This window comes from Thalia democratica, chromosome 4, assembly GCF_965202585.1.
Source record: "Thalia democratica chromosome 4, ktThaDemo2.hap1.1, whole genome shotgun sequence".
Lineage (NCBI taxonomy): Eukaryota > Metazoa > Chordata > Thaliacea > Salpida > Salpidae > Thalia > Thalia democratica.
The window spans coordinates 51,124,217-51,196,305 of record NC_139168.1 but is presented as its reverse complement, the minus strand read 5'-3'; the positions used below and the strand labels follow the sequence as shown (position 1 = coordinate 51,196,305).

Here is a 72,089-nt window from a genome sequence, read left to right as displayed (position 1 = left end):
ATTTTTATAAGATGACTAAGTTAGATTAAGCTTAGTATATGCATAACTTTCTAAGATTGTTGTTTCTACATGTAATTAGTAATTGTGTACAGCTACATTATAAACAATATATAAGAAATAAATTAAAATAATTTTTGTCTGGTGTATATTTTCATTTTACAAACATTTTTTTTTTTTGCAAATTAAGTTATTTTTTATGCGTTGCATACTGATATACACAGTTGCTGTTGTTTGGAAATAGCTATTTAATACAAATTAGATTTGGGTATGATAAATTTATTAAGTTTGCACATTGTTAGTCAAAATAGTTGAAGTTCAAGCAAATAAACAACAAAACATTGCAAAACACTCAGACTATGACAATTTGAAGATTTTAAATCTCAGGCCAATTTGTTAATTTTTTAGTTTTGGATTGAATTGCTTTTTGTATACTAAAAAATCAGGCTAGTTTTGTGTCACTCAAACTGGCTCTTTTGCTTTAAAGAGTAGCAAATTTAACTAATGATGTATGTTTTGTTCGATCTACAGTGTTCGTTTTCATAATAATATATGCTAAATTTTAAATGTTGCAACTGATATAATTTAAAATATTATTATTTAATTAATTGTATACACATAGGCGTGAACAATCAGTGTTGCTAAAAAACTTAAAACCCGGAAAAGCTTTGAATTAGACAATTTATGCTTTAAAAAATCTAGAAAAACCTTGAATTTGAGAATTTTTTGAAAAAATCTTGAGTTTTAAACGTTTTATACATGTAAAGAAGTGAATTTTCGTTTGACACATAAAATCTACATACAAATATTTTTTTATTAAAAAACACATCTAAAGTAGCTTATCAGTATTTTTAAATATTTTTATGTTATTTAATTTAATTTTATACTGATAATAGAAGCAAAAAATTTAACTTTTTAAAACTTTATATTGGTGCATTACACCTTTGCTTTTTAAAATGTCTTTGCCTTTTGTTGTTCTTTCCACTGAACTAAAACTAGAAAATTTTCTAAAATGTCAAAGTTAGTAAAAACACCTCTAGTAGAACGTAGGTATTTGTAGAATCTATAATTAAATGAACAATTTTTGTTGTATCAGTACTCTCATCTTAACAGATTTATTAAAGTCCTAATTTGATTTATGCGGCTTTAAAATCTTATGAAATTTGTAAAACACGACTTCTTGTTGTCATTGAAGAAATAAACAAAAATATTTTGCTACAGCCAACACATGTTTTTTAAAAAAGTTTAAAATTCTAAAGGGTAACTTCTTTTTAGTAGTTAATTTTTCTACTTTATAACTTGCCTTAAAAAATTTTACTTATCAGTCTGTAATTACTGAAAATAATCATGTGCTTCGTTGGAACTGACTTAACCGATTTTTTTTTCTTTGTTTATCCGAAAACTCCTAACTAACGTTTTTTAATTCTTTTAGCTCGTCTTATATTTCACATTTACTCTTTTTAAATGCAATATTTTTATTGCAGGTAAATATTGCTATAATGCTTAATAATTTTTTTCTACTTTATTAATGACTTAATAAAATGTTATATTTTTGTTGAAATATTTAAGTAACTTAATTGTCCATTCAAGCTGACTTATAATTATATTTTTTGCTATTTTTCTAACTACTGTGAATAAACTTTGTTATTTCTTTACTTTCTGAATTTTATTTTAAACAGCGTTGCCAAACACACAGACTAGTTTAAACATTTGAAAAACTAAGACTATTTTAAACCTATTAAAGATATTTTTCTAACAACTCAGTTGTTTGTTAAGCATCTATTTCAAACACTTTAAATAAATCTTCGAAGTCTCAGAATATTTTTATGTCTGTAGTGTAGCTCACTAATTGTTTTAATAACCGACGATTCTACTTTAAATAACTCTGTCTATTTATGTACTAATTTATTTCACAAAACTCACATATACTTGCAAGTTTAATACTTCATGTTTTTAAGCTGTATAAATTATTGAACAATTTGTTAAAATTATTATGACGTAACATTTCTGCACAACTCAATTTAATTTTCATTTTTAAAACTTGCCTATTCTTAGAGCTTTTTGAGGTTAGTGCCTACTTTTATTAAATTTGTTTTTTTTGTAGACAATTTTATAATTTTATGCTTTTATCCCAAACTTTGTTTTTAAACCATAAAGTCCATTTATAGTTACTACCTAGATAAATACTATACATAATTATACATGCTTTTTTCTGCTTTTTTTCTAATGTGTGTTAACATTTTATAGACTCCGTAGATCTGTTCTTAAATTTATTTGAGAGCAGTGAAACGCCGTTAGTTGAAATAAAGTTTTAGCACAAGAACATCTGTGGTAGTTTAGCTTATTAAGTGTTTAAGAAAGTTAGTACTTTATTAAAACTTAAGTATATTAGTCAATGTAATTTTATTCCAATAATTACTTATAGTTTAAATTTAAACTATGTGTAGCTAAAAGTCATTTATAAATAATAAAGTAATTAAAAGTAAAAATTTTCTGTAGAGTGACTAAAACTAAATGATACTCAAATGCCATTAAAACTAAAACTGCGGCCCGCGAAGATTTTGAGAACTTAAATTTTGGCCCGCGAGCACCACTTGCCTGCCGACCCCTGTCTTAGACAAACAAAACTGCTAGATACGTCTTTAAACTTTTATTAATAATATAGACTCGTTGAAAACTGGAGTCTAAAAAAGTATTTACAAAAGTATGCATATGAAAATTTAATCATAGATGTTTTTATCCTCTTAGAAGTTATCGTAGTTTATGACTTTTTTGTTATAGGTAAGTGTTATATCTTTTGTTTGTTGAAAACATGTTTTTCTTAGTTCTTAATAACTTCTAACTTGTTTTATTTTAATAGTTTTACTAAAGTGATAAGTGGCTGTTTATGTAAAATAAGCGCACATTTAAGTATTTAATATAATTTTCTATAATTTCAATAACTAATAATACAAGCAATTGTTATAAAAGTAAAGGCACATGTAGAGAACCTAAAAATATTAAAATTAACATAAAACAAAAGTTTTATAGTTAAACTCAATCTTAATGAACTTTCTAAAACAGATTGTGAGTAAAATAATATAACTGCCAAGGAAAATCTACATTCTTCAGAATACGTGCGTTATTTATTGCCTTGTGAGGTTTCAGACAAATGCTTTAATTATCTTGAAAAAAATATAGATCAAATTTTATATATGAAACTATAAATGAAAAGTAATTTTTTAAAAAGTCGTTATTTAGTTAGACTAAAACTAAGTTAAGAATAATAAAGTTAAAGTGTAAATATATATATATATATATTAAAGGTTTTATAAAAAGTTCTGATCGATAGTGCTCGACAAATTAAGCTGGAGCTAAATATTTATCTAATTATATAAAAACTATAATTTAAACAGCTGTTTCACACATGAAATGTAAAATTTCATGTGATCGTCAGTAAGTTAAAATTTATTATAATAGTGAACAGAAATTTCGATTTTAAGATTTTTATAATAATTGTGACGTAGTAATGGTACAGTTTATTGTACAATTAGCTAAATTTGAAATAATACGCTGTGAATGTTAATTTATGCTTTTTAGGAAAGTTTAAAAAGGTTATTTTAGAAAAATGTTTTAAGCTATTAGAAAAAAAATTTTAGACTGTTGGGAAAAATGTTATAAAATACTCGTGTTTGCTGCTTCGATTTTATTTTGTTTTAATATTTAGCTGGTTTTAATTTTGTTAAAAAAGTATTTTTGATAATGGATGCATATGTTTTGTCTTTCGCTTTTCTTGTTTAGTGTTACGTTCTTATCTGATTTTTCGATTTCAATTTTTTCTAAGTTACAAAGTTTGCAGCCGAATTTAGTATTGAATTTTGATTTTGTCCTGTTTAATATTTCCCATTTAATTTTGTAGTCTGTATTGTTATCTTTTAAGTTCCATATGTAATTCGCTAGTTCTGTTGTGTGTCTTTTGTTAATATTGTTGAATGATGATTTGTGGTTTCTGTATCTTTGTTTAAAGATATTTCCTGTAGATCCTATATACTGCTTTGTTGTTTTATTTGATGTTACTGTTGCTTTATAAATTATTTGACACTAGAAATTCGTTATTTAAAGGGCAAGGTTCTTTACGGCAATTACAAAGTTTATCTTTTATGGTGCTTTTATCGTCTATATTGTTTTTGTTTAATATTTTGTTGTTGTGAGCTATTATTTTGCTTCTGAAATTATTTGTGCAACTGTAAGATATTTTAATTGTGTTTCGGTTGAATATTTTATGGAATGGGTGGTTTTTGTCAAATGATGTAGTAATCAGGTTTAAGAATTGTTTCCCTATTTTGGAACTTATATTTAGACTGAATGGTGGGTTGAAATTTATTATGTCTCTTTTTCTTTGTTTTTTATTTCTTTCTGGTAAAGTGGTCTTATCGTATTTTAAGGTGTTTTTATAGTTGGCCGAATTTAATGCTTTTTGGTATTCATTTTTTACATTGTTGAAGGATTCTTCGTTATTAGATAGTTTTATTAGTCTTCTGTTTATTGTTTCGGGTAGTTGTTTTAGTATTTGTCGGGGGTGGTTGGAGTTGTAGTTTACGTATAAAATTGGTGAGTTTGGTTTGTTGTATGGTTGGTAACTTGAGTTTGATATGTTGAAGGATACATCTAAGAAGTCTGTTTGGAATAATCCGGATTCTATTGTTATTCTAAAGCCATTTTGTTTGAATAATTTAATTAAATATTTAGCAGTGTTTTCAGCTGATCTCGGTTATTTGCTTCTTATTGACCCTAGTCCATCATCTCTATATAATTCGAATTCATTATCTATCTTACTTTTTTTGATTTCATTAAGTAAAAATAACCCTATTAAATCGCATATTTCTGCCCCGTTAAATGATCCCACACTTACATTAAACAATTGGTCTGAATTTGTTTTTTCCCAGGTTTGGTTTTTATGAGTTAAAATTGCTTTACAAGAGTGTATAATTACATTCATTTCTTTGTCTGTTATTGTGTAAAATTTTTCAGCGAATTCTAATGCTTTAATTAAACTTGTAAAATTTGGTGATATCGAATTTTATGAATCTGTAGTTTTTGTTAAATTTAGAATTTTTGAACCAGGTGATCACTTCGTCTGTATTTTTCCATTGGCTTAATCTAGATTGTTTTCGTATTGTAAAATTAATTTTAAGTTTTTTGAGTATTTGGTGAAAGGTAATTTACTTGGGTTTATGACTCTGTATTCAATTTTATTCGGGAAGTTTTTTTGTGGTCTTTGATTGTAAAGAATGCTTGTTTTTCTTCTAGTTTTGGTATCTTGCCTTGTACGTTGTTTATTTTTTTTTTCATTTTTAGCTCATTATAGTATTGATTAAGTTTGGGTATGCAACTCGATGACCGAGAGGTCTTTTTGCTATCCAGGTCATTGAACCAAAACATTTTTGAGCAAAAATTTTTGTTTTTTTTTCGCTTTTTGTTCAATAAACTATTATTATTATTATTATTATTAAATTTGTATTTTTTGTAGACAATTTTATAATTTTATGTTTTTATCCCAAACTTTGTTTTTAAACCATAAAGTTCATTTATAGTTACTACCTACATAAACACTATACATAATTATACATGCTTTTTCTGCTTTTTTTTTCTAATGTGTGTTAATTTTTTATAGACTCCGTAGATCTGTTCTTAAATTTATTTGAGAGCAGTGAAACGCCGTTAGTTGAAATAAAGTTTTAGTACAAAAACATCTGTGATATATATTCCGATAAGCTTAGCTTATCAGGATCTCCAGGATTTAACGCCTTTTAACGTTACATCTTATATATATATATATATATATATAAAGGTTATTTAAAGATGCAAAACTCAAAGGACTCGAGTTTCGTGACTATTCACTCATCAGCTTCAAAACAAGTTTAAAATAAAGCACAAAACAAAATCACTAATGAAAGTTAAGTTTTGAGTTTTGCATCTTTAAATAAACCTTTTTATAATAAAGCCCTCAAGGTGGGCTCAGTGAGAAAAATTTAATTTATTAAGTTAAATAACTTAATTCTATATATATAAAGTACCAATAAAAATAGTTAAAAAATATATAATTTTTTAGTAACTAGTGTTTTCAATATAATTTTTTGTGTTGAGTGACATTTTTAGATGTAGTTGTTCAATAAGATAATCAGAAATTCTATACAAACACTTAAAAGATAAGTATCTTAAGTGGTGATTATAACACGTAAAATTCGTATAAACTTTTTTTTTAAGTAAATTTAACCTGTTGCGTTCTTTATAGGGCAATGAAGATATGTTCAAAGAGATATTTGTGAAAAATGTTTTTATGGCTCAAAGATATCTATGGATTATTAAATTTTATTTGTTGAGATTCGGACCGAAAAAATCCCCTTATATCTTTAATTACCATATAACAAAAACCAAGTCATCCAAAATAGTTTACGGGAGTTGATAGATAACATACGTGGGTAGAACCAAATAATATCTAAAAAACAGGATCAATTAACACCTACAAAAAGTTCTAATTAACAAAATCAGATTGTCTTTCAGTGAAAAAGATGTTGGTATGGTGCAAAAAAAAATTATAGTTCTTCAGCAATTGATCAACATTTAATTAATAGTTCAGAATGCTTTGAAAAACGTTATATGGATAGTTTTAAAATAATATCAAAAGCACGTAATAGTTTTCATTTAAAGAATCTAGAATTTATTTAGTTTTTAAGCCTAGAACTAGAACACTCAAAAAAAAAAAACTTGTTTGTTACACTGTATTGTTTACTTTTTGAATTTGTATTGATAAAGTATATATTATTTTTTAGTTAATTAGTACCGTTTAGTTACATTTAGTTTCACTGATCAGACGTTTGCTTTATTTATTAAATTACTGTATTTGTGTTACATTATATTTGCGTAATTTTTCTTGTAGTTTGTTATAGGTATTAAACTTTCTCAGCTATTACTAGTTAATGTTAAATTAACTTAGTTTATTACAGCAATTATTAACCAAAGGTTAAAAACTGAAGAACGTTGATGATAAGTACTTTTGTTTAATCAAATATGATGATAAAATATTAATTATTTAAAATAAAAATAAAGTGTTCTATTGCTACTAAGTTATGTCACATTTTCAAAAATTTGAAGTAAATAGTTAATACAAGGCATAAAAAATTAAAACTGCTGTTTAATTTAATAATTTTACATACTGAGAAATTTTAAAGAGTTATCTTAAACATTTTAAAGTTGTATAAATCAAACTTTAAGTGATTGTTATAAAAAGCGACAGTTAATGGCGTTTTCAGAAAAAAACGTTACAACAGGTTTATGTATAACATAAAACTTTAGTTATTTTTGAATCATTTCAAATTGATAGCTGATATTTATGTTGAATAACAAAAAGAGCGCTTAAAAAGTTTTGTCTAAGAACCTAGTATAAAACAAATCTTCTGCAGGTCGTTGTTATTTCAAAATAATTGTAATAATCAATATAAAAATATTATTTTAAACCACAATTATCTTAAGATAACCAATAGTAGAGTACTAGTAATGAGCAGTTATTAAATCAAGAGTCTAGTTGTAAGTTTTTTTCCCATAGATATTTCTTACAACTGTCGTTAAAAAACAAGTTTTAAACTGAAAAGTACCTCGGGGGCCGCAGATTTTGCCTCTGAGGGCCGTGTTTTGCTCGCGGACCACAGTTTGCCAACCCATCATTCATTAAACTTTAAAAAGTACAGATAAAATAAATTTAGTAAATGTCATTAGCTCAATTTTTGTAAAAGCTAGAAAGCTAATTCCTTTTTTGCTGCTTTTTACATAAATAACTGCGCTGAAAAAATTTTCAACGCTAAACTCTAAGGTCGGGGCACAAGATGCACCCTATTGTATTAGTATATATGAAAGCATAAACAAATTAGTTCTTTTCAAATACTGGTTTGATACTCTTTGATGCAATAAAAAAACATAGGTAACCGCAAAATAGTGTAAATTGTTATAAAATAGACTTAGTTTACTTATTATTGTGTTCTTATTGATTATTTAGTGCAAACAATTTAAAGCATTGTGCATAGTTGTGTACGTATAGAATAATTTTGTGTGCACAGAAAATGTCCGAGGTAAAAACTTACGTTTAAGTACTTGTTTTTAATTTGTTTTTTTTTTTTAGTTATTAGCAACTTTTTTAATTTCATGAAACTGTTTGAACAACTGTAATTAAAAAAAGTTGTTAATATTTTATGAACAAAGTTTTTAATTTTATAAAAAACCACAGCTTTTACAATGTTGATGTTGCGTTATCGCGTATGTTGTTTTATTATTTAAAAACAATGCAATAAAACTATAATTATTTACGGAGATAAATAATAAAATAGCCAATTTTAGTTAAAACGATTCTAAAAGTGATTTGTCGAGATAAATATACATTTTTAAAGCTCATAAATTGAAATATAGTTTCTTTATATAGTAAACAAGTCTGCACCTAAAAAAAACGTCCTCTAGTGTTTGCATAAGACGGCACTAATTTATTAAGTTGCGTATTTTGATAAAACTGTCGTGGCAAAACTTTAGTATTTATCTATATTTACTCAAAAGAGTTCAGTCAGTATTTCTTTTAAGCGAGTTACGAGGGTTCTTTTCGTACACTAACCATCTCCTTGTTAGCAAGTTACGAGATAAAATATGTTACTAGTCAACTAATCGCTTCTACAGAAACCGATCTATTTCAGTGAAACGTTCGTTAAACAAAACTGTTATTTACAGGTTGTTACATGAAACATAAAACAGTTAGTCTTATTTTTGTATTACAAATAGTTGTTTACTTAGTTGTAGAAGTAACCGAAAGTTAAGCATTTGCACATAGTCTAACGCAGGGTTTCCCAAAGTGGGCGATATCGCCCCCCTGGGGGCGATTTTAGTAAGTCGGGGGGCGATAATTAGTAAGGGGGCGAAAGGGTGGGCGATAACTAGTAAGGGGGCGAAAAGGGGGCGATTTTGAAATTTTGGGCTGTCATAAAATTTTTAATTTTTAAATTGCTATTTTACTAATTTTAGCTTGCCATTAAATATTTGACCCTGAGATAAAATTTAAACCGAAAAACTTTATTTTATTTATGTAAAATATAGAGACAAAAGTCAAGTGCTTATGACTCCTACTTTCAAGTAAACATATTTTCATTCATGTATTTTCTTATTTAGCAATTACATATATCATAGACGATCGGAATCCCTCTCATCATTTTATAACCTGACATATATGTTATTTGGGATCATAAATCGTTCATAAAAATCAATGTTATATATTATTAAGTTTCTAGGTAAATTGGCAACCTTGTATAACTTTATTTCTTATTCTAACTTAGTGACTTTCAAAAAACAATTGGAAATATCATGAGGTGATAGTTATATTACCTCATGATATTTCCAATTGTATTTTGAAAAGTGACTGACCTTGAGCTAAAAGTGAATTTTTCCAAAGAACGAAATAAAAGCTTTTGGACTCAACAAAAACTAAGGCAAAAGTATCCAATCATTTGAGAGGAATATAGATTGTTGTTTATAGTTTTTCCTTCTAGCTTTGTTGTTGAGAAAGCTTTCAGATCAGTTATCAACATCTTGAGCAAGAGATCTAATCTAGATATTTGTAAAGGAGGCTTTTTATTACTGATTAAGAATTAGATAAGAAAAACTTGCAAGCAGTCATGAACCTCATCCTTCACATTATATTAGACTTCAGTAGCAGACATTATTTTATGAATTTTTTTTTGTTTTATTTAGTCTTTCAACATACTTTTTATTTAACCTGGTTTGTATTGTGTTTAAGTAGTCTTTTTATAATAAAATTTTATTAAGTTATTTTTTCTACAACATATTTGCATTATGCCTAATAAATATTAATTACGGTAGACTTCCTCTTGAGTTCGCATTTTTTACCCAAAAAAAAAGTTCAAATTTATATTTTCTAAAATTTAACTTAAATAAAGTCTATTACTAACTAAGTATTAATAAAACAAAAAATACATAACATTTAATATCTTATATAGATCTATTTTTTAATGAATGTTTGTTTTATGTTTTAGTTGATTTTATGTTTATGCATAACGTTATTGCATATAATATATTTTAATTTATCATTTTGTAAAAAAAAAGGTAATAACTTTTGAGTTTGCACATTTTGATTTCGTTCAAAGTGCCAACTCAAGCGGAATTCTTCTGTATTTATTAAATCATTTATGTTTTAAATTTGATATTAGTTTTATTTTGACCTGGTTAATTTTGTAGTTTATATTTGTCGTTTTACATTACATTAAAAGTTTTTATAGCATAGTGATTAAAGTGTTTGTTTGAATTTTTTTGTTATTACTTGTTTAATCTGTATAAATAAATAAATCTTGATGACCATTAAAGTTTTTATTTTAAGTTTTTTTTTTTGGTTTTAAAAGAGTATAGATTTGAGGTCTCTATTTGAAATTACTTCAAATTTTTCATTTAAAAGATTCTTAAACTCAATTTTATTTTCTAACTTGATTTATTATCGTTAAAAAACCAATACATTAAGGAATTTTAAATTATTAATACAAATGTTTTTTGTTTTATCTTAATTTTTAATATATTAGCAATTAGAATGTGTTGTTTATTTTAATAGTTCAACACTAGCTTTTAGTTTTTCACTATTTTCTTCTGGTAAATTATCATAGGCTAATGACTAAAAAAAAAATTAAAACAGTATTAAATAAGCCATTAAAAAGACTGCTGCAGTTACAAAACAAGACTTTAAGCTAATTAAAAGAATTTTTAAATCGATTGCTTTCTGTTCACAGAATTAACTGTAAAACTTTTGATTTTTTTTTTTGAATATATATAAAAAAAAATAAAATGTAAAAATTAAGGTTTAGTTTCCTAAAGGTTATTCCAAGTCAAATACTATTTAATGGTATTCTATTACAAAACATGTAGTTTAAAAAGTTTAAAATTAAGTTTTTTACTTTACAAGTAACTTTCTTATAATATATCTTAGCATTAAAATTAATAACTTTACTTCATTAACTGAAGCTGTTGATGAAACCACTTTTCATGTGAGATAATCAACCAGTCGGTCAAACTTTCTCAAACTAGATCATAAATTATGTTTTATTATTTATTTTATTATGTGTAATATAAATTGTTCATTTTTTATAGTTTCCTAATCTCTGGAATAGTAATTTTAGAATATGCCTATTTATAAAATAATTTTAGTATTTTGTGCGGCTTAAACAAGTTACTTAGTATTAACTTCTAAATGTCCGAAATTCGTTATATGAGAGATTATTATAATGTCAGGTTTAAATTAAGATTTCAGATGGGTAACGTACGGTTAAGATCCAGTCAAATATCGACATGCTAAGTAACTTGGAAACTAATTGTGCAAAAGAATCAAAATTTAGTTTTTTGATACTTAATATTTTGAAATACACTTTCAATTTGGTTTTCAGTTCATAATAGTATTTCCTAGATCAGAATAATACTAAATCATTTTATAAAAAATTTGCTCGAGTTTTTTAATTTTCTTATATGTTATTTTTCAAATTATGCAGCCCGCAATTATATTTTTTAAACGAGTTGAAACTAGAAAAGATTTTTTAGTATATATGAATTGCTGACTACAAAAGTTGTCCACCACTACCCTAAAAGTTTCATTAGTTTCAAAACAGTTCATATCTAAACAAGACTAATTACAGATTACACAAGGCTTTTTAGTAATTAAGTATTTTAATACACTTAACTGGGTTTATAAGAAAACAAATGTAACTTATTTTCTCAAGCCCTGTAAATTACTTTGAACACAACCCAAAAGTGCGTGCATAAGAAGTACCAGACTAAATTACATTTCGAACACAACTTTTTCGGCTCAAAAGTTTCTACTCAAGAGAAAAACTACTTTGTAAAATCGTGGGGGGGCGATTATTTTTCGAATTTCTGAAAAAGGGGCGATTTAGAAAATGAGTTTGGGAAACCCTGGTCTAACGTTTAATGTTCCTATCTATGTAGCATTCTGCTATACGGTAGCAAAACGTGAACATTATCTAGCATGCAGGAAAAGAAAAAAAAAACATTCCATCTACGATGCTTCCGTCGCATCGTTAGAATTGCATGGCAACAGGGGGCGACGCTTGAGGAAGAGTACTGAATAAGTCGCTCCTCCTAAAAAGAGAAAATAAAGAAGCAATACAAAATGTATCAGTTATATCCTTTAAGCTGTAAATTTCCCTGCTAAACTTCTTCCTTTCAATTATGTACATTTTGTATTCAAAAAATTCCAAACTGAGGGATACAGAAAATATTATGTCCCCGTTTCACTGAATTACAACCATTTTTAAATGCATAAATTCCATAAGAATTAAGAACAGAAGGAGCTTAGATAGATTACTGCTCTTCGGTATTAATACTATTATACTTGATTTTTTTACAAGGAAAACCACTAACATTTTGTAAACAAACCATCATATATATTTAGTTTATTGAGCGACAAAAAAAGCGCTAAAAATATTTGATCCTAGGACCTAGTGCACAAAGAACCTTTCGGTTATCGAGTTAAACCTATCATATCAAGTTAAACCTATCATATGAAAATGGCTCAAGAATCAACAAGTTTTCATAAAAAGTAATAAATATAGTACATAGCATACTGTTAGTATAGCGTTGACCTCATTATACTAAAAGACTAAAAAAAATCTTAAATTTTTTTTTTTCTATATGTAATTTTTTATACTTGAAAAGTGAACAAATTTTACCAACCAGTAGAGTTGAAAAAGTCATCAATTTTTAAAGCAAATTAGATAATCATTTTTCTTTTGTTTTTATTAAAAATTTTTCTTTAAGACTCTTATTTTATAACAGTTATATTATTTCTAAATTATGTACTTATACATTAGAAAAAATCTAATAAGCGTTCAAACATGTTACTGGTTGTTAAAAGACCAACATTGTAGACAAGTTTTAACTAAAATCAAAAAAAAAAAAAATTGTAAATAGAAAAATATTTGATTTTAAAAATCCACTGTTACAAAATAAGGTTCTCTGAAGTTAGTTTTAATAAGTATATATTAAAAATGAAAATTTAATTTTGAGTATTTGCTTAACAAATTTATAAATTTTTAAACTCTATTGGCTGCTATAAATACATCAAGTATCAGTTTATAACATTTTTAAAACACTTTGTTTATTTCTTTCTTAATTACATTAACTAATTAAAAAAAAAACTATTCAGAAAAATAGTAATTAAATTTTCCTTTTATTTATAATAGAAATTTTAAGGCCATAAGGGGTCCATGCACTTAACAGCATGGATGGTCTACCAGTGATGGATGAGCTGAACTGCGAACCAACTACTGAAGAACTCAGTGAAGCCACTGGTATGATGGCTCCTTGGAAAGTAGCAGGAAGTGACGTCATACCAGCGGACTTGCTCCGCAACTGTAAGTCATGCTTATTACCTCATCTACATGACATTTTAGTCAAGTGTGAAGGGAAGGTCTGGTACCACAAGATATGCGTGATGCTAAAGTCTTAAGATTAACAAAGGTTTAAGATCGGACTGCAAAAATTAGAGTGGAATTTCTCTTCTTGCGATTGCTGGTAAAGTTTTTGCAAGAGTAATTCTTCCTCGATTCCAGAAGCTGGCTGAAAGAGTATACCCTGAGTCTCAATTTGGGTTTAGGTCTAAACGATCTACCACTGACATGAAATTTTCTGTACGCCAGTTACAAGAGAAATGTAATGAACAAAACATGCCTTTATACATCGCTTTTATTGAACTTACTAAATCCTTTGACTTGGTGAGTAGAGAAGGACTATTCGCTATACTACTGAAGATTGGATGTCCTCTAAATTTATTTAATATTGTTAAGTCTTATCACTCAAACAAAGGGCAACCATTCAATATGATGGTATTGTTTCTGATTAAATTGAAACCAAAAGTTGGGTAAAGGAAGGCTGCGTGCTTGATCCAAATCTGTTTGGAATCTTCTTTTCAATGCTATTAAAGCATGCTTTTGTTTCCTTCACAACTGGTATTAAGCTCCATACAAGAACTGATGGACGACTTTTTAATCTTGCAAGTCTAAGAGCAAAATTAAATCTGAAGATTGTCTTAGTACGTGATCTTCTCTTTGCTGATGATGCTGCACTCGTGGCTCACTCTGCCCAAGACCTGCAGACACTCTGGAGTCAGTTTTCATCGACATGCTCGGATTTTGGCCTTACTATAAGTCTTAAGAAGGCTAAAGTTATAAGTCAAGAAACATATTTTTTGCCATCGATTGGAATCAATGGCAAGGAAATTGAAAATGTAAACAACTTTCTATACCTTGGCTCAAATTTTGCGTCAAACTCATCATTGGACAGAGAAATAAATAGTCGCATTGGTAAGGTCTCAGGCACTTTCGCTCCTGTGACAGCAAGAGTTTGGGATAATCAAAAGTTAAGCATTCGCACAAAGGCTAACGTTTATTGTTCCTGTGTATGCAGTACTTTGCTATACGTTAGTGAAACATGGACGTCGTCTATTGTGTACGAGAAGAAAGTAATACCTTTTACCTACGATGCCTTCGCCGCATGCTTAGAATTGCATGGCAACTAAAGATCACCAACGAGGAAGTGTTCAGATGTATCAGTCTTACCACCATAGTTTACCTTCAGTCATCGCAGGCTTTGCTGGGTCGGTCATATTCTTAGGATAGGTGCTGAGCGAATCCTAAAGTCTCTGTTGTATGGCGAGTTGGTCGTTTGCAAACGCAACCGAAGTCGTCCAAAATTATGTTTTAAGGATCTATGCAAGCGCGACCTAAAAAGCTTCAATATAAAAAATGGTGAGTTAGAGTTGCTTACAAATGACTGCGACAAATAGAGATCTACTGTACACAATAACTGAAAGAAGGGGAAAAGGAGTACTTTAAGAAACCGAAGAAGTTGAAGAAATGAGAAGCAGAATAATTTTATTCATTTATTTTTTATTTACATGTATTTTTATTTATTATCTGTTTGTTTTATTTATTGCATCACTGTGCTTTTAAATTTGTTATTATCATTTGTTTTTATTCTCAATGCACAACTACGCATAGCCAATACCGGCTGATAGCGGGCCTTTTATCATTATTAAGGGGTCATTATATTATTTGTGCCAGAAGAAAAAAAACTCAAGAGTTAAACTTTTGACCTGTTAAGGCCATAAAAGGAGGAAGTGATTCTTTTTTTTTTAGTTTTTCTAATGTTTTTCGTTGAAAACTATGATTTTAATACTAACATAAATACTTTACAGATTAAGATTAAACTACTTGTTGTTTTATACCATTTATTTCAAAATTTATGAATTTAAAAGGCAAAAACAGTGTATTTAAACTAAAACCCTATCTTCTCCTCCAGTTTCTGTTTTATTTTCCGTCTTATCTTTAATAGATTTTAAAATCTTATAGGAAACAGGTTTCTAATTTTTATCTTTGTCTTAAATTAAAAGAAATATTTTCTAATGATCCGAAGTAAATTTCTTTTAAAATGAAAGAAAAGGTAGATTTTTTTGTACATTTTTCGATATTCTCAGAAAACTTACTCCTAAAATTTTATCTTTTATACGTTCGTATCAGAATTTTTTACAAAACTGGCTATACCTTGAAAAAATTGTTTTTTTGTTTTACAAAAAAATTTAGATAAACTATATCTTTATCGTTTTTAATTCTGTCTATTCAAAGCAAAGTCTGACTTAACTTTGCCTTTATATTTGTATATACTTTAATTATTTTTTTTACTAGATAAATGTTACGTGTTTTAAATAAAAATACTAAAAGTTATTGTAGGTTGTTTTACCAATAATATGCTAAATATGAATAAACTTTCCTGTTTACTTTTTTATTTATCTGAAAAAATATTTAGCTGCTTAATATGTAAATACTTTTCGTTATTAAATATATATATCCTGAATCACTTGCACTATTTTTTTTTTTAATGTAAAATTTTTTTTTACCAAGTAGTTGATTATTTATGTTAAGTTAGTATTATTATATCTTTACAACAACAGAAAACTCCAATGAAAATCAATGACCGAAAGGTTCTTTCGTAAAACATGTTACCTAGACTAAACTTTATGAGCGCTTTCCTTTTATCCTTACAATAAACGATATAATTTAATTGAAAAAAAAGCATGGTAATTTTTTTTAAAGAACGATGTTTTGAATTAAACACAACTAACAGTAAGTTGTATAGTAACAATAAAATATATCTACGTGAAGTTGTTACAATAAAACTTTTAATTAGCTTAAGACATAATTAGGGGATTTTTATTTTGAAGTGAATAAATGTAGCGCACTCCCTTTCCAAAATGCCATGCGTCGCCTGTGCATGGCAACAAAAAATCACCAACGAGAAAGCGTTGAGACGACTAGTTTTACTACCACGTACTTTACCCTCAGTCAATGCAAACTCGGTAATATTCTCAGGATGGGTTAAGAGCAAAACCTAGTCTGCTGTATAGCGAGTTGGTCGTTGGCAAACGAAATCGGGTCGTCCAACACTACGTTTTAAAGACGTACGCAAGCAGGACAAAGCTTGAATATATGAACTTATGAATTGGAGTTGCTTGCAAATGACGGCGTCAAATGGCGATATACTGTACATAAAAGACTGAAAGAAAAATAAAACAACACTCTAAGAATAGAAACTAAAGCATTTTGAGAAATAAGAAACAAAATTAATTTTATTTATTAATATTTTTTTATCTATTTATTTAATCATTATGTTTTTAGTTTATTTTGTTCTTCTTAGCACAAGACACATAGCTGATTTCGGTTGATAGCGAGCCTACTAATGTTATTTCCAACTGGAGCTTCTATTAACAATTAGAATGATAGTGTACGCAAAATGTTTACCAGTCGAAAAGTCCGTGAGATGAGCCTATTGACGAAAAAATTAGTTTTTACTGATGATTTGGCTGCAGTCTCGTATTTTTATAAGTCGACTATGAATTTTGTTCAACAAAATTTTTTAGATTATGATTATTTTGAATTTTCATTTCTGTTTTTGAATAGAGGAAAAAACATTTTAAAGATTAACTATTTACCTTCTAACAGAATGAAGCACTATAAAGTAGTAAAACTACCTTTTTTTAGAGTAAAGAAATCAAGCCTCCTGCATTACCTGTTTTAAAACTATCTGAGTATTTATTCTGATCTATGCTAAAAGGAAAGTTTTTTCTGTTATATATCCAAGTGATGATTAAATAACATATTTTCTAAAAGAATAAGCTAAAACAACCAGAAAACGCTGCCATCTTTAATTGATAGTTTCAGAGAAAGAACTATATTCATAATCATCAGGAATAAGCATAACATAGAAATACATAGTTTTAATTCATTCTTAATTTTTTATATTTACTTTTTGTTAATTTTTCATTTATGTTTTGTTTTTTGCTGACAAACCGTTTTTTAAAACGACCAAGAAGCTTGGCACCACCCTGTACACTTTAACTTCATAAATTTGTTATATTAAGAAGAGAACAAATTGTAAATATATAACAACTTAATCTCAATGACATTAATACTATGAACAAAAACACGCTTTTTGTCCACACCAATACTTTTGTTATACTTAGTACAGCTAGACACAAAACAGATATCTAAGCTTTTTTGGAAATCAAGTAAACCATAAATCCTGGGCCAATTATCTATTGTTTCATACAGTTAAACAGTTTTAAATTCAACCAGAAAGGCTATATAGCTCAGAAACAACTGTCAAATGAAATTTAAACCAAACTTTTACTCACATGTATTAAATATTTTGGTTTATATTTAATTTGACAGTTATTTCTGAGCTATAAAACCTTTCTGGTCAGATATTTAAACGTAACAATTGAAATTAACACGGTAAAATTACAATAAAATAACATTTGAAGGTTAGTTAAAATTAAAAATCAACTTAAACCAATACAAAATATAACAAAACGTAACCTGAGATTTTCAAAAAATTCAAACAAGACTGAGTAAGCATGAGTGTGTGGTAACCGTGCAAAAAATAATAATTTCAAAAAAGTAAACACACTGACAGAAATATGCCATTTATGACTTGATCTAATTGTTACCATTATTACTAGGGTGAAAAAAATATTTGTTAACTTCTTAGTTAGTACAATAAAATATATATTTTACTTATTGAAAGTATAAAACTAACGTAAATTTTACAATAAAACAGATAAAATACTTATGAGTACAATATATTTATTGCTTTAAAATTATGAACATATTATTACTATATTGCTGATTTTTCTTTTTGTAAAATTCCTAGCAATTTTCTTTTAATAGGTACTACTTATAATTAATAACAAAAGTTATCTAAATGTATAAGTCAATCTAAGTTAAAAATAGCACAACTTATTAATGTACACACATTTCTATATTTAGTTTTCAAATATTATTATACCTAAGTTAAAACAAGTACACACAATAAATTAATACAAAAAAATTTGCATGCAGAATTATGTGTTAAAAAATCGAAATAGTTTAGTTTTACACGTGTAAACGTTATAAAATATCAATTAAATACATCTTATTAAAGTAATTTTTAAAATATCATAAAAAACCTAAAATACTTTAAATCTGTGTCAAGTTTATAATTTTTTTTTCTTAAACTGTGCAAGAAATAAATTTCGTAGCATCTTATACAAAAAAAACAGAAAACGTTCAAAAACATAATACATAAGCAGGCAGTTGAAAAAAAACTTACACATTGAAAAAAATAAACTATTGTTTTCATTCAAATCAACTTAGTTTCTTTGTTACTTACAATAAACTGCATTATTAAATAATAAAAATATAACTTATTTTCCAAGCATAAAAATAAAAACATATACACATTTAAATTTTCTTTAAGATTGTGACAAGATTTTTTTATTTTTTTTAACTGGTAAAATTCATATTCAATAAGTAACCTCATACAAAATTTAAAAACACAAAAAATATTAAAATCTAAAACGTATGCAGCTTACCAAAAGATCTAATTAATTTAGAAACAGTTTTTTAATATTCTAAAGTGTTCAACGTTGGATTTTTGAATTTTTCAAAAGTGCGATGCATTTATTTCTCCAATTATAGACGAGGCATTTTGAAGTGCCTGTTTTAAAAATTTGAGTTAATTCACGTTACAGTTAAATTCAGTTTTTATAATATATGACAATAAATAAACCTTACTCATTGTTAGTATTTTTTAAAAGGCAAACCTTTGTTTTAATAGCAGTTATGTTAAATTAAGCTATAACACTTTATTTATTTTTTGTTAATATAAAATTTAGAACAAATATAGTTATTAACTTGTTACATTAAACTTATTTTATGACTTGCATGTTTTAAAATTGATATAAAAAACATTCAACTCGAATGCTTAATCAATGAAAATAAAAAATATATACAAAATTCATTACTTGTAACATAAGATTTGCATCTTCACGTTTTTGAGCAACTTGATGAGATTCAGTTAACAAGGTATCAATTTTGTCATTAATGTATAACTGACCCACTAGCTCGCTTTGTAAATGATCTTTTACATGATTTACCATGTTGTACATGACTGCTTTTGGTACACTTCAAATATAATGTTAAGTACATAACTTTTTAATTATAGGCAGATCATAGTCTTTACAACAAATACTTTTTAATTAAACTCTAAATTTTTTACAAATCTTATAAGTTGTTTTTTATACAAAAATTAACTATTTTAAAGTTAAGAAAGAAACATTAAGACATAATAAAAACAGAGACACTCACATAAACTTAAACAACTAACGTAATGAGAAAAATTTTAATAATACTTGGTCGATTATAAATCATATAAAAAAAAACCTTACCTGATAACTTTTTATTTATATAATTAGCAAAAAAATCTATAAATTTAATAAAATTATTTATGTGTTAGTGTTTACATTGATATAGTTTTAAATTATTCATTTTTTTGTTAGCTAAATTTAAAACTATTGCTTCAGCAATTGATTGAAATAGATTAAATTAACTATAGTTTAATGTTGCTAGCTGCTTTTTAACCAATTTTTTAAAACAATATTATAAATTAAGTTTGAAACTCAATATTTCTTATTTTAATTAAAACGACTGAAAATTAACTTACAACGGTCTTATATAACATTATCATATAAATTGATTATTATAACTAAATTTATTTAAGCTTTTCCAAACGTTTTAGCAGAAACACCTGCTAATGGAACTACTATCAACACATTAGGTGATATTTTCACCTTATTAACTAGACTAGGGGTTAGCAACGTGCGGCCCGCAGGTCGGATCCGGCCCCTAGAGTAAAAACGACCGACTTGTCAATGTTTACAAAAAATAAGTTGAGTCTAGCCCTCGAAAGGTAAAAATACGGCCAGTGAGCTTAATTTTGAAACTTACACTATATATTCTGGAATTTGAAACAAAAAAACGAAAAAGGTCTCAGGTACAGTTTACGGAAAACTTGAAACACTTACGCTAGATAACGTAAATAAAAGATTTTAAGAATTAGTATTTCGTTAATATTATTTGCATAATTAAGTAATTTTGTTAAATTTAACAACTTTGGCTAAGCAAGGACAAAACTTTTGCACATCTGGCCCGACAACTAAAAGCGTTGCCAACCCCTAAATTAAACAGTTGACTAAAAGGCATATTTTTTTATTCATAGAAAGTAAGCAAATTTTTATATTATACAACCATTTACTTAGGTTATAGAGCAGAATACTTAAGCTCTCTAAAACATACCTATCTTGTATGTTTTTTCGTACGATCAGGAAATAACTTCTTATCAATCTTCTTATAATATCTACATCTCTTTTTTCTCGAGGTGTCAATTTTCTTTGATGACTTGATACAGATGACATCTGTTTATATATATATATATAATTTATTCAAATGGCGATTTTAAAAATTCTGGAACATATGTTTCACAAAGCTTTAATTTTTCATAAAGCTTTGATCATCAGCCAGTTAAATTCAAAATACAAAGCACTGTACTAAACAAAGATACAAAAGTTATGCAAAAAAACAAAAAACAGTATGACGTAATATTGTACATTACAAATATTCAGTACAAAAATCGATCTACCTTCTAACTAATTAAACAACTAAAATTAACGAAAACAACAGTTAATTGACTATAAAATGCTTCAAAATTTGTTGTGTTTTAAAAGAAGCTTTTTTATATGTCTACAAGACGATATAAATTCGCTTCGCTTATTTAAACAACCTTCCTTTTTTAACGCATACATAACGGCTGTTGATTCTTTTAAGCACAGCCTACAAACAGGGTTGTTACCATCTGCTATTGGCTGTGCTCTTTTTATCACCTCCCAAGTTAATTTAAAATCAATGTTTTTGCGCTTAAGGCCGCAAACATACTTCGAAAGCTCAGTTTCATTTTCGTATACACCACCTTTAAAGGATTTTTTATGGTTGGCATACCGAAATCTGAATTGAGTGGAGCATAGGCCGATGTAGAACTTCTTTTCAAGGTCAGAGTTAACTGTTGCCTTGTAAATAATGTTCTCTGACCGGCAATTGCCCCCCTTCAAATTGTATTTACAGCCAATAGTAGTAGTACAGCCAATACATGTAGTAAACAAGATGTGTATAAGGAAGCATTAATACAGAAGACTCAACACTTAGTAAGACGGATGCGGTGGAAAGCAAAGTTCTTCGAAGAAGAAGATCAAGTGGCTGCAGAAGAACACGAAACATACGGGTTCAAAACAACACGCACACCTAAGCCAATACAACATCTACAGGCATTTGAAGAAGACCTAATAAAAATGGTGCAAGACGTGGAGTTCAGAACAAGTAGAAGCCGTTTCCAAAATGAACTTTCAAAGATTGTGCAGGACATAAGTAAGTGCAAAAATTTGATTGTGCCTTCTGATAAAACTTCTAATTTTTACGAAATTTCAGTAAATGACTATAAAAAATTATTAAAAGACAATATTACTAAAGATTACGAAAAATGTACTGATAAAACTTTAAATGATATTAATGTAGAAGCTAAAAATTTAACTAAAAACTTAAAAATACACGATAGGATTAAAAAATTGCCTTTGAAAAACGCATACATAACGGTCAAAGACCATAAAGATAACTTTTTGACACATCCCAAGTGTAGATTGATTAATACTTCTAAGTCCGATGTAGGTCGTATAGTTAAGGTTAAGATTGACTGTATTAATAAGGCTGTGCGTTTAAAATCTAAACTTATGCAGTGGACTGATACAGACCAAGTCTTAAATTGGTTCACTGGTTTGGAAAAACAAACGTACAGCTTTTTTAAGTTTGATGTAGTCGATTTTTATCCTTCTATCAGCGAAGAATTGGTAACAAAATCACTAAAATTTGCTGGTATTTATACTAGCGTACCTACTGAAGATTTAGGTCTAATAAAAAACGCATGTAAATCAGTACTTTATGAACAAGGAAACCTGTGGCAAAAGAAGAGAGCAAATAACACCAGCTCTCTTTTTGATGTAGCGCAGGGATCGTTCATGGGTGCAGAGTTATGTGAATTAGTAGGTCTTTTTTTGTTAGATGGGTTGAAGAATATCTTTGGTTTAGAAAGAGTTGGGTTGTACAGGGACGATGGTCTAGCTGTACTGCCCAATTCTTCTGGCTTTATAGTTGAAAGGCTAAAAAAACAAACGCACGCCTTCTTCAAGTCTATGGGGTTAAGAGTCACTATTGAATCACCAATGTTGACGACTGACTACCTGGATGTGAAGCTCAACTTGCATGATCTCTCCTATATGCCTTATAAAAAGAAAAACGCAAAAATTATGTATATAAATAAATATTCTAGCCACCCAAAAAATATTATAAACCAAATACCAAAAATAATTAATAAACGTTTAAATAAAAGATCAAGCAACGAAGAAAACTTTTTAAAGACAAAACAAGATTACGAACTAATAATGAAAAAATGCGGTTACAATGATAAACTTAATTTTGAAACAACGGAGCAAAAAAACAAAACGACCAATAAAAGTAAAAGAAAGCGAAATATAATTTGGTATAATCCCCCATTCTGTACTTCAGTTAAAACAAACATCGGCAGAGAATTTATAAACCTAGTAAAAAAACATTTCAACAAAAATAACCCATTATCAAAGATATTTAACAAACATAATATGCGAATCAGTTATTCATGTATGGCGAATTTGGAGAGATTAATCAAGTCACATAATCAAAGGATTTTAAACAAAAGTAATTCAATCAAAAATCAGTGTAATTGCGCCGGTGGCTGTAAATACAATTTGAAGGGGGGCAATTGCCGGTCAGAGAACATTATTTACAAGGCAACAGTTAACTCTGACCTTAAAAAGAAGTTCTACATCGGCCTATGCTCCACTCAATTCAGATTTCGGTATGCCAACCATAAAAAATCCTTTAAAGGTGGTGTATACGAAAATGAAACTGAGCTTTCGAAGTATGTTTGCGGCCTTAAGCGCAAAAACATTGATTTTAAATTAACTTGGGAGGTGATAAAAAGAGCACAGCCAATAGCAGATGGTAACAACCCTGTTTGTAGGCTGTGCTTAAAAGAATCAACAGCCGTTATGTATGCGTTAAAAAAGGAAGGTTGTTTAAATAAGCGAAGCGAATTTATATCGTCTTGTAGACATATAAAAAAGCTTCTTTTAAAACACAACAAATTTTGAAGCATTTTATAGTCAATTAACTGTTGTTTTCGTTAATTTTAGTTGTTTAATTAGTTAGAAGGTAGATCGATTTTTGTACTGAATATTTGTAATGTACAATATTACGTCATACTGTTTTTTGTTTTTTTGCATAACTTTTGTATCTTTGTTTAGTACAGTGCTTTGTATTTTGAATTTAACTGGCTGATAATCAAAGCTTTATGAAAAATTAAAGCTTTGTGAAACATATGTTCCAGAATTTTTAAAATCGCCATTTGAATAAATTATTTAAAAGCCCTTCAAGTGGGCTCAGTTGAAAGTGTTTACGTTTAAACATTAACCTTATTTTATATATATATATATATATATGTACCATATTTGTTTTAGATAAAACCAAAAAAAGAAAACAGAAAATATTTAAATTTACATACAACTGCATATTAATTATTTAGTATATTTATCTTTGAATAATGTTAAAATTAACGTTTTATTTGATTATTCTCATAAATATATTCTTGTTCAAAATTTATAAAAACTATATGTTACTATATAAAACTTCACTTTAAATCTTTGTTTTGAAGAAAATACTTGTTACTAAGTCATGTGTGAATAAAAAAAAAGTTTTTGTGCTCAATACTTTGTTGACATCGTTTAAAATGAATAGCTTTATCTAATTGGTTTTGTTTCTCAAAGTAATCTCATGTGCAGAGCGGCATGCATAATACTTATTCTTTGATTAAGAATATATTTTTTAATAAAACAAATGAAAAATAACACATATAAAAGTATACAACAATACATATAATATAATACATAATAAAAATATTACACAATCATACGATTATACTGTACTATTTTAGTTTATCATTGTATTTTATTCTAAGCCAATAAGTATTAAACTAAATTAGATACTTATAGTAATTTTGGTTTTAATAAATACATACTTACAGGTTACGCTAAAAACTAACAAAAATTGTTAATGCGTAGAATTTTTTTCCTAACTTTAAGTTTTTAATAAAATTATCTTAAAAGGTCATAAATCCTACGGCATAAACTTATAAGTTTTTATCCTATACCAATTTAATATGAAAAGTGTATAGTTTTGCCTAGACAAGACTTTGTCATTAAGAAAAAATTAACTAATTGTACTAAAACTAGGAGTTATTTTTCTGAATGCTTCAATAAAATTTATTTTTTTAATTTTAAGCAAATTATAAATATCCAATACAATACTGTTTTTTGAATTAAACATAAAATATTAATTGAACTTTAAAACATGTTTACCACTTACATAGGAAAGATTATCTGGCAACTTTGCTGAAGTTTTTTTTTTTGGCTTTCCTGGTTAAGTTTTAAAAAAGTGCGTGATTTTAAAATATGTAAAATAAAACTAAAAAATCATAGCAAGCTAGGATTATTTGTAAATTTGGTTTCCATATTCCAGTGGTTCTTTAACCTTTTTAAATTAATGGACAGTAAACTAATGACAAAAAACTGTAATAGACTACTAATCTAGACTACTTTTATACAACTTTTTCCCACTGAAACTATTTTAATTATAGTTCAACTGCTACCGTTTCTAAAAAAAAAAGTAAAATGAGTTAAGGCCATAGGGGGGGGGGGGGGGGGGGGGTTAAACCATGTTTTTTACAAGTTAATCTTATTTTATAGAGTTTTTTCTAAGCTTCAAGATGCTTTTTATCGTTTTAAAAAAATCGAATTACTTTTTGAGATATGACCAGTAAAAGTCGGGCCGCATAATAGGTTACCTATGGGAAGGGAAAACTAAAACAGCGAAAGAATACTATTTTATTCAAAATCAATCTCCTCCTACATTTTTCAAGCAATCTTCTTCAAACTTTTACAGTCTAATCTTTATACAATAAGAAAAAAAAAAGTTACTTTGGACTTGGAATTGGAAAAACTTTTTTTCAATTTTTTACATAATTTTTTTTTCAATTATTAAAATTCATAAGTAACGTTTTTTTCTTTTAGTATAGGCAACATTTCCTGAAATTTGAAGAAGATTGCTTGAAAAATGAAGGAAGAGATAGATTTTTAGTTATTTTTAAAATTTCCGAGAAAATTGACCCTAAAAAATTTGCGGTCCGTACATTTGTATCAGAAACTTTTTACAAAAAATTAAATATCTCAAAAGTTGAATGATATTTTTGAATTCTATAAAAACTGGTTTGTAGTTTGTACTTAAAGCTTTAATATAAAAGCCAAAGTTAATTTTTGTAAAAAAAAGTAAAAAGGGGGTAAAACATTTTTTTTACAAAAATAAGTCTCTGTAAACAAATTAAGCTGAATTACACATTTAGTTATAAATAGTTTTACTACTCATTTAAATTATTGTGGACAGTAAAATAATTTCTATGAAAACAACTGTGCACAGAGGAACTCACTTTGAGAAAAACTGACCTGGATAATAAATATTTCAGTTTGATCATTTATTTTTTTGGTAACTTATTTAAACCGATACTTCAAAGTTTAAGAATTCTTTTAAGGTTATAAAAATTTAAAGATTTAAAACATATAAAGTTTTTATAAACTGTAAGAAAAAAAACTATTATTATTTTTTATAGCTTTACCTAAATTAACTTGTAAAATATACATATGAAATCTATATAACGCATAAAAATAATCAAACTTATGTGTGAAGAGAAGTACTTTAAGACTAAATGAACATATATTACAATTTATTTTGCATTATAAACTTTTTAAACATTCTTTACAATTTTTTTAATAACAAGATTAACATAATAACAGTGTTGAGAGCCATAAAGGTCACTATTTAAGCATTCTGAATAAAGTGTTTTATTATTATTTAAATTCTAGTTTATTATATACTCTGTAAAGCTTAAACTAATTGGTATCTTATAATTAAATTTAAATTAAAAAGCATTAGAGTAAATAAAAATTTTAAGAACAGTCAAAACTTGAGCTGACAAACCTATCAATTAAAGTACATAATCAAATCACCATATTTTCAGAAAAATCAAAAACACTCAGATATTTATTCCCTCAGATAAAATTTCCCTCAGATAGTTATTTTCAAATTTAAAATTTTTTTTTAAAGGCGTTGTTTACTTTTTTTGTTAAGGCTTTAGTTACGGTAAAAGATAAGCAAGATACAAAGCTTTAACTCTATTTCTGCATAGGTCTACAATATTTCTAAAACTTACTTACAATAGTTTTAAACTATTTTTATCAACATTGCTAAAAACTATTTACTAAATAAAACACTAAAAGACTAACTTGCACACCAGTAGTATTATCTAGCAAGTCTAAACCATAGTGATGAGGTGATTTCTGCTGTGATAAAGTAGAAACTCTTCTCGAGGGTTTATCATTAAAGCGAGAAGGAGACGTCGACATTCTGTTCTGAAATTGAGATTTTATAGCTGTAGACAGACTTTGTTGTTGCAAGGTGTGATCCCCAGCATTTAATTCTGAAAAATATAATTACTTTTTTACTTAAAAATAGGATAACACTTATGGAAAATAGTACAAATTTTTTACCTTCAAGTTATTGTATTGTCATAGTAAAAAAATTAAATACTATAAATACTAATAATAACAGGGTTGCCACTCTTTGAGTCAAAAAATCTTCCTTGAATGACCAGAAACTTCCCTGAGTAACCTTAAACTTCCCTAATTTTTCCTGTATTATTTTTTTTTATTCTCAAAGATTTTATTATTTATTAAAATATTATTATCTTAATTCCAAGAATATTAAAGAACTAGCCGCAAGGCTAAAAATTTTCTAAATAAGCTTAAAAATAAATAAAATTAACTATTTTGAACAAAATATTGAAATTGGATTAACTAGATCTCATTCCAGATCTAGAAAAAAATTTCCCTGAGATTTTTAAAAAAATCTTAAAATTTCCCTGAAAATTTTAGAAAAAACCAAAACTGCCCTGAGTTTCCCTAAGTTAAAATAAAAGAATCGAAATTCCCTGAGTTTTCCTGAGATTTTCTATAACATGAAAACTCCCTGAGTTTCCCTGAATTCCCTGAGTTCCATGAGTGTGTGGCAACACTGTAATAAGAAAAAATAACAATCAAAACTTTTTAATATTAAGGCCATATAATATTTTTTTGAATCTTATTTTGTAGAGTTTTAACTAAGCTAAAAGTTATATTTTACATATTTTTAATATTGAAACTAATTTTTAAAATATAGCCGGTTAAAATAGGAGAGTAAAATAGGTTCCTTATGGGAGAAGAAAATTAAAACGGTGAATAAAAAGAATCACTAAAAAATTATCTCCTACGTTTTTTGAGATAAAAACCTTATTTTTTTAAGAAATGTTCCTTGCAATATTTGGAAATATATGTAGCAACAATTTAAAAACATAAAAAAATTAAAATTTTATGACTAAAAAAGCAAGTTATTTTTTTATTCTGAAAAAAAAAACAACTTAATTTTAAACTGAACAATTCTTTACAAGAGATTTTTCTAAATACTAAAGGGAATATTTCGGAAAAAAAGGGGGTTTTTATCTTAAACTACGTACGAGAAGAAAGTTTTTTAATGATTTCTACTAAATCACTATTAGTTTTCTTCTCCAATAAGAAGCTTATTGTACTCTCCAATTTTAAATGGCTATATCTCAAAAAGTAGTAAAAACATTTAAAATCTGTAAAAAGGAACTTGTAGCTTAGATAAAACCCTACAAGATAAAATAAAATTGTTAAAATAGTCATTTACCCCCCCCTCCCCAAAAAAACTTTATCAAAATAATAACTAACAAATAAAAAAAATTAAAGTAACAAAAAAATCCTTACAATTAATATTCCTATTTTAAAATGAAGTTATAGTTCAGTACTAACTGTTTGCTAACATAATAATCTATAATAAGTTTGTTAAACGACCATTATATTTTTTTTATAAATTGGTGCTATTAGGTTAAAGTTTTAAATTTAACAATACTATTATGATACGTTATGTACAATAATATTTCTGATAAAAAAAATATCATACAGAACTCGATAAAAAAAAAACTAGTAATGCTACTTAAGTAAAGTACGATAACAGTTTAAAATTTTTTAACAACTTAAAATTATAAATTAAATATAATTTTATAATTATAATTTAAAATATATTTATTATTTTCCTCAACCTTATGTTTTACAATTAAAAGAAATAATGTATAAGTATTAATCATAGCTAAAAAATTTAAACACACCATTAATTGAGGTTGTTTCGTTATTGTGTAACACGGCGTCTAAAGATGGCTGCACATTTTTAATTGGTTCATTCTGAAAAATAGCAGTGTGTTAAAAAATTTACTTTTAAATTAATTATCTTTAATTTTTATTTATTGTATATTCTTATTATATTTAGATATGAAAATACTCTTTAAATATAGCACCGAGCTACTTAGATAAAACATAAGTAACACATAACTTTAAAATGTGCTTGTTGATAGTGAGCTTTGGTTATAGATTTATCTTTAAAAACTTATTTGAAATCATTAAAAATTATCATCCAACTTAAAGTGACCTAAAGACAAAAATGAAATACTTCATAGGTTTTTATACTAAATGTAAATATTAATTATATTATACTTTTAATGATGAACCATTTTATAAATTTTCGCATAAATTTGTTGATTAGTTAGTTATCTTTTAAAAAAATACTTCTTTTAAAATTATGCAAGTTTATTTTTTTAATACTTTCACAACTAGACTTTTACATTTTTTTTTACTAAAACCAAATAATATTTTACACCATTTATAGAAATATGTTGTATTTAATAACGTAAAATGAGTTTTTAAAATCGATATCTTTATTATAATTAAGGTACATTATTGACTAATTTTGTTACAATAAGTAATTAAGCAAAAATATTTTAATCTATTTATTTTAGATTACTTTAACTTTAACTTAGTAAAAATAATCAAAATTAGTTTAAATGTAACACGAATAAAACTGTCTTCATATTAAAAACTATTAAATAATAAACTAAGAGTTTTAAGTAATCTAGTTTGAAAAATAAAAGTTTAAAATGATCAAGTTTGAAAATATCATGTTTTATTTGAACTAGTTTAAAATGATCAAATTTAATTATAACTAGTTATCAATATTCGAGTTTAAAACTATTAAGTTTGAAATAATCAAATATAAATTCATCAAGTTTGAAATAAACAAACATAAATTCATCAAGTTTGGAATGATCGCTAGTTATAAAACTGTAATAAACCTTCTAAAACATATGTAGCTATCATAGACTACATAAGTTAATAATATCATTTGATCATTTTAATAAACATATAAGTTTCTTAAATACTATTTTACTCATATAGGTAATATGATGGAATAAGTATTAATATAAAACATTAATAAAAACTAAACGTTGTTTCAACATGACAGCAACGTGCAAGCCACGTCACTTTTTTCTAACAACATCATTAAACAAAACACTTTTTCAAACGTTGAGACATGTAGTTAGCCTTAGATAATGATAGTGGTCCTTTTTATACAAATTTTAATACTTATATAACGGCACAAAAATGTAAAATCAAAACCTAGAGCTCTGATGATTTTCTTGCAGTTAGAAGGTCAGGAAAAAGAAACAGTAAAACATAATACATAAAACAGGGTTGCCAAACGTTTTTTGCAAGTTTTCTCCAATTTTTCAAAACTTCCTCCAGGTTTTTAAAAGTACACATTTTTGGGTCTATTTTTAGTTTAAAGTTAAGTTTTAGGTAAGAAACTGTGTTAAATAGTATAAAAATATTGAAGAGATACTCGAAAGCTACTGTAAATATGTTTTTTAATAAAAAAACTTTGATGATGACCAAAAAATTTATCGATATTATAGATTTTTTGAGTCAAATCGAAATTTTACTACTTGAAATGTTAAAATTGATTAAAAATTCCAGGTTTATTTAAAGATTTATGTTCAAAATTCTAGGTTTTTCCAGGTTATTTTTTTTTAATTTCTTAAATTCCAGGTTTTTCCAGGTTTTGTAGCCTAAATTGTCAGATTCGAGGTTTTTTCAGATTTTAAGGTTTTTTGGCAGCCCTGTTAAAATATTGTGCCAAATATATGTCAATATTATGATGTCAGATGAAAGTTGGTGCTAAAATGAATTGTTTAAAACTGATAAATCTAACAATTTTACTCTTTTTACTTGATTTACATACTAACCGACTGATGTACTACTCCATCTCCATCTAAAGTAGGTACTTTTTGATGTTGCTTTTGTTTATGTAATTCCGTCTGACATAATTTTAAAATATTTGAGTTATTTGACAGATTTTAAACGTGAATTACTGGTTATAAAACGATTTTACTAAAACCAGTTATACAGTTATTCTTTAAACTTATGAAGAGTAATAACAGTTTTAGTTATCAATAAAAGATAAAGCTAACAATTTAATATCTACACTTAGTTATAAAAGAAGACTTGAAAGGTTTAAATTTTCTAAAGATTGAGATATCAAATGTGATGTTCCGTACATTTTTATCGTAACTTAACTGTAAAAAAAATTCAATTAACTGTTTTGAAATATGTATGAATAATACATTAATTTAACTAAGTGCATAAAGGGGTCCATCATTATTTTTTTACAAAAAAATAACCTTGGCTCTTGTATGAAAACTTTAGGTATAAACTACAAGCCAGTTTTTATAGAACATAAAAATTTTATTAACTTTTGAGATATCGACGTTTTTGTAAAAAGTTTCCAATACTAACGTATGTAGCGCAATTTTATCATCGTCAATATTGTTTGAAATTTAAAATACCACTAAACATCTATCTTCTCCTTTATTTTTCAAGCAACAGTTTTCTAAAATTTTGGGAAAACATTCCTTTGATAGTTTAAAAGACTTTAAATATGACGATTTTAGTAATATTGAAAATTTTAAATTTTAGATAAAACTAAGAATAAATTAGTTGGTTTTTTCATGTAGAATTTTTATTTTTCAAAGTTAAAAAAATTCCTACATTCTCTCGATTAAAATATTAGTTACGGACTTTCAGTGAAAATTTTTAAAGATTAGTTTAAAAAGGAGAAGATAGATTTTTAGTTGAATAGTCTTTTTTTCGCGTTTTAGGTTTGAGCTTTCTATAAGGACCTATTGAGGTCACCGACTTTGATCGTTTATATCTTAAAAGTTTTAAGCGGCAAAAAGTGTCTGATAGCTCAGTTAAACTTTACAAAATAAGAATATTTTGTAAAAATCAAAGTGGTCCCTTATGCCCTTAAATTAATAATTTTCAACTGAGTCAACTATAAAAACATTTCTATTTGAATAAGATTTATTTAAACACTGACGAGGTCTTTGACCGAAACTTAGTTTGTAAAACAAATTCTTGAAAGAATAAATTCATTATTTCTCCTCTAGTAGTTGTGATCTCTTTATTTGTTTTCTTAAAACCATAACATATAATAAAACTATTTGTTGTGAGTTAAAATTAAATTATAACTAAAAACCAAAAAGAAATTTTACAAATTTAGTTTTACAATAACTAATAAATAAAATTATTCAGTGTTTATGTTTAAAAGTAATTAACTTTTAATGTAAACAATTATAAAGTTTAACTTAATAACTAACTAAATCAATCTGAATAATAAGTCAGGCAACTAAGTTACAGTAAGTACAGCAAATCACAAACTTAACACCACAGGGTTGCCACAAAAAAATTAGTAAATTCAGCCAGATTTTTCAAGATTTTGGCCGTTTTAGCCGGACTTTTACCTTCCTCTTAGATACGGATTTTAAGGACGCACTTTTAGTTAAACAGGCAATCAGAGTACGCATATTTTGACAAGTACGTATTTTGAGTACACATATTTTGACAAGTACGCATTTTAGTACACACTTCTTATTAAATACACATTTTTGAACCAAAATATTTTTTTTATTCAGGTTTCTTTTTTATCTAGACTAGTAATTCTTAGCTACAAACTTTCTATTGAGTAGCTGCTGTGGCACTAGCTATATAGATACAACTAAAATCCGTAGTTTTTTTGATTTTATGAATTACTCAATAATAAAAAAACCTTAATATAAATACAATTAAATAAATTAAAAAGTAGAAACATACAATATGAGAGGCGGCCAACATTTCAGAGACAACAGAAGTATCAGTAAAGTCGGGATGCTTTGTATTAATGTATGCAAGTTCAATTGCTACTAGGTTACGAACCTGAAATTTTATAAAATATATATATCGAATTAAATAAAAAAATTATTTATAAAAAACCAATTTTACTTGAAATCAATCAAGAATTTAAAAACTCTATATAACAGTAGTCAGCAAACTGCAGCCTGTGAACATGTTAATCTGACCTACAATACAAAAAATTTGCAGCATTTCAACTGAAATTTATTTTAAGTGAGGCAACTATCACAAAAACATATTGAGAGTTTAGACCTTAGAGTTTTTAGCTGAAAATTGTTTTTCATATGGCAATTGTCACAAAAACAAATTGTACTGAAATTAAGACGATTTGAAGAAAACATCTCGGAGTCAACTCTTGATTAAAACACATTAAAATATAACAAAAATCATAATAAACTACACAAAATAAATAAATTCCGAAATTTTTTAGAGAATCATTTTAGTTGCATATATGACTAAATTGTTTACAGTAGTGTTTAATAAAAATAATTTTAAATCATCAAAATTTGACCAATACTGTTTTTTGTTTTTACAAATTGTATTTCTTTATCACGTAATTATTTTATTTAGACAGGGTTGTCACTTGTTCTTTCAAAAATTTTTCCAGGTTTTTCAAATTTCTTTTGGTTTTTAAAAGTACACATTTTTGGGTCTATTTTTAGTTTAAAGTTAAATTTAAGGTAAGAAACTGTGTTAAAAAGTATAAAAAGATACTGTAAAAGCTACTTAAAATGTGTTTTTTTAAGTAAAGAAATTTTTGGTGATGACAAATTTTTTTCACTTTATGATAAATTTTTGGAGTCAAACCGAAATTTTATTACTGAACATGTTAAAATTCTTAAATTCCAGGTTTTTTAGGATTCCAGGTAAAGTGACATCCCTGCTTAGAGTATAAAATAGTTTTTTGAAGTTACTAGCATTATTTATGATTGTTTAAAACTGATGACAATTATTAATTTAGAACTAATAAATATAGCAGTACAGTGCTTATTTACTTATCCGTACATGTTGGGCAAAATTTTTCTATAAACATGTCCGGAAAAGCATTTTTCCGGATAAGTCCAAAAACTAATTTTATTCAGAAAATAATATAACTGCTATATATCATTATTTATGCAAAATAAATAATAAAAGCGTTTTGTAAAAGCAAGAGTAATTATAAGTAAAAGAAAATAAAATTATAAATAATAAGAGCTAAATTTTGGTTATTTAATTAAACTATTTTTTTAAAGGTAGAAACAATTCAGACTTAGTAACCCTCTGCAAGTATATACGTTTTTTTAAGGATCAAGCAAGTAAAATTCATTATTTATAATTCCACCTACCATTACTTTTAATAAATAAAGACTGTCTTTTGTCTTAGAGAAAAATAAGATAAAATTATCTATAAAAACATAAACAAATTAAGAAAAATTGTACCGCTTACGCGGTAATTGTCTCTTTTTTTACTTTCTTCTTTTTTCTCAAGCGAGTATAAATTCAACAGTCTCGAGTAATAGTGAGGGCTTTTAGTTTCTACTGCATGGCAGCAGTGTGAAGTAAGTGCAGCTTTTCGCTGCACTAAAGTTTTAATGGTTTCAATCTTGTTGTTGTAATGGTTGATTTCGACTTTAGAACTCTTTTTGAGTTTGGTTTAAACATTTAGTTTTTAGTTTCTTTTATTCGAGTATTGTCGTCTTTTAAAAGAATTGATAATTTGGTTTATTAGTGAAATGTTGTGCAGTTTTTTATCATCTTTTCGTTTCGCAAATTCATTGTAAATATAATCATTATCACAAATTCGAACTCAGTTTAAATTAGTATAAGTAACTGATTTATTAAACATTTAGTAAATAGTAAGTAGTTCATACTAGTTTATTTAAGTCAACTATAATTTAAGCGTTATCTTGGGGACTTCTTTTATACAAGTTAAAGCGCACGTTGCGTTGTAAACCAGGCCAATAATAGTGTATAAGTAGAAACCTTTTGTTGATAGCGACAAAATTAAAAATATATAAACCTATCTATAGTTTTGATTTAAGTTTAAATGTAAGCCTTAGCAGTATTATTACATTATAATAATGAACTAAATTACATAATTTATAAATACACTTAAATCTTTTATAGCATGAAAGCTTAAATACTTGTATCAAACAAAAATGGTGTTTAATATTAAATTTTTTTTGAATTATATGTCGAATGAAACTGTCCGGATAAGTAAAGTCCAGATATGTGAATAAGCACTGTAACAGCCTATAAACTTTACCTTTTATAAGTAATTTAAAAAAAATACTAGCTAAGCTACTTTTACATCTCTTACTTTACATTTAATGTAGATAGTTTAAATAGTTACATAAAATATGAAATTAAAAAAATTATAGAATCGAATTTTCATGTCTTTATATAAAAATGTTTTAAATATCATAAAATAATATTATAATTATAAATAATAAATATTTTAGTTCTGCTTAAAACTTTTCTTAATACAAAAAGAAATGTTTTAATAGTATGTAAATCGTTTAACAACTAAAAATACAAGGACTATTATAAAGTATTCGAAATAATACACAAAAATTTTATTAAGTAGATAAATTATTTCAAAAATTACAAAAGTGACCTATAACTGTTTTTTAAGCTTTACTTCGTTTTTTACAGAACTAAGCGTTAATTAAAAACATTAGACTCTTTAAAAAAATTATATTATTTAGAATTTAGACATACGTATAGTTACCAATGTTAATTTAAATCAAAAACTTGGCGTACACTTATTATAGCTCTCTCAAATTGTAACTAAAACTAAAAAACCCAGGAAGATTTCTAATTATGATATTTGGCCCGCGACTACGAAATGCCTGCCGACCCTATGCTATATATATAATTTGAAAAGTTAAATAAACCTCATTATTAATAAAAAACGTGGTTGTCAATGAAAATTATTAAATTCAGTGAAAAAATTAATATATCACTTGGTTAACTTACTACTCAAATTGAAACAGTTTTAGTAAGAACAAATAAAAAGACTACTTAAATATTAAGTGACACCTAACACCTTTAAAATTTAATATGAATCAAAAGTAAAACTTGACATTAATTATAAACTTTATTAATAAAAATAAGGTTGAAAAAACAGTACTGACCATTTCGTTGGCAATAGGAAGCCGACGCTTTAACAATTGTGTAATCACTTCACAAATTGACTCCCAAAGTCTTGGAAAACGAAGAATATCCTGTCGACAGGTGGAAGACTGTTACAATATCAAAATATTTTTTTAACTTTTGACAATTTAAATTTACACATTAAACAGCAAACTTGTAACCGAATTAAGAAGCCACCTTCATTTTAATTTGATTGTAAGTTTTCCATTGACCATCTAGCAAACAGCTTTTTTGTGTCTTGGCTTAAGACTAGTTAGTATCAACGCGAACACTTATTATTAATATATAACCGAAAACTGTTTTTATTACTACACCAATTCATACAACATGCACTTGCTAATCAAATTAAAAGGTTCAAATATAATTTGAAGAAAGTTATTTAAATAAAAAAGCATGCTTTACATAAAAGTTTGGCCTAACAACAATTTCTTTTTTTTAATTTTCTTTGTTACATTAGATTAGCTTTCTTATAAAAAATATAAAGCATTAGTTTGTTTGAACATTTTAAGTAAGCGCAAAGTAACTAAAATAATAATTACTTTGTTTGTTAACATAAAATGAGATCATGCAACATCACGAAAAAAGTAATGTTTTTAAAGGTTTAGGAGGTCATCATTTTTACAACCTCATCTTATATTGTGGATGTTGGCTCAGTCATACTTTTAATATATTAACTAAAGCAGTAAAAAAATTCTTATAATAAGTACTAAACTTTTAAAAGTTTATCATGTTCCTCAACAATTGTGTGAATTAAAACAGATACTTTGTTTGTGATGCAACTTTCGTTTCAAATTTTAAGCAATGTTTTGTAATTTATACAGTTTTTCTAAATAGTATTTTTTATTCATGTTCAAGTTTTTTGGAAAAGTTTGATTAAGTTTAACATAATTCTAACGCACATTTTTTAATGTCGAAAGAACGTATTCTCTCAGTTAAAGGTCCAAGCTTTAAAAATGTAAGAGGAATTAATTTGTGATTATTTAAATTTTATGAGAAAAATGACAGTTTCGAACTACATTCACAAAGAATATTAAAAATTAAATTTAAAAAAAAATCTTACAATTCAAAAGAATTTAGATGGTATCTACTTACTTGAGCTCCGCAGTGCTGTACGATTCTTTGTAATTCTTCATGCACTAGTGATACACATCTCAGTGATGGTTCCTCCAATCTTTTAATCTGTCTTTTCACTAGTAGCTCAAAAGTAACTTCTGGAACAAACCAAGTAGGTCTAGATCCCTACAAAGTCATTTTTGAAGAACCATAAACAAAAAAAATTATATAGTAAAAAGCTCACAGTTATTTAGGTATTACAAAATAAAACTAAGATCAATAACTTACGAATAATAAAAAATGGGCATTAGTTTTAAAAATTAAATCGAATAAATTATTCTAATTTTACATTAAAAGTTACTTGCTCCGAATAATAACGAAAACTTAAGTTTAAATGTATTATAAACCTTAAGTTACATTCATAACAAATATTATCTAACTTAACAAGTTATAAATATCTAAACAAGTTATAATTATTTAAAACAACTTACATTTGCATTTCGAATTGCAGTAAGTATATCTAAATCAGTAAGACCTCCTAATGGATCAACTGACTCCAAAGTTTTTCCAAATGTTTCATGAAATATATAGCATATACGTGCACCTCCGGATCTTTATATATATATATTGTATTAAGTTAGTTAACAAACAAACTGAATGTAAGTAATATAACAAAAGAGTAATGAGTGAATACTTTTTGTAGTCCGAAGTCCAAATATTATATAATTATTAGCTAAGATAAAAAAAAAAGACTTTAAAATTTTTAAGATAACTAGTAAAGATGCAAGTTTATTAATGCATTTCGCAAATAATACAACAATTAAGGTAACCAATAAGTTTGGTGTGCGACCTTTCACTGCGTTCGACAACTCCGGAGAACTAGGTTTTTAAACTATAATGTAAAAAGTAAGTCTACCAAGTTGAGTGCTCATATAGATGTTTATTATTTAACTAATACAACGGTTACGTTTTGTTCGGCTACTTATTTGTATGCATATTAATTTATTAAAACTTTAAATAAACATTAGAACGCTAATTCTATAAATCTTAACAAAATCTAGCTATTTAAACTATACCTAAACACTAAACGCTTATGTTTATTTATCTATATACTTCTGTTAACAGTTTACAACCAACCCGTTTAAAAATATTATAAATTAAAACTATAATATTATATACCCCTAAGGGTCCCTTTATAATTGTAGTATATGCTTTTATTAATGATTTTATTATTAAACTAGGTGTTCCTTTAAAAAAAGTAAATAAAAATAAAAATATAGTTATTGCTTTTTTACCATCAACAAGCATGAATATTAACAAACAAATCTGCTAAAATAAACAATACATAAGAAGTTTTATTATTAAAACAATGTTAATTTATTAAACAGAGTATCTATTTTTCAAAAAAAAAGTACTGACAAAAAAATTCTAAGTTTATCAAAAATTTATGAACTTTCTATAATTTACTTAAGTAAGTTAAAACCATATTTGCCACTCTTTGAGTCAAAAAAACTATTTTGAGAGACCAAAAAATGTCCTGAATGACTTTAAACTATACTGAGTCACCAAGGGTTTTTCTATATTTTAATTTTTTTTTTTGCTTTTGGCGCAAACTACTTATTCCTTATGCTGATTTTCGTTCAAAATAATTAATAAATTTGCAATACCGGTCGTTAAAATTTTAAATAAATAAGTAGCTATGACTTATAAAAACTTGTTGACTGAAAACAACTACTTTCAAGTTAAAGCAAACATGTTTATCTATGAATTTACAACATTTAAAATAACATAGTTTTACTAAAATTTATTAATAAAAAGTTTATTTAAACTTTATGTTGCATAGTTAAACTTTTATATCTCTAAACTGTTTCTGTTTAACATAAACTCAAATCATGATAAATATTAATTTCAGATTTAAAACAAAAACTACAATGTTATTTCTTATTCAAGAGTAGTGAAGAGCTAGCCACGAGGCTAAAAAAATTAATAAGCCTTTCAAAATCTATAAAAAACTAATTCTTAACTAAGATCGGTTATATAAGAAAAAAATATTGACACTGGATCATTTAAATCTAATTCAAGATTCAGAAAAAAATGTGTCGTAACTTTTTTTTTATCTTAAACTATCATGAGTTAAAAAAAAACTATCTGAGTCAGTCAGAGTTTTAAAAATATATATATAATATTTTTATATTATATATTAATGAGTTATCCTGAGATTTTCAAAAGTTTTAAAAGATCCTGAGTATACTGAGTGTGTGGTAACCCTGTACAACGTTCAAAATAGTATTCTTTATTCTTGATTACATTGGTATAAACATACGTAACACTATTTTGTCTTACTTTTATACTCTTTATATGCTTTACATTTCAAGTTTTATTTCTCTGAATAAATTGACCCTAATTACTTAAAAATATTTACAGAATATACTATATATAACTCTGCAATTATAAAGGGTATTAAATTAAAAAAAAACATTTAATAAATGTTTATTTCAAACTTTAATTTTTTCAAAAAGGTTAATTTTGTACATTGTATACAAAATTGCTGAGTTTAAAACTTATATTTAAAATGTAACTTACAGCTGAGAAGTATCAATGTTTTTAGTTCTTCCCTCAATGGTATTACAATACTCAGTGGCAAATGAAGTGATTATTTGCAACAAGGTAGCATTTTTGTTATCAACAACCTTACCATAAGTGTTCACAATAGCTTGAAACTGAGACTTTAAAACATTTACTCTAGATTTCAAATCAGGTAAACAATCTCTAATGTGGTGCATAAGCAGTCTGTTAAACAAAATTCAACTTGTTCTATAACAATATATTACATCATCGATCTTAAAAATAAAAAACAACATATTGTAAAGTAATAAAAAAGATATATACAACATTATTAAAATAGTAAACTTCAGGTTAAAAATATCACAAACAAACTAGATATTGCAAGCAAACAAAAGGTTCTAACCTATTTAATGTTTTAGCAAGGTATTTAGTACCATTTCTATTTGAGATAGAGGGATATTTCCGTAGTAAAAAATTTACCTCATCTTTTATTGCAAGCTTAATATTTTTCTGCTTATTAATGTCAAGTTGACTTCTATTAATGACTCCTGTAAAGTAAAACAAGTAAAAAAAGTTAAAAAATAATGTATACTTAGGTGTATGTATACCAGTAGGGGTTCCACCTTATTTTTTTTTCAAGTTCATCTTATATTGTGGTTTTTATCTTAGTTGTCAAGTAGTTTTAATTACTTCACAAAACTCAAATTAACTTTTAAAATATTAAGATTTATAAATAGTTCGCAAATCGGTCCAGGACACAAGTCAATTGTTTTTACTAGTGATTTTTTCCCCTGCATCAGTAGATACAAAAAAAAATTAACGATGGTTTAAAAATCTACCAGTTTATTGCAACATTTTGTTCAAATTAATTTCGGACAACCGTCCTTCATCAGTGAACTTTAAAACTAGTAGAAATAAACACATTCATGCAACAACAAAATAAATAAAAGTTGAAAAATATTTTATGACGTAGTAGTTCAAAACTGTGTATAAAACTAAAATTTTAAAAGCTAGACGATTTTTACATTGTAATGATATTTTTGTATATAAAATAAATTAAAATGAAATGCGTATAAAAACAAACACTTTACCATTATAAACTTTAAATTAAAACCTATCTTAGTAAAGAAATGTTTGATGTAAGTTATTGTTAATAAATAATTACTGCTATCGGCGAAATATAAATAAAAAAAAAACTTTTCCCAAACAATACTTAAAGTAATTATAAAAACCTATATTAATAAGAAGCTGTATCTTACAAACTTTTTATCTTAAATAAATAGTTTAATCCCTGAATAAAAATAACTATTTTGAAACAAAATTTAAATCTAAGTAAGATAATAATACAAGAATTATATAAAGAATTAAATTAACTTGTTTCAGCAGCAAATTATTTTTTCTAATATATTGTTTTTTAAGGTAAACATTTTATTAAATAAACAAACGGTTAAAAACTATTGTGAAACAAAAAATATTCCTTGTGAAACTATCCTATTAACACCAATTTTCTAATATTTTCTAATAACTATTTTCACATAGAATAATTTTTGTTTATTGTAGTAAAAACGTTAATTCCTTCTACAAACAATCCAAAGGAATTATAACTGGTGACAACAACTCAGTGTCAATTGCAAATATTGCACTGCACCACGTTATAATGCCTATTGCAACTACAATTAAAACTACAAAACTCTTCAAACGCTACATTGATGATATTGTCTTTTTGTCTGAGACATTAGATGTTACAGATAATGTTAAAAGACAATTGAAATGTGCGTTTGAAGAACACAATCTTAAGCTAGTTTTCAGACAAATATCTACAAAAAATGATGGTGACGAACTTGAGTTTTTGGATGTCAACCACGTCATTGACAAGACAGAAATAAGCGGGTTTTACGTAAAAAACTACATAAAACCAACAGCAAAAAATCGTGTATTTGTAAATGGAAAATCACACCATCCACGCTCCATTTACAAATCAATTGTATTCGGAGAGTCAATACGACTAAAAAGATTGTGCGAACGTGACAATGATAACTTATAAGCAATAAAGTCTTTAAAAGATAAATGTTTAAAATCTTGCTTCTGTAAGGCTTTAGTTGAGGATATGATTAATATCACAGTAGAATGGAAAGATCGGTTTGGACCTCCAATGAAGAAGGCAAGAGAAATTAACGATAATATAAGTGTTTGGACGACAAACTTTCCGAAACTATTAAAACTCACTAAGAAAGAAAGAGAACTAAACCCGAATGTTTTAGTGGCATATAAACGTCCACAAACAATTGCGGCACTATTAACAAACTATAAGATCCAAGCCCATGGAATAGTGTAGCAATTGGTGGATCTCACCCTTGTGGAAAATGCTTATTATGCAACCGAGGGGGAGTAGGCGGAATGGTGAAAAAAACTAACTTAATAAAATCAAAAAGTGGTAAAACAAATGAATTAAAAAAGAATTTGAATTGCAAAAATTTTGGGATTTATGCGGCAAAGTGCAATGTCTGTGGTGAGCACTATGTGGGACAGACAATTACGTCTTTTTCCCAAAGATGGTGCTCTCACAGACATAACTGGAAGAACATGACCACCAGCGAGACAAATGATCGAGCTGCACTCAAACTTCACTACGCCAACAAGCATCCAACATCGAAAAAAACCTTTGAAGAAGCATATTCAATCACTTTTACAGACTCAACAAGCAACCATACGAACTTAGATTATTTAGAGAGTTATAGGTTAATTTATTACAAGCAAGTATATACATAAATAAAACAATACTGCCTTTTTATAGATAATAGCAAACTTATAAAATCAATAATTTTACAGTAATCGGTTTTTAATAGGATAGTTTCACAAAGAATGTTTTTTGTTTCACAATAGTTTTTAACCGTTTGTTTATTTGATAAAATGTTTACCTTAAAAAACAATATATTAAAAAATAATTTGCTTCTGAAACAAGTTAATTTAATTCTTTATATAATTTTGTATTATTATCTTACTTAGATTTAAGTTTTGTTTCAAAATAGTTATTTTTATTCAGGGATTAAACTATTTCTTTAAGATAAAAAGTTTGTAAGATACAGCTTCTTATTAATATAGGTTTTTATAATTACTTTAAGTATTGTTTGGGAAAAGTTTTTTTTTTTATTTATATTTCGCCGATAGCAGTAATTATTTATTAACAATAACTTACATCAAACATTTCTTTACTAAGATAGGTTTTAATTTAAAGTTTATAACGGTAAAGTGTTTGTTTTTATACGCATTTCATTTTAATTTATTTTACATACAAAAATATCATTACAATGTAAAAATCGTCTAGCTTTTAAAATTTTAGTTTTATACACAGTTTTGAACAACTACGTCATAAAATATTTTTTAACTTTTATTTATTTTGTTGTTGCATGAATGTGTTTAGTTCTACTAGTTTTAAAGTTCACTGATGAAGGACGGTTGTCCGAAATTAATTTGAACAAAATGTTGCAATAAACTGGTAGATTTTTAAACCATCGTTAATTTATTTTTGTATTAAAATATTAAGGAAATGAGTCGGTAAACTCAATAGGTCCCTTATGTAAACCGAATCTAAAGAGGAGAAAAAAAACTTCGATAAAAACTTTTCTCCTTCGTTTTTTAAATAAATCTTTGCATAAATCTACACAGCCTAAGCCTGGACTTTCGTATGCCATGAGACAAGCTCGAGTTAACAAAAAATTTGATAACACCACTTCGATCATCAGACCACAAGCTTGCGGTAAACTGAGACTTGAGTTTCGTTCTTATTGAAACATGACAATCAGTCGCAAACCGTTTGTAGATTGAAAACTGCAAGTTTTTTGGTTGCGACTGACTGACAAGTTTCAATAAGAAGGAAACCCAGGTCTCAGTTTACCGAAAGCTTATAGCCTGATGGTTGGAATGGTTTGATCAAACCTTTATCTTAACTTCTTCATTTTTTACCAAAACTCTTACATTTTTTACAGTTAGTCTATTACTAATATAAAAATAACTAGTAAAGATTAATAAATATAAATAATGTTAAAAAATACAAAATAAAAACACAAAAAACCACCATTTACTTTTATATGAACGCTTAAAATATGATTTATAAACAATGCTTAAACACTAATAACAAGACAGCAATTATTTAAATATTAATTAATTTATAAAGTTGAAATTCAGTTAAAGTCAATTAATTTATCTACAGAAATAGAAGAAATAAAGCACAGGTCTATTTTTATTATAAAATTAAGTTTAAGGTAAAAAACTGTCTTAACTGGTGTATAAACATTGAAAAGATATTGTAAAGCTACTTTTAATGTGTTTTAATAAAAAAAGTGTTTGATGATGACAAACATTTTTTTATCTGTTAGACATATTTTTTGTCAATTCAAAATTTTATTACTTTACATGTAAATATTGTTTAAATTCCAGTGTTTCCAATTGATTTGAAGAGAGAAGAATTTGAATTTTGTACAAATTTATGTTTTTTTATTTTAATTTCGCAAATTCCAAGTTGTTCTATGTTTTTTAGCCTAAATTATCAAATTCCAGGTATTTCCAGGATTCCATATTTTTTGGCAACCCTTTTTTTTTTTTTTTTTTAAATTATTGAAATACCTTAATTTTTTTACTGTTTTAAATTTAGCCATATATTTATTTTTATTTCGATGTATAAATTTCGGGTTCAAAATTTTAAAAAAATCTTTTTTATGAAACAAATTAAATCTAAATATACCGTAGAAATTACATAGAGATTGGTTTATAATTGTATAAAAAGATATATTTTAATCATACAGTCTTTTTTCACTTTATTAGTTTGCACATTATACACAGAACCTACTGAATTCATAAACTTTATCCCTTGTATTTCAAAAGTAACTTTGAATTTTTTTAGCACTAAAAAGTATTTGGAAATGAGGTAAAAGTATACAAAATGAGACTTGCCTGTAAAAAAAGACCCCTAAAGTTATGACTTTTTTTCTGTTTAATGAAATTTTTAGTTTAAGCAAAAAGTTTATTAAGTTTATTACAGTAAGGAAATCGATAAGGTAAGCACCATGAGCTTGACAAGAGTGCATACCAAAAAAAATCAAGTCAAATTTTCTCCTTTTTATACCAAATAAAAGATCATTCTCCTTATATTCAAGTTGAGAGCTTTGATTGTCATCTTTAAAGTAAAAAGTACACAAAATAAAAGTTAACATTTACCTATTTCTAATAAAAATTAAAATTTCTAATAAACTATTTATTAAACTGTTTTGTTTTAAGTGCATTATTCATATTTTGATCAAATTTCGTTCTTTTAATTTTATTTGTTTAATAAAATATTATTTGTTTTTATTCAAACATTTTTTTAATCCATTAATTTTTGAAACTTAAGGCGTACCTTATCAATATACTTATTGTATTTCAAAAAACTGTTTTTTAAGGCCATAGGGGGGGTAAACCATGTTTTTTACAAGTTGATCTTATTTTAAAAAGTTTTTTCAAAGCTTGAAGATGCTTTTTATCGTTTTAAAATATTCAAATTATTTTTTGAGATATGACTAGTCAAAGTTGGGCCGCATAATAGGTTCCCTATGGAAAGGGAAAACTAAAACAGCGAAAAAAGACTATTTTATTTAAAATCTATCTCCTCCTACATTTTTCAAGCATTCTTCAAACTTTCACAGTCTAATCTTTATACAATAACAAAAAAAAGTTACTTTGGAATTTAAAAAAAAAATTGTAAAAATATCGTTTTTTTGAAAAAAAAACACTTTTTTTTCAATTTTTGTGATAAAATTTTTATTTTTTTACATTATCAAAATTCTAAAGTAACATTTTTTCCTTTTATTATAAGGAACGTATCCTGAAAATTTGAAGAAGATTGCTTGAAAAATGAATGAGGAGATATATTTTTAGTGAATTTTTAAATTTCCGACAAAATTGATCCCAAAAAATTTTCGGTCCATACGTTTGTATCGGAAACTTTTTATAAAAAATAAAATATCTCAAAAGTTAAATGATGTTTTTGAATTCAATAAAAACATGCTTGTAGTTTGTATTTAAAGCTTTCATATAAAAGAAAAAGTTAATTTTTGTAAAAAAAAATGTCGGACCCCCCCCCCCCTATGGCCTTAATTCATATGCATATATACAAAAATTGTATACTTTTTTAAGCTTTTAGTTACGTCATAACACAGCAGTTGATTTTTCGAGAATTAATATACTGTATTATAAATTATTTCACTATTTACTTGAGTTGTTTGTTTACAAGTTTACCAGCCAGTTGTTTGTAAGTATTATTTGATGTGATATGTAATTTAGATTGATTTCACTATATAGTATTTTTAAACAGTATGTATGTTTCTTTTCTTAAAATATATTCATTTTAATAAATCGCTATTAGTTATAAAAATATTAATAAACTATTAGTTTTATTTTGTTTGTTTTTATACCTAATTACCAGTTTTAATTCAAGTTAAGCCTATTGTCTTTTTATGTGTTAGCCTTAGTTTTTACATATTTAACTAACAATTAAAAATCTAATTTAGATTGTTTAATCAAATAGAAAAATTTAAAATTCGAATATAAATAAAATCATACACCATAATTTTAAACTAAACTTTACAAAGATTTTATATTAAACCTACTAGTTGTGCAATACAATTAGTCAAAAATTTTATAAATATCTTAAAATTTCATAACATATAACTAATGGGTGGGTGTTACTTTCGCACGAAGACTGTTTTGCACGAGCCTCACTTTAGCACGAGGGGACACTTTTGCACAGCGTCACTTATGCATGAAGACACTTTTGCACAAGTTGAAAAAAAAATTATTTACTTTTTTTTTTTTTTGCTTACACTATTTTACCCCTAACACTTACCCTCAGTCGATAAATTTCTTATTTAATTTTTTCTGTTTTTATAGTTTTTTTTTTTATTTCTTGTCTTTTTTTTGATTCATAAGTTCTATTAGGTTTTTTTTTCTATCACTGTTACCCCTACCTTACCCTTACCTTCGGTCGGTATTTTTTTTTTTTATAAAATTGTTTTATTTTTTCTAGATTTTGTTTTTTATTTTTTTTGTATTTTTTTTTTATTTTTTTTATTTTTACTATCACTGTTATTACTAACCCTTACCCTTGGTTGGTAACCGGTTTTTTTATTAACTAATTTTTTTATCTTGTTTTTTTCTACAACTTTTTATTTTTATTTAATATAGTTTTTTTACTCTCGTGCAAAAGTGACGCCGTGCAAAAGTGACGCCGTGCAAAAGTGGCCCATAACTAGTACTTCTTTTAAATAGGCATAAGTTATGAAAATTTATATACCAAGTAAAATACATAAAGCTTTTAAAGAAAAAAGTCTGCTTCGTCATAGAATTATTCCATAACTATCAAGCAGTAGTCTTTAAAATTCTGAATAAGTTTACTTAATACTTTTTTATAACTTGTAAAACTTGAACATAATTACTTAACAACCAATAATTCCAAGTTTTACAGGAATAACCCGTCCACACAACACTTCAACAGCATCAGTTCCTTCGTCCATCAGATCTAATTTTGTCACAACTGCTAATGTTCTTCGTCCATCGGGATCAACTTGACGGGCTAACTAAAAATAAAAATACATTTTTAAAGATATGTAATAAAAATTATAAAATCAATCAACCACAAATGAAAAGCAATACAAATAAATAACTGACCACAAAAAAAAATATTGTTTAAAAAACAGAACAAATGCGTTATTTATCACCTATTGGTAGCGTATTATTACATTTTAAACCTTTTTGAAATTCATGAAGATATATATTTAACCTAGTACTAAAAAAATAAATTAAATTATTATTTATGTTCAGACTTTTTAAGTATATTTTAACTAGAAACTTCTAGTACGTATACAGATTTAGACTCGGTTGTAAGGTACTTGATATTGTAAAATAGTAATTATTAAGTAAGTAAAGTAATTATTCATCGTTAATCGTTTAATTTACCATCAGGTCCTAAATCAACTTCTAACCATTTAGTTTGTTGCTTTATGTATTATAATTATTCAATCACAGAATTGAGAATCACGAATTGTTACAACCCTAATTAGTATTAATTTGCGTAATTTCTAATTGTTTTATTTATTTTACAGGTAAAAGTAGCTATAAAATAAAAAAGTTCTAAGAAGCTTACCATAAGAGCCTCAGATGTAGTAAAATCAACATTAGCAGGAGTCACAGCTAGTATAATGGCGTTCGGATTTGAAATATACTTGAGTATCATTTGTCTTACTTGAGCTTCTATATCATCAGGTTGGTCTCCAACCGGAATCTGAAAATTAAAATTATTTTTTTATTGAATACGTTCTACATAAAAAGTGGTATAAAAAACACTTTATTATCGACATTATAAAAAATCATACTTTATACTTAACAGGTAATAAAACTATGACAATCTTTAAAATATTTTTGATAAAAATATTTTTTTGTTTTTTTATTAATAAGGACAAAATCAGCTAAATATTTTTTGTTTCTGACAAAAAATGTTAGGTATTACAGTAATGTACCAAAAAAGAGCTATCTTTAACCTAAAAACAACTTTAAAGATATTAACTTAGCTGTTAAAAACACTAAAATTAGAAACTCATTAAAAAAATCAAAAGCGATAAGATGATGGCATTATCTACAGCTGAATTTTAGCCGAATAACTATAAAACGGTATAATGAATGACCATTAACCATTAGCATCATAAAGATATATATATAATTTAATAAAAACATATTAAATTTAAGTATTTTGTACTAATATAGCAACAACTTGAATTGGTACAAACATTTAAAACAGTTTATTTATTATTTTTGTTATATTATACAGGATTAATGTTAGTAAGTAAGACGTAAAAAATAAGAATGTTAGTTATTTGTCTATTAACTTGGCAGATAAAGTAAAACGACGTTAATTAAAACACCTTTTTACTAAAAAGCCTGCTTATATAGTTTATCAATAATGAAAAACAATAAAATTAATCATTTAAATTGTAATTTTACATACAAAGCAAAATTTTTAAGTTCAAATATTAATAAAAATTTGATAACACCAAATAAACTTTTTCAATTCATAGTACGTTTTGTTTTAAACATACAATATTTTAAAATCTTCTTTTCTGTTGAGGGAAAAAAAACTAGCATTAAATCAACTTTACATATTACTTATAGCATATATAAATTTCAAAATGTTAAACTATTTTTACATAGATACTTAATATCTTAATATTACCTTACTTTATGTAAAACTTACCTTTATTAACCCAGGTAAGTCAACCAAGGTAAGATTCAGAGTGTTAGGGCTAAAAATTTTGAGGTGAATAGCATCGTTGCATATCCCTTTGTTTGTACCACTCAACCTGTCAGTTTCTCTACTTATTTCTTGTTTAATATCTTCAAAATTTGTAAATATTTTATCTTTAGTGTGCAGGAACTTTCCGTACTCATTAACATTAGGCTTGCATGATGAGGATGACAAATGACTCATTGCGCTGTCATCACTTACATCTGATAGTATATTATCGTCTGAAACATAATAAAATATTCTCAACTTTTTTCTGTTTAAATCTTATTATACAAACTATTTAAAATTTTAACCTAATAGCCAAATTTTTAATTGGTATTTTTATTATTAATTATCATTAATTATCAATGCAGTTTTTTCCTACGTATACAACAAAATGTAATTAAAAATTTTAAGCAACCATAGAAAAATTTATGTCTAAAAAATGTGTACAATATATGAAATAGCAAAGAAATGCAAGGCAAAATCGTCAATTTTAACACTTGAATGCAAGATAAATTTTTGTTATAGTAACTTGGTCAAACACTTATGTAATGAGTAGGTAAATGAAACAGTTGTTCAACTGTATAAAATTTAACATGGTTGTGAAAGTGAATATATCAACTACAACTTCAAATATTATATATATGCATAAATAGAAAAAAAAACTTTTATTTATTAATCTATTGAAAATATCAATTTGTTTATATTAACGCATTTAACAATTAAAAAACAAAAAGATAGCAAAAACTTGAAGCGAAGAATCAGTAAAGAAAATAACTTGCCTGCTAGTTGAGAGTCTAATACAGAAACATTAGACTGGAAAAAAGAATTATTAGATGGAGTATAGTAAGGATTGAAAGATTTATTAGGTATAGTGAAAGAATATAAATCAGTATATGAAGAAGAATTAATCATTCGATTTCGAAGAAGTGATGAAGAATAAAGAATTTTATGAAAACTTCGTCTTATAGTTTTTGCATCTGTGCTCATTATATTTATTTTAAATTAATACAAAATTATACCTTATACTTGTATAGTTTAACTAAATTATCTTACACTATTTATTTAATAATACACTTTTTTGTAACATTTAACTGTTAATTAAAAAATTAATGCAAAAATACTGAATATATGCTTACTTGTAATACAGATATATCAGTATTCTTAATTTTATAATGGCTTTGATACTCATAATTAAATTAATTAAATAGTATATATAATATATGAACAATACTAATATATGTAAAAACTATTTTATTTAGTTTAACTAACTCAGCAATTACACAAACTAAAAATAAACAACATTATGATAGATATAGTCAAACAGCCAATTCCGGGACAAAAATTATGATAATTTAAAGTTTTTAAGGAGGATTGACAAGAAAGTCAGGGGTTGGGAGCATTTATAAGGTTAGGGCCAGACTTACAGTAAACTTTTCAGCTTGTTACATTAAAAGTAAAAAATCCTTCACTTGTTTAAGTATTTAAAAAATTACTTAAAATTAAAAATTGATATAAGATCACTTGTTTAAATAAAGTTGTTTAAAAAGGCCACAAAGCAGAACTACAGAGTAAAAGCACAATTGTAAACTTTTACCAAAGCAAGCTTTACATTGCTTTTCTGCATTAGTATTTTTTAACTAAAAAGCACATCACAGGCCATATTATGCCTAGTGTCCGCAGTTTTCCAACCCCTACTGTCAGCAGTCTACAGAACTACAAAAATTAAAAAACAAAGAAAGATTGAATGGCCATGTGATTTAGAAAGAAATGCTCTTGATTATTTACAACCTAAAACATGATCAGAAAAAAATTCATTTATATACACAGTTTAATGTAAGTATTTTTTTTTAATTGGTCTCTGACTATTTAAATTCTGACAATTCAAATTTTAATAAATCTTAGTTGTTGTTAATTATTTCTTTCAATAATTAATATAAAATATACTTCTTAATATATAAACCTTAATAACTAGACCTACAGTAGCTTTTTTATTTTCACAAAAACTAAATCTTTCATTTAGATATGGCTAAAATTATTTTTTAAACTAGTAAAATATGGTAATTTTTAGTAATTATTATTTATGTATTTATAAAAAAAAATTCAGATTTTTTTTCCATCATAACCTTATTATTTTGACCTTCAAGAGCTTTATTTATATTTAAATATATATAACTTTTTGAGATGTGGCCCCACAAACATTTTTTATTCAGAATTTGAATTTGAATTGTTTTTAAATAGTAAGCAAGTACAATTTTTAAATATAATATACAACAACGTGTAAATAACATTAATTACTTTATTATAAATTGTATATTTCATAAGACTAACCTTTGTATTCTCCTTCAGTAATTTCTTCTGTATTATTAACATTCCCATGTGTATGGATTAGTTGCAATACTAAAGGACGTCTTGTAACTATTCCAGTACCTCTAGGAAGAAAATCTCTCCCTACAATGTTTTCCAAAACTGAGCTCTTTCCACTACTCTAAAAATAAAAACTACCTTAACATAAATTTTTTTCACACAATTCATTACACAAAATAATACGTTTTTCATAAACAAATTTTTTCTATTAATATTTCAAATTAAGGCCCTAGGGTACCAACGCTTTTTTTTTTCAAATTAACATGGGCTCCAATTTAAAAGTTGAGAGTATATACTAAAAGATACTTTTTATAAAACAAAAAAAATCTCACATAACTTTTGTAATATAATCAGTTATGTAAACAAACCAACACAACTGTAAAAAACAAAAAATTCCAAGGAATATTTTCTTTGAATTTTGAAAGTTAATTAAAAATCTATCTCCTTCCATTTAAATCAATTTACTTCAACCTTTTAGGAAATGTTCATTTAAGGCCATAGGGGGGTCCAACATTTTTTTTTTACAAAAATTAACTTTGGCTTTTATATGAAAGCTTTAAGTACAAACTACAAGCCAGTTTTTATAAAATTCAAAAACATCATTTAACTTTTGAGATATTTAATTTTTAATAAAAATTTTCCAATATAAACGTATGGACCGCAAAATTTTTGGGGTCAATTTTCTCTGAAATTTTAAAATTCACTAAAAATCTATCTCCTCCTTCATTTTTCAAGCAATCTTCTTCAAATTTTCAGGATACGTTCCTTATAATAAAAGGAAAAAACGTTACTTTAGAACTTTGATAATGTAAAAAATTAAAATTTCATCACAAAAATAAAAAAAAAAAAGTGTTTTTTTTTTTCAAAAAAAAAATATTTTTATAAAAAATTATTTTTAATTCTAAAGTAACGTTTTTTTTTATTGTATAAAGATTAGACTGTGAAAGTTTGAAGAAGATAGCTTGAAAATTGTAGGAGGAGATTGATTTTAAATGAAATAGTCTTTTTTCGCTGTTTTAGTTTTCCCTTACCATAGGGAACCTATTATGCGGCCCAACTTTGACTGGTAATAACTCAAAAAATAGTTTGAATTTTTTAAAACAATAAAAAGCATCTTGAAGCTTAGAAAAAACTCTATAAAATAAGATCAACTTACAAAAAAACATGGTTTACCCCCCCCCCCCTATGGCCTTAATATCACAAACAACCTGTAGGAAGTAAATTTTTAAAAATGTAATGATATTAACATCTCATTTTCGTATTTTAAAGCGAATGTTGTGGAGTGTTTTGCGCAGATATTTGTGACGTGCTTCTAGTATTAAAAAAACAAACATATTTTTATAAAAAAACAAACATTTTTATTATTTCAAGGAGTTAATTTCATTCCGACGCGTATATATCGGCGTTTTGTCTTTCAAATACGCGTTAAAGTGAGTTGAAAAATTATTACGCGGTACGATCAAGTAACGTTTTACTTCAATTATTGAGAATCAAGAAAACGTCTACATAGCGGAGTTGATGTTAGTATTTATGTAACTTTACGATTGTTGATACTTTTTATAGATTTTATTTGTGTCGTGATTTAATAGTTTTTTTCTTCAGAACTAAGAATTATTATTGAAAATAAAGTAAATTGCATTTATTCAAAGTGTGTTTTATTCATAACTTAGGAAATAGTTTTGTAACTTATACTGTTAGTATATTATTTACTTCTCGTAAGTATAGCAGTCAGTAAGTTACTGGAGACCACGTAGTTAAGACATAAAACATAAAAACCAATAAAATAACCCAATTTGGTTAAAAAAATATATATATAAATTATTTATGTTAAAAATTAAAAGAAAAAAATGTGTTTGTTTTTATGAAAAAACAGAAAAAACTTAAAAATATGTTTCCTACATGTTGTTTGAAACTTATTAATGATTAGACTTAAAAAGTCAAAAAACAATTGCTCAAAAACTGAAAGAAGAGAAAGATTTCTGGGGAGACAGTCCATTATTGCCTTTTTAATTTGCGCCTCTCCCATAAAGAGGCTATCAAAATCTCTATCTTTAATTGCTTGTATCTCAAAAGTTATTTCAAATTTTTTAAAAGGTAAAAAACAATTGATAGCATAGTTTTTTTTTGTAAAAAATTGACTTGTTTCACAAAGAATGGATTTTATAACTACAATCATAAATTTGTCCTTGCTTTTGATAAAAGCTACAAGTTATTTAACATTAAATCTTCGTAAATACTTTTGATTTTAATAATCTAATTGAAGTAATAGTTTAAGGTTTTAGTATATATTTTTTTATAATATTTTATATATTTATTATTATTTATTTATACAAGATTATTTTTATAGCTTATACTGACTTTCAGACATTCAGATGCAGTCAAATCAAAATTATAAATATGGATGTGGTAGATTTTTATTTTAAAAAAGTGTAATATAGAATTTATTTTCTAAAATGAGGTAGATTATATGTAACAACTTAAGCCTAGATTATCAGTTAGTACAATTTGCAGAAAATAATAAGCTACTTCTAAATTCAACTAACTATGAAAATATCAGTAGCAAAATTTTTAATATAAATTTTTATTTTTAAAACTGTTTTTATAATTAACCAATAATTTACTTACAAAGCTGAGTAAAATAATGTTTAATAAAATGTTTAACAAACAAATTTCAGCTATCAAAATTACTTATTTAAAACTTTCTCATTGAAAAAAAAGACTAAACTTCAAAAAGTAAAGTAGTAAAAGGTTTTTCTTTTGTTTTAAAACTGACAAGCATTGATATGTTGTAATTATTTATTGAGGACAACAGAGGGTTGAGCTAGTTTTTTAAACTTGATCATAATTTTTTTGTAAGATTTATAAATATTTTCTGCTTAACTTTAAGTAACTTTTGAGACACAAGAAATTATACTTATTGAGTTCAATAGGTTTCTCAAACAAGGTACAAACAAATTAAATCAAAATTAAAAATTATGAAAAAAATTACTTCCTAAAAATACTTTTTTTTTCATATTTTACATAAACATATCTAAATTTTTAGAGTTAAACTATCATCAATATTGAAATAATCCATTCAGCCACAAGAAAGTTTTTAGTTTAAGTAAGTTCATCAAATTAGCCATTTGATTATGATAATTAGCCATAAGTTTTATAAAATACTTTATTTTAATTAATTTATTTAAATTTTAACTTTTTAAAACTAACAAAATATTAAATGAATATTTCTAAAAGTTTTTTTCCAAAATTTCCAAAAGCATATAGCTAAGTATCTGGAATTAAAAATTTTAAAATTTAAAACATTTTTATTAACTTTGATTCTTGAAAAAAATAAGACATTCAAAAATTTTTATTTTATATTTTAGTGTACTAAACTTTTGTTTTTTTTTTTAATTTACTATATCTTAAAACTAAGTTATCTTTTTAATTTATACAAAACATGATTTACAGTTTGTACTTTAGGCTTCCATAGAAGAGACAATGTAAGTTTTTATATTAGTGCCTTGGTAATTTTAATCACAACTACTTAAGATAAAGTATTTTTGAAATAGTTAGGTATCCAAGCAGTGAATACATTTTTTTTAAGTAGATAAAAATAAAAATAATTTTGCATAATATCTGTATAAATGTCACAGAGCTATTGTATCCTTATATAAATTAAGGCCATAGGGGGGGAGGTCCACTTTGTTTTTTACTACTTGATCTTATTTTGTAGAATTTAATCTGAGCTATCAGACACTTATAACCGCTTAAAAAAACTCAAAGTAACTTTTGAGATATAAGCGATCAAAGAAAGGGCGTTCAATAGGTTCCTTATGGAAGGCAAAAACTAAAAATGCAAAAAAAGACTATTTCACTAAAAATCTATCTCCTCCTTTATTTTTTGAGTAATCTTTCTCAAATTTTTACAGAATGTGTATCATTAAACTTTAAAGAGATCTATTGTAGGATTTTTTTAAATTTTGAGTAAAAAAAAAATATTGTCAAAAAACTACCTTTTTTTTAGTTTTTTGTGGATAAAATTTTTATTTTTCAAAATTTCAAAAATTCCAACATTCAGATTCTTCAAAATATTAAAAGGAACATTTCCTGAAGATTTGAAGTCTCTAGGTCAAAAAATGAAGGAGGAGATAGGTTTTTAGTGAATTTTTAAATTTCCGAGAAAATTGACCCCAAAAAATTTGCATCCATACGTTTGTATCGGAAACTTTTTACAAAAAATAAAATATCTCAAAAGTTAAAATATATTTTTGAATTCTATAAAAACAGGCTTGTAGTTAGTATTTAAAGCTTTCATATAAAAGCCAAAGTTATTTTTTGTAAAAAAAAAAGTCGGACCCCCCCCCCTACGGCCTTAACTACAAACGTGTATTTTTAGTTAAAATTATTTTGCATTTGAAAAACTCTGATAAAGAAAAACGGAATTGAAACATAAAAACTTAATTAAGTAAGTAGTTGTACACAGTATAAAACTTACATAAACTATTTTACTAATGGTATTGTCTTTTATTAGAAAAAATAAACAAAAAAATAACTTATATTCTTAATATAACTATTCAATAGTTTATAAAAGAAACACATGACAAAAATAAATAAATGTAATAAAAAGTTTAAAAACACATATACAATGAAAACAAAGTTTGTACATTAGGGTGAATCTGTTGCCCCAACTTTTGAATTTTGCTAAGTAAAATTTTTTGACGTTGAGAAATCACATGAATAGAAAGCACACAAAAAATTAGCTTCTTAGCTTTAAGTTTGCTAGAGCAAATTACTTTTGAAAATTTAGCTTTATACCAGTATATTTATAAAGGGGAAAAAGACTATTTCACTAAAAATATATTTTCTCTTACGTTTTTTGAGATAATTACTTGAAATGGATAGGAAATTTTCCTTGCCATATTTGGAAGGTCTGTCTTAACAAAGTTTAAAAAATATAAAAAATAAAAACTTTATGAAAAATAAAAATAAAAATTTCTCCTACAAGATATATGAAATTTCATTTTTGTGAAGTAAATAGTTGATCATAACAAAATTTTAAAAACAGTAAAAAAATTATTAAAAAAGTCTAAAAAATAACTGATTTTGTTTTGTAATTTTTGCATAAAATTTTTATTTCTTAATTTTTTTAAACTTTGTTAAGACAGACCTTTCCAAATATGGCAGGGAACATTTCCTAGCCGTTTCAGGTAATTATCTTAAAAAACGTAGGAGAAAATATATTTATAGTGAAATAGTCCTTTTTCCCCTTCATAAATATACCGGTATAAAGCTAAATTTTCACAAGTAATTTGCTCTAGCAAACTTAAAGATAGGAAGCTAATTTTTTTGTGCTTTCTATTCATGTGATTTCCCAACTTAAAAAAAAATTTACTAAGCAAAATTCCAAAATTGTCATTTTTGAGGGGCAACAGATTCACCCTATTGTACATTTTACTTAAAAATAAGGTGTTAAATATTTCAATGTGTAATATTTGTGTTTCTCAAAGTGTGCATCTGTGCAGCAAACAAACTATATTACTGTGCACATAAATTTAAAAAATTAGTAAGAATATTTCTAAAATAAGTGTAATATATCTTAATTTATTTCAAAAGCTATTTGCTAACAATTTCTAATTAATTTTAGTTTACTATTTACAAAATAAAAACCATTAAACCATTGTTAGATAGACTTAATGGTAAAAGAATATGTATTTTAATTTCTCCTGTGTACAATTTTTATTTGGAGTTTACCATGCAAAGATTTTAGAAACTGAGAACTATTTACTTATATTTGAAAAGAACTAAATAACTAGATTAACAAACAATATTAATTTTTATATTCATAAAAAGTAAATTATAAAATGAGCAGACAATCCTAAACTATAATTAAATACTAGGATACATACATCAAGGAAACATACATCAAGTTTCAATTTTTAATTAGGAAATTTAAAACAGTATACAATTAGAGCTAATTGTATTCGTTTTGACACAATGGGGTTATAAAATATAAAAACCTGAACTCCAACAACTACTATTTCTGGTAGAAAAATACTTTCATGTCCAATTACATTGAAAACATCTTGAAGTTTATTTATTATTGGAATTAATTCATCCATGTTTAATAAGTCTAGAAAATAAAATGAATAATAACCTTCGGTTAGTTTAGTATATTTCATGATAACTAAAGATAGTAAAATAGAAAAATAAAACTTTACTTACCCACCAAAAACCAATGTTGAAATATATTAATATTTTGGTATTAATCAAAGCTTATTGAATAAATAATACTATTATTAAATTTTAAAAAGAGTCCTGTGTTAGAAAATGTCAAGTCAAGATATAAAAGTGTTATATTTATCCACTTTAAGGTGCTGTAATCTGCTTTATAAATGCAAAAATCAGCAATTTAATTTTTTTAATCAATTTGTGATTTGTATTTTAAGCCAGTGTTTCTCAAAGCATTTGCAGAAATTGATTTATAATTAAACAACAATACAGTATTTTATAATATGCATTTAAAAAATTAATAAAAACAATTCTCCACAAAGTTTATTTTTTTTACTGGTCTAATTTCAGATCTATCCAGAACCAGATAGGACCTTTTTTTTTAGTTCAAGATCCAGCCCAAATGTAATTAAATCTAATTTTCTAATTAAAATTTTGTTTCAAATAACAAAAATATTAACACAACTTTTAAGAAAAATTTTTATAAACTAGCCTGAAATTTAGGAAAACTTCTAACCTCAAGTTCTCCAAAACTAACTCAACCTGTGTTTTTAACTTGTGTTTTAACTAACCTGAGTTAGTCAAATTCAGCCTCATTTAAATCCTGATCAACATGAGTGTGTGGAAAAACCAAAGTGTGTTAGTATTGACTGGGTTTGAGCAGCACTGAATTGATCAGGGAAATGTCAATTAAAGTATCAAAAAAATCAGGATTGAAAACAAAAATCTAAATAAAAATTATGTGCTAAATAGCACGTACTAATTAAACACATAATTTTTATCTATTTTAACAGGGTTGCCAAATGTTTTTGAGAAAATCTTCCAGTTTTTCTGAGTTTCTTCCAGGTTTTTGAAAGTACAACTTTTTGGGTCTATTTAGAGTATAAAATTAAGTTTAACGTAAAAATTTGTCTAAAATAGTATAAAAACATTATAAAGATATTGTTAAGCTACTTTAAATATGTTTTTAAATAAAAGAAATTTATGATATCAAAATATTTCTATCTATAAGATAGATTTTATGTCAGGTTAAAAATTTATTTTCTTGTTTTAATCATTTTTTGTAGATTTTTCTTAAATTAAACTTAGTTAGTAAGGTAACTATTACAAAGTATACTTGTATAAAATAAGTATTTACAGGGTGGCACTTTACAGAAGTACTTGTTTTTGTGAATATTCTTTCAGATTTTCTGAATTTCTTTCAGGTTTTTAAAAGACGTTTTCGGGTCTACTTTTAGTTAAAACTTAAGTATGAGGTAAAAACTGTGTTAATAGTATAAGAACATTGAAAAGATACTGTTAAGCTACTTAAAATATATTTTTTAATAAAAAATTTTCATGATAAAAAAAAAAAAATTAATAAAAAAAAAATTATGATTATTAAAAATTCCTATCCATATGATAGATTTTTTGTGTAAAATCAAAGTTTTACAATTTAAAATGGAAAAATTGTTTAAAATTCCAGCTTTTTTTTCAAAGTTTCTTTAATCCAGGTTTTTCCAGGTTGTTTTAGCCTAAATTGTCAAGTTCTGGGTTTTTCCAGGATTCCAGGTTAAGTGGCCACCCTGTATTTACTTAATTATTTGATGTGCACAGGACTTTCCTTTGCCTATTAATTGAGCATACATTTCTAAGAGTTAGAAAACCACTGATTTAAGCTACTGTTCATCTTCAGTAATTTATTAATAGCAGTTTATTAGTTGATATTATAATTGTACTTTCTTTGTTATATATTTTTGGATTACTTTTATTTTAAAAGTTTGCTTTTAAAGTTTTTCATTAAATTTTTATTTAGCTTATACTATTTTTATAAGACAATGCAAATAGCTAAAAACAGTGGTAAACCAAGTACATTCATGTATATCAGTAAAATGAGGTTAGATATCATAAGCTTTCTAAATTCTCAAGTGTGCTTTATGTTTTAAAATAAAAGCAATTTAAGTTTAACTTTTATAAGTTTATGATAAATAAGTTTCATCACTCTACTTAAGTATACAGGACTTTTTCAGGTTCATTTTTAATAATTTTTAACTTTATTTACAAAAAAATATTAACTTAACAGGGCTTTGTCCTGCTAATGTAAATATATTACTGAATGTCATTTCAGCTGCAAAATTATATGTTTCTTCAACTGTTGGTAATAGTGTCATTTCAACGAACGTTACTTAAATGTTTTTTTTTTCAGTTATTTAAAATAATAATAAAAATGAAAAGCAAAAAAATACTTTTGAAGGACAGTTTCATTTTAACTATGAAATAATGAGTAGCTTAGTTTTACTTAATTATACTTTATATTTTCTGTGACTAGTATTGCTATAATAAATAAAAGTTTTAAAACTATTAGGTTTATTACAATTAATTGGGAAATTGATGTTTTGCAGATAAGCAAAATCAGATTTTCTTGTATTTTTAAAATTTATTTGCAACAAGCACGTTTCAAAAAAATTAAACGTAACTTACCATCTTATTTATCTTATACAAAGAATACTTTAAGCGGTTTGTCTTGCTTTGTATATTTCACGTTTTCTACTTAAAAAAACATTTATGTCCTAGACAAGACATTAAAAGGTATCCGTTTTCCGTAGTATTCGATAACCAAAAGGTTTTTTTTGTCCACCAGGTCCTAAGACCAAATATTTTGAGTTTTTTTTTGTCGTTCAATAAACTATAATAAAACAAAAACATTGAAAAAACTGACTAGAAAGTCAAACTGTTTTTTTCTTGACATTTCAAATAAACAGACACTTTTTAAAAAGTTTAATGGCGCTTACAATACTTGCAATTAAGGCAAAAAACAATTAAACGATTAATTTTCATATGAATTTATCACATTTCCATGTACCTAATTAAATACAGTTAAACGAATTTTAAACAAAATTTTATAAAAAGTGAACACGTATGAAATTATTCTGTTTTTAAGGACTTTGTGTTGATTTTTTTTTTGCTTAATATAATTTGAAATTGTCGTATATAAATAGCAAGAAAAAATCGTTTAATTTAGTTTTTATTTCAATTATTTAAGGATTTTAAGCTTAATTTCTTTGAAAACGTGTTTGCTTTATATAAAATAAGCTAGTAAAAAATAGTTGGACTTTTAGGTCGAAAATATTACTAATGTTTTTGTGTAATCTAAATATAAGATTTGACTTTTACAAAGCTAAACGATTTAATTAAAAAGTTTATTGTGTTAATTAAATAAGAATTGTAAGTTTAATTATTTTATTTGGAAAGGTATTTGTTGAGAATACGTGTTCAAAATACAAAGTTATTTGATTTTAACACTGCTAAACTTTAGCTTACTCATTCTACCGAGACCGAGAGCCTGATAATCGAAATAGTATGAACAATACTTGTTAATTACTTTAGTTTATACAATTAAAAAAATGGCTAAAACAAATATGAAAAATAGTTTAATAATGAATTTATAATAATGTTTACGTAACCGAATTTTTTTAACAATTTTTAAAAAACTTCCAATAATTTTTACTATTATTCTGCTTTTACAAATGCATGTTATACTAGTTTTGCAGGCATATACCATATAGTTATTTTCGTGTAAGAAAATATCATGTAAACTTTGTTGTTTTCTAATAAATTGAACTAGATACCTATGTTAAATTATAATTGCCATCTATATTGAAATAAAGAAAAATATATTATTATTAAGCTTAGAATTAGACTGACTTAATTTAATTCTTAAAGACTCAGAATTTTTTTTTTCTTTAAAAATCGACAACCCTGTTATCCTTAAAACAAAAACATCTATTCAAATTGTCAAAAACTTGAATCAGGGGTAAACAAACTGCAGCCCTTAAAGCCACAATACGCGGTCCACGAAGTGCTTTTCAGTTGCAAACATACTTTTATTTTTAAATAAACAAAGTTTATGTTGTAAAAACTTACAATTAGGCTGTTAATTTATTACTATTTACTAAAGCTCAATTCATTTTTAATTTATCACAATTTTGCTTTAATTCAGTCTTTTTTAATATTAAATAGATAAGGTATATATGAAACTGCAGCCTGCAAAGACTTTTCCTTACAATGCTGCCAGCAAGAGTTTTTTATAGAATATTGACTTGCCATTTATAACAGGCTGCCGAGAGCCGACCACTGGTTTAAATGTGGTATTATTGTAGCTTATAAATGTGCTGAAGGTATTTACAAAAAAATCGTTCTTACATTGATTTTAAACTTTTTTCAACATGCTTAAAAGTTTAAAAATAACTGTAAACCGTACAATGTACGTTTAATTAAATTAAAGCTTAAAGTTTATACATACAAAGATGCTTAGCTAATAAATATAATTTTAAAGTAATTTTAGTTTGAGATAGTATTTAACTTTAATAAATTAGATTCCAAATATTTAGTTTTTTCTACAAAAATATGTTTACAAAAGAATTTTTTGATGTACACAAGATATTTTAATATTACTTAACTAATTATTAAACATAACAATAGACTTATTAACTTTATTAAATCTTTTTCAAAAAATATTTTACTATTGTATTGATGACTTTGTGTTAACCTATATAGAATTTTAAAGTATTTTCATTGTTTTCAAAGAAGTTTCAAGTTTTATAAAAAAAAATTAATTTGTAAATTGATCTTGAAACTAAATAATAATATATACTTTTATAAAAAAAATTATTTCTAAGCTAAGTTCTGCTACAAATTGTCTTTTTAAAAATGATTTTTTTAAGAGTTTGAACTGATTACTAAAATTAGTTAATTAATTTTTTCTATTGAAACATTCGTTAAATTAAATTTTATACAAGCAACTTGATTTATTCATTATACTACAAAATTTAATGAACCTAGTTTTAGTACTTTGATCCGATAAATAAGTTAACTTTACAAGACCTTTAAATGTTGTCTTATCAATTAAATCAGCAAACTGCTATGCAACTTTTATAGACATAAAAGATTATTAAAATATTTATCAACATTTATATAAACTAATAGTTTTAAATAAAACAATGTTTTTATTTTATTGATAATCTATTTATTTAAAGCATTTTTTAAATGTTACAGCTTTTTTTAGTGTAAAAGTTTTTTTTTTTTAAGTTGAAACATGTTTAAAGTAAAATCTAAATTTACAAAAAAATATTTTTGTACCTTATTTTTTTTCTCATACAAAACTAATAGAAATAAAAATAATTTAATAAATAATTTGATAAACTTTAAGATAAAAAACATTTCTGATTAGAAATTTTACTGTTTAACAGGTTACATGACTATTAAAGTTAGGTCAATACAAATTTCGCGAAATCAGATTCCGACTAGTATTCAAATACGGCAACTCAAATTCCGACAACTCAAACTACGACAATAAAAATTTGAACAACTCAAATTCTGACGATTTAAACTCTGACAATCCAAGTTACAAAAATTCAAATTTCGATAATTAAAATTTAGACAACTCAAATTCCGACAAGTTAAAAAATCAATAATTAAAGTTTAGAATTTTGAAATATATAAAAGATTTATGATGTTTTTTATAACAAATATCGTCTTTTCGGTTATTTCTACAAAAGTTTTGAAAGTAAGTAGTAGTTTTTGTTTCTCTTATCTACTCAATAGTAATATGACATACAAATAGAAAATTTTAAAACAAAATTTTATTTTTGTTGTAAGGCATATCCATAGTCCATATACTTTTTGTTTTTTAACGATGTGTGTTTAAACTCATTCAAGATTTTTTTAATACAACAAGATTTGTTAATTTCGGCATATTTTTTCTTTTATTTTTATTATTGTGATCAGATTTATAATGACACAATTTACCGTTAGGATGTACGAGTTGAAGAGTTTAAGAAAAATACTTTAAATATAATGTAAAAAACAAATTTATTGATTTAGTAAAAAAAGTTTTTTTTTATGAGATATAATAAATAAGATATACGGGGCGTGTTTTGACTTATTTCCCGTTTCCTGTGCACTCCCTGCAAAAAAGAAGTATAAGAAAATAAAAAGTTAGATAATTTAATTAATAGAAATATGAGGGATTTCATGTTAAAATAACGATAGTTTGAGTAAAACGTGCATGGGTCACGGCTTACATAAAAATAGTTATAACTAAGTGTATTAACAAAAGTTAAAATATTTTTTTTGCTACAGTGGCTGTTGGAAAATTAAGGGTCTTTGAAATTTGCAATCTGTCATAATTGTATATATTATTAAAAAGTTATAAATTTGAAAAAAAAAAATTTACACAACAAAGTAAGAATATTAAAAAAAAAATATTTTTCGGCTAAAACATCGGTTGGAGTAAAAATATCCATTAAAAATTATTTTCTAAGGGGCCCAAATCAAAAACTCAAACCTCAAACTAATGGATTTTTTTGAATTTAAAGGCAAAGGAGCGTTCTCTTAAAAAAGTGTTAGTTAGCTTTAAAGATAAGGAAAATTATTGGATCTAAAGTTTGGACATTTTTTATAAATTGCAAAAAAATGCTAATCGAGCTAAGTTAACGCTCGTGGGTAATGTTAGGGGTAACAATTAAAGTAAAAAAAAAATTGTCAATTTGTTCAAAAATGTCCATTCGTGCAAAAGTTACCCTTCGTGCATGTTTGACACCTACTTAAATTAGATAAATAAAAACATCTTTTTATTTAAAAACAGTCTGTAAGTTCCTGCTAAAATACAGCTTATTTCATTATTCAAAACTTCTTTCTGCTTTAAGCTGTTACTATAATATTAAAGAGAGTAAAATGTTTGAATTCCTGAATATAACAAATAGATTGAATTGTTCTAGAAATGTATACAGTAATCCGACAATACAAAGATTTAAAGAAAAACATTTTATTTCAGCACTATTAGGTGCACTGACAATTACCTGTTTATGTTGCAGTCTAGTAGAGCCAGTCTGGTTCAATATTGAAAGTATAACTTGCTGTTTCACATATGTTGGACTTATTCCCTTTATGCATGCAATGCCAGTGGACTATTTCGAATCACAGACAAATAGCTCTAAATGTAAAGATAAAGCAGGTAAGTGTTTACATGTTTTTGTGATCTTTAGTTTATTTTTCAATTATAAAATAAAATAGAACATTTGTCCCTTAATAAATATTTGTTCAGCAAATAGAATAGTTTAATGAAAATGTTCCCATTTTCTTAGGTGTTCATTGATTTCATTGTAATTTTTTTTGCAATTTTACCACAAAATTCTCCACGACTATTTAGACTTGGACAATTCAAATTCGGACAATTCAAATTCTTAAAAAAACATTGGAACGGCCACAATTAAAAAAGTAATGTGTATTTGTTTAAAAAAAAAAATGTAGCTTATACCACAGATGTTCTTGTGTTAAAACTTTATTTCAACTAACGGTGTTTCACTGCTCTCAAATAAATTTAAGAACAGATCTACAAAGTCTATAAAATATTAACACAAATTAAAAAAAAGCAGAAAAAACATGTATAATTATGTATAGTGTTTATGTAGGTCGTAACTATAAATGAACTTTATGGTTTAAAAACAAATTTTGGGATAAAAACATAAAATTATAAAACTGTCTACAAAAAATACAAATTTAATAAAAGTAGGCACTAACCTCAAAAAGCTTTAAGAATAGGCAAGTTTTTAAAATGAAAATTAAATTGAGTTGTGCAGAAATGTGAGGTTAGTGCATACTTTTATTAAATTTGTATCTTTTGTAGACAATTTTATAATTTTATTTTTTTATCCCAAACTTTGTTTTTAAACCATAGAGTTCATTTGTAGTTACTACCTACATAAACACTATACATAATTATACATGCTTTTTCTGCTTTTTTTTCTAATGTGTGTTAATATTTTATAGACTCCGTAGATCTGTTCTTAAATTTATTTGAGAGCAGTGAAACGCCGTTAGTTGAAATAAAGTTTTAGCACAAGAACATCTGTTGTATATATTTCGATAAGCTTAGCTTATCAAAATCTCCAGGATTTAACGCCTTTAAACATAACATCTTATGTAGCTTATATTAATATCAACTAGTAATTTTTTTTTTTGCAAAACATTTAATGTTTTTTAAGATATGGCTTAAATAAAGTAAAAAAGTTGTTATTTTTAGTAATTTTAAAATATCTTGAAACTTTTTTTAAATTTTAAATTTTACAAAATAGAAAAAAGTGGCGTGGCTTGAAGATATTAATAAGAAACACATATGTATTTTTTATATAAAAAAAAGTTATATCACTTATTGAGATATAGTCTTTTAAATAGTTTTTTAAGAATTTGAATTGTCAGAATTTGAGTTGTCTGAATTTGAATTGTCATGTAACCAGAATAGTTTAATAAAAATGTTTCCATTTTCTTTAGTTTCCATTGATTTCATTGTATATTTTTTTTGCAATTTTACGTTTACCACAAAATTCTCCTAATGAAAATGATAAAATCTTAAAAAACACTTAATTCATTGTGGTGCCTGCGTTGACTCAACAAGTTTCTAGTTTGTGAAAACTTGCATTCGAAAAGTTTATTAAGATTTTTGATTTGTAAGTCTATGCTGAATATTATGAAGGGATTCTAGGTTGACCAAATTTACTTGACTCCAGCTAGTATGATTCATACACACAATGTCAGAACGAGATACATGCAGCAAAATCAATTACTCCATCTACTATCTAAAAGAAAAACTAAAAAACAACAATTTTCTAGTTGAAAGACTTAAAACAAGGCTTTGACAAAACTTCTTCAGGTATTTGGATCCTAGGTTGTGGTCTAGTGTTGAAGAAAATATTAAAAGTATGAAAAAGGAAGAGTTTATTTACTCAAAAAAATTATATTTAGTCAGTAAATTGAGTAAATTTGAAATGTTCTCAATCTGTGATGTGTGTTGAATGCACAGTGGACCAGAATTGCATCTAGTAAGACGTAGGCTCATGCAACCTAGGAAACTCTATAATCATTTTTTGTTGTGTAATTTTTAATATTTTCCAAGTATTTAAAAGATGTTGAAGACTTTAAACCAAAAATTTAAAAGTTTTATGTTTATTAAAGCTAAAAAAAATATATCAAGAAAAACTAAAATATTTACTAAAAGTGAAAATAATTACTAAATTCTGCTAACATATCACATAAATTTTTCTTTTGGTTATACAAAAAATTTGTGCCATTTGAAACATTCTGTGTCTAATACAGGGGTCAGCAGGTCACAAAAAGAACAATTTCAATGTTCTTTAAAAAACATAGTTTTAACTTTTTTTGGGGAAAAAAAAAACTATGCCATTAAATATCTTTTAAGATAACATTAAAGTTAAAAAATATTTTCTTGAAATTTTATTAAGTTACTTGAAACAAAATATTGAATATGACCCGTGGACCACCTCTGATTTAAAAGTTTATAATTTATTGATTAAACTCAAGATATATATAATTATGGTTAAAATCAATAAAAAACAGGGTGGCTACTAAACCTGGAATGTGACAATTAAGGTAAAAAAATCTCAAAAAACCTAGATTTTGAGAAGTTTTGAAAAAACTTTGAATTTTAAACAATTTTCACATGGTAAGTAATAAAATTTCAATTTGACAAAAAAATTCTATTATATAGATAAAAGTTTTTGTCATCATATATTTTTTTTTATCAAAAAACACATTTAAAGTAGCTTTACAGTATCTTTTCAATATTGTTATACTTTTAAAGGCGGTTTTTTTCACCCTAAACTTAATTTTAAACTAAAGATAGACCAAATAAAGTTTACTAATAAAAATCTGGAAGAAATCTAGAAAGCCTGGAAGAATATTCTAAAAAACTTACCCTGAAAAGATGACCAAATGAAATTGTAACAAAATGATTTAAAACTGTCAAAGATTTTTTTAAATAAAGTATAATTTTATAGTTTTATTTCAAGCAATCAAACATATAATATTATAATAGAGGACAAATTGTTATACTTTTAAGAATTTTATTCAACTGTCTTTAAATTTTTAACAAAAGACTTTTTTTATTACAAGTACTTTTATTTATTTACTAAATATTATCAAGTAAAATCATTAAAAACGGCTTTTTAATTGAGTGACCCAGGCTGTCAAGACAGTTATGTACTATAAAAACATAAGTAATTTGTTATTTAATTTAATTCTGATTGGTTAAAAGAAATAATTATCTTTTGGTAACAAAAATAATTCTATTTTATTTGCTACTACTTTTTAAGTAATTAAAAATGATTTATGAAGTATTGTAATTTACAACTTTTTAAGAATTGCAAGAGTAAAGTTAGAAAACAGTTTTTAATATTTTTCATTAATAGTTTTTTGAGTTAAACATAAGATAGTGCTTATAATTTAGTGTGTCTACCAATAATTCATTTTTGTTTTTATTTAAATCAAAATGTAATATGTGGTTTGTATCTTAAAAAACTTAAGTAAGTTAAATACCAGTAAAGCTAAAATACATTGTGAATCACGTTTTACTGATTCCTTGCTAGATGAGGATGGTTTTAAAGCTTAGAAAATAATGTTCCTGATGATAGTAAATTTGTATTTTAATTGTGTAAGTTTACAGGGTGTTTTTCTACCAGAGGCCAACAAACTTTTCATAAGCATTTAAACTTTAAAATGAATCAGATGGCTAATCCAAAAAAGAGTGAAAGTTTAAGTAAAAAAAATAATTATGTTTTCCAAAAAGTAACTCACTCTTCATACCTTAGTTCTATTTCTTACTACTAGTTTAGATGTTATTAGAATATATGTTTATTAAGTTTTTTAAAGTTCAAGTTTTCTTGTTTTATTTTATATTTTGGTTTAAGGTTTTATCAGGCGATGGATAATCAAAAGAATATTGTATTTTTCAAAAATTTATTTATAACTTTAATTAGTTAATTTAAGATAAATTACATAATGTATAGATTAATTTAAAGTTCATTTGTTAACATATAACTTATAGAAAAAACATCATATGAAGAGTGTATAGATTCAAATGTTGAAATGTCAACACAAGTGTTATCATCAATTATGATTCTTACTATACTTATTAGCACATCTGCATTTTGTCTTGATATCATTGCTCCTAAAAAGTTTCCTTTTTGGAAAATTGTAAAAAGGTACTCTTTTGGGTACATTTTAACAGGTATTTTTATGTTACTTTTTTTTAAGTTTTCGTACCTGTTTTAGTTTACAGCAGTTTACTGCTTGTATTCCAGATTATTACAAAATTATTGACCATGAAGTATTTTTTTTCTTACTACTTTTGTTAAGGACTCAGTTGCTAAATTTAGAAACACTTTTATATATTAAAAAAAAAATTCAATTTACAATGAACTGACAATATACTATAGTTTTTATTTATTTATTTCAATGGTTTTCAGAATGCATCAACTTTTTTAATTTGAACTATAAACTTTTATAATATATTACTAAGTTCATGATTTTGAAAGTATAAGTGTTGTTAGTTATATATCGAGTACACTATTTTCAATTTAAAAACTGAAAATTGATTGGTTAAAAAAAACAAATGCTGTGTTTATTTTTTGATAAAATTTTAGTATTGATGCTCTAAAGTAATTTAAATTTTTACTCTAATAAATTGTTTGATTCTGTTATCTAAAGTTACTACTACATATGTATTGTTTTTTAGTTACGTACACTAATTGTTTGTTGCTTTTAAGAGAGGAAACTGTTACTACATTAGTTTTTTCAAATCAGTTTTAAACAAGAACTACGAACTCTTTGAAAGCCATTACTAAACAAATTTCTTTATGTTTTTTTGAATATTGCTAAATATAAATCTTTGTTATCCAAAAGTAAATACTCAGTAAAATGTTGTATACAATAATTTTTCTTTATCAATGTTTTTTTCGAATTCTCTACCTGTGCAGTTTACAGCAGTGTGTACAGAAAATTTATGCACACATAAGTTTTGATTAATTAGTATTTTTTTTATGTTTTAAAAGCAGTTTGTAGAAATATCTAACAAGATTTAATAAGTTTTTTAGTAACAAATACAAAGTAGTGATTTTAAATTTAGTTGTTTGCTTATATACCAAATTTTTATAAAGTGATTTTTTTTACTGAATTACTTAGCTAATATTTTTAAAATCGAAACAACTGATATACCAAAGTACAATGCCAGAAAAAAAGAACATGTAATATAATTAAGTTTATTTATTTGTACTTACTACAAACTAAAATAACCTGTAAGCTAAATCAAATATGACAAATAATTTTCACTGTTACAGTTTTGTTAGTAGCAACTGCGATGGGATTTATTTATTGGGTTTCCCAAGATATATTTGAGCATATAAAGAATCATGGAAGGAAGAACATTCCGACTCTACATATAGCATCTAACTTGAAAGTTACCTATGGATTAGGAGTTTATCTTGCAACTGCAGGTTTAATACTTTTGTTATAGTATTGATAATGTTTTAACTGGTATATTAATACAATATATTTATCTTTGCAATATGTATGATTTAATTGTTTTTGACAAGTGAATGGTTTTTTATTTTGTTATTAATTGAAAATTTAAAGCACAAATGTTCAAAAAACACACTATTGTGATTTGTTGTACTGCTGTTTAAAAAATAATCTCAACAAATATTTTATTGTGAACATATTTTTTAAAAGATACAAAACTCTGAATAAATGTTTAAAATTACTTTTGTACATATGCAATAATATATTATAAAAGTTGTTTTAATCGCAAAATTATAGATAACAAAGAAATAAAAAGCCTCCCTGCGAAAAAAAAAAGGTAAAACGAAATTTTCAAATGCCGTTATCTCTATTTTGCTAACACTTAGGAAGCATAATTGTTTTGTGTTCCTTTTTTATATGATTTCCCACGCTCAAAAAAAATAGACTAAGCTCTACTACAAAATTTTAAATTTTGTGGAGTACTGATCGCACCTTACTGTACTTGTAAAATGCTTTTATTACTCTTTTTATTTTTTAATATTGTGCCTTTTACTACTGTCTCACTTGTACACACATTGTGTTAGTTTATTTTTATATTAATAACCCATTTGTTTATAAATTTAGTTTGTACTTATTTTTGATTTTATAATAAAATATTTCTTTTGTTTTATTATTTTTTTTTAAGTTCAGATAGTATTATATTTTTTAACGCTCTCAAACAGGTGGTTGCTTATCTGTTCTTGCTGTAGCATCAAACTTAATGCGACATTATCCCACTGCATGGGAAGAACAAAATGAGCAACTTGCTCTCATATCAGATGAAGAGAATGATGATAACTGCAACATAATAGTTCAAGCGGCTGGACCGCCAGCTTATCAACCTTAAAAGCTCTGAAAGTTATTGAAGTTTTACACTAATTTACATCACTTTGGTTCAAGTGTCTGTAGCTTTAAACTATTTTTAAAATTTTACGATTACTATCATGATAAACATATTTGATATCTTTTTTAAGTTGCAAAATTTTTTTAAATATTTTTGTAGTTGAAATATATTTTTGTTTCAATTTTCTATCAGATATTAACCAATTTGAAAAATAATCAATATTATAGTTTGTAAAGAAAAAAGAAACTTCAGTTTTTATACTTTGCCAAAAAATCCCAATTTTTTTTTTAATATGCTTTTTAATAATTTTTTGCTGTTGTGATGGTAATTTATAATACATTTGGTAAAATAATTATATAGATCTTATGTAGAAATTGGAAACTTTTTAAATTGACGGGTCAGACTTACTAGAAAGAGTCTTTCGCGGGTAGAGTAAAGCAAGTCTTGTTGGCCACGTGATTAGAAAAAAATTGTAATACAAAAATTAATAAAAATAAAATTATATGTAGTTAAATTGTTATTGAAAAAATTTACTAAGCATTATTGAGTAGTTAATGGTTTCCCAAACTCGTTTTAATGACGCCCGCTCGGCAAAAAATTAACAAATAAGTGCTATTTTTTAGATATCTCTCTTTTACTACTTTATGACCCATTTAATTTTTCGCCGCCATAGTAACGTCCCCAAATTTCTAAAACCGCCCCTAAATGGGCAATATTGCCTGATGTACCGGGTTCGTGCGCATTAAGCTAAATCAATTCTTTTTTTGAAAAAAACTGCAAAATATTAATTTTTATTCAGTTTTCTTTGAAAATTTTAGAATTTTAAATGCTTAAAAACTACTGAGTTAAAAAAGAAAAATTGAGAATAATTTTAATTTTTCCTGAGTAAATCTATTAAGGTGTGAATTTATTTTTAAATATAAATTTAGTTATTTAAAACAAAATCAGTCAGTATTTGAAAAAAACAAATACTTAAAACCTTCAGTTGAATCTCTAAAATAATTTTAAGAATCTTTATTTTTTGTTTTGAGTAGATTATAATCGTGATAATTTTAAAAATTCATAAAAAAATTACAGTTTAATTTAATTCAACAAATTAGCTGTTTGTTTGAATTTGTTTACATCAGCTATGTTTTTCAGAGCTTAGTTGGTTTAACTGTTTTAATTTCTAATTTAGAAGCTTTATACCAAATACTTTTTAGATTAAAACTCTTAGCAGTTTATTCATGTATTTTACTGTTTGTTTATTTGAGATATTCACAAGATTAAAACTTAGCTTTAAGATATAAGTTTCTATCCATAAATTCATATTAGAATTACATTTTACAAGTTATTGAGTTGATAGTAGTTTATGTTTTGCCTTTTTATTTTATTATAACACTAAGACAATTTTAATTACA

General features: G+C 25.5%; 2 protein-coding genes across 6 annotated transcripts; one reads left to right on the top strand and one right to left on the bottom strand.

The window, feature by feature from the left end:
* Nucleotides 1-18,505: 18,505 nt before the first annotated feature.
* Nucleotides 18,506-57,353, bottom strand: LOC145833845 (dynamin-1-like protein). Of its 4 annotated transcripts, none has more exons than XM_082941050.1 (18): nt 57,245-57,353; nt 51,210-51,366; nt 49,661-49,858; nt 48,846-49,117; nt 47,742-47,879; nt 47,043-47,175; nt 39,972-40,116; nt 39,587-39,793; nt 37,495-37,615; nt 37,043-37,189; nt 35,932-36,039; nt 32,738-32,839; nt 30,832-30,903; nt 28,864-28,936; nt 26,927-27,120; nt 20,751-20,869; nt 19,421-19,580; nt 18,506-19,113 (listed from the first exon to the last, which is right to left on the bottom strand). In XM_082941050.1, the coding sequence occupies exons 1-18, from the start codon at nt 57,344-57,346 to the stop codon at nt 19,060-19,062; spliced, it is 2,502 nt and encodes an 833-aa protein (XP_082797176.1). In that variant the 5' UTR covers nt 57,347-57,353; the 3' UTR covers nt 18,506-19,059. The 4 variants fall into 4 exon arrangements, with proteins under 4 accessions (XP_082797176.1, XP_082797177.1, XP_082797178.1 ...); XM_082941051.1 differs by having other exon boundaries at nt 18,507-19,113; nt 35,932-36,021; XM_082941052.1 differs by lacking the exon at nt 49,661-49,858 and having other exon boundaries at nt 18,509-19,113.
* A 6,793-nt stretch (nt 57,354-64,146) lies between these two features.
* Nucleotides 64,147-71,583, top strand: LOC145834096 (transmembrane protein 127-like). Of its 2 annotated transcripts, XM_082941441.1 has the most exons (4): nt 64,147-64,449; nt 68,335-68,517; nt 69,626-69,781; nt 70,529-71,405. In XM_082941441.1, the coding sequence occupies exons 1-4, from the start codon at nt 64,170-64,172 to the stop codon at nt 70,690-70,692; spliced, it is 783 nt and encodes a 260-aa protein (XP_082797567.1). In that variant the 5' UTR covers nt 64,147-64,169; the 3' UTR covers nt 70,693-71,405. The 2 variants fall into 2 exon arrangements, with proteins under 2 accessions (XP_082797567.1, XP_082797568.1); XM_082941442.1 differs by lacking the exon at nt 68,335-68,517 and having other exon boundaries at nt 70,529-71,583.
* The last annotated feature ends 506 nt before the right edge of the window (nt 71,584-72,089 follow it).

Coding starts and splice junctions, on each gene's coding strand:
- LOC145834096 (XM_082941441.1), top strand. CDS start 64,170: ATGTTTGAATTCCTGAATATAACAAATAGATTGAATTGTTCTAGAAAT. Junction 64,450..68,334: donor TAAATGTAAAGATAAAGCAG/GTAAGTGTTTAC, acceptor TATAACTTATAG/AAAAAACATCATATGAAGAG. Junction 68,518..69,625: donor TTTTGGGTACATTTTAACAG/GTATTTTTATGT, acceptor TCACTGTTACAG/TTTTGTTAGTAGCAACTGCG.
- LOC145833845 (XM_082941050.1), bottom strand. CDS start 57,346: ATGGATGAATTAATTCCAATAATAAATAAACTTCAAGATGTTTTCAAT. Junction 51,367..57,244: donor TAGTAGTTGTTGGAGTTCAG/GTTTTTATATTT, acceptor TTTTATTTTTAG/AGTAGTGGAAAGAGCTCAGT. Junction 39,794..39,971: donor CTTGCTAAAACATTAAATAG/GTTAGAACCTTT, acceptor TTTGTTTAACAG/ACTGCTTATGCACCACATTA.